General features: G+C 46.7%; 1 pseudogene; it reads left to right on the top strand.

The window, feature by feature from the left end:
* The first annotated feature begins 35,114 nt into the window (after positions 1 to 35,114).
* On the top strand, positions 35,115 to 64,331 carry LOC100670603 (C-type mannose receptor 2-like; annotated as a pseudogene).
* The last annotated feature ends 7,758 nt before the right edge of the window (positions 64,332 to 72,089 follow it).

Genomic DNA, 72,089 nt, shown 5'->3' with positions numbered 1-72,089 from the left:
CTAAACCCACTCAAGAAAAATTGAGTAATTTCAATAGTCCTCGAGGAAATGAATAAAGCAGTTGAAAATATAACAACAGCACATATATTCACATGCAGGTTTTTGTGTGAACAAAAGTATTCATGTCTCTTGGGTCAACACCTAGGAATAAGATTGCTGGGTCCTATGGTAAGTGTGTCTCCAGGCTTGCCCTATGGCCACCATGCCCCCACCCCAGCAGGATCTGGTCAGATCTCCACAATGGGTCACAGGAAAGGGCATGACGACCCACAAGTGTTTGATCCTTCCAGCTGCCTGCTGCAGGGATGGCTCCTCCACCAACTGCCCTTCCAGCCCCAGCATTAATCCACAGATGAAGAGGCATAAGAAGCAGGATCCCCTAGGCTCAGCTGAAGCTACATAAGAAGAAGCAGGACTTCCTAGGCTCAGTGGCTGTCCTGGAATCTGCTGGAGCAGGCACCTCAGCAGCTCCTTTGTATTGGAGAAGCCCCGCTCACCAACCCTCCTCTTCTCACTGTCAATGTCCCTTCAAGCACCTCTTTTTGCTCACTGCCCTCAGCACCTTTCACCTTGCTGCCCACCCCTCCTTCCTTTCTCTGTCAGGCATTGACATGGCTGACTGGCTGACCTATCAGATAGGTCTCCTGTCCTCCCCCTCTCCCTTCCTCAGACCAGATGGGGACTGGGAGATGAAGAGCCCAATTCCTGATTCACCTTCCCCTGTAGCCCCTACTCAGTTCCTTCCCCCTTCATGTTCAAGCCAATTTGGTGGGCCCTCTGAGGGGAGGAAGGAGGCCCTCTGCATCCCCGGACCTCAGTCACAATTGCAGCAGAGGCCAGTTCTGCCCTCCTTGCTGCTCCCAGCACCTGCAGAATGGTGTCACCTACACCCAGGAGTGTGGATTCCCCTTCTCCTTCTCACAGAGCCCTCTGCAATCGGGGACCTTAGTGCCCCTCTCTCCACCAGCCTGCTAAGTGCTGCTTCTGCGGTCGGTTCCAGTCCCTCAACCACCATATCTGCAGGCTTGACCTCTCATCCTGCTTCTGACTTTGAGGTCACCCCCATGGATGCCACTCCCCGCCCCCCGACATGAAGTCATTCTCAATCTAATCTTTTTAACAGCTATATCATAATCCAAGCATGAAATAATCAGTGTCCTACTGAAGAGTTTTTAGGATACTTTTGGACTTTGCCTGTTACAATGGATATACTTCAATATATGTCTTTGCACACTGTTACCAGTGTCTGGCATATGTGAAATTAACCTCACAGGAACTGAATGAGGTACTTATGCAGTAGATACTAATATGATCCCCATGAGACAAGCGAGGACTTTGAATATTTCCCAGTAGGAGGAGCGCTCATTTGGAGAACTGCTGCCAGTTGTTACTGTGATGGGGTGAGTTGCAAGACAGAGGATGACCCAATGGTCCTATAAGCCTCGGTCAACCAAATGGCCCACTTTGCCTTAGACAGCCCTTTTCATAGCTGTTTCTCACATAATTATTGACAGCACCTCCTTTTACTTTTAAAAGTGTCTCTGTAGGGTGGTAAATTACATGGCCAAACCAGAATAGGGAGGCTTGGAGTAAACGACAGCTATGACGATCCACAGACCCTCACACGCCTGCCTTCCTTTCAGCGAACAAGAGACATCAGGTGATGGTGAGACAGACCAGGGAGGAATTTGGGCACTCTCAATGAACCCCTACAGTCCCATCTGGAAGGTGAACACGGAGACCTGGAGGACAAGCAGCTTCAGCAGGCGACAGCATCTCTCCTTGCAGAAGCCAGGTGGGAAGTGGCGACTCCTCAGCAGCCAGCAGACGTGGCAGATAAAGGCATCTTCTCCGTGCTGCGTATGTGAAACTGGCAATTACAAAAGCCAATGATCCCATATATTAACCTTATTTCCAGTGGCTGTCCCTGGGCTTAATTTATGCCAGTGTCACCTCCTTCAAAACAAACTCTTATTGAATGAGCAGAACCACAACCTGGAAAGACCTTCAAGGTGCTTCCAAAAAAGCAAGCCTTCATCCAAACATGATGGCTTTTAAAGGAAGTCATTCTATCCTCATTCCTTTAAGGCTAGTCAAAGAACAAAGGAATCAAAATACATTTTTTAAGTGTTGGCCACTTAATCTTAGTGAAAACCAAATCGTAAGATCCAGCTAGTTTAGGAACTGCATATGAGCCTCTGTAATGGCAGAAATGCACTCAAAGATTTCCAAGGTTTGTTACAGCAAAGAGGGACTCACAGAGCCTTTTGTGAATGGGAGAGTTGAAGTGAACTGTTTGAGCTCAGAGGAAGATGAGCCACTTCAAGGTCTATTTTGGGTTTCATAACTGCCTAGCTCCACTTCTTGGAAGAAAAAAAAAAACCTTAAATTTTTTTATAAAAAGCAGAATAAAAACATTTAAACCCAAAGAAGATCATGGTGCTCTAGTGTCCCACCTTGACTGACAAGCTGTGGTTGTCTTCTCAGCTACCACCATGAAACCCACCACTAAAAAGCCAGGTTTCTAAATGCTCCTTGCTCTTGGTGGAGGAGTAAACTACAAAATGGTGGCGACAGAGTGCAGATCATGATTTGCATTATTTAAGAACAGTCAGCAAATGAAAAAAAGACTATCTTTTCTCCCACTTTGTAGTTTTGGGGAGTAAAAAGAAAGGAGGACTTCAAAGCCCCGTGAAATTAAAGTACACATGGATCTGATTTCAGTGAAGTACTTTATTTCTACTGCTTATGACCTATTTAAACACCACACTAAACTGATTATTGCCCAAAGTTTAAATTTGTAAGGTTTGGGGACGTTTTCTTGAGCTCATGCACCAGGTACCTTTTTAAAAAGCCAATAACTTTCAGTCCACATGACTTCACTGAAACAGAAGCTAAGTTTACAAATTTCTACCCAAATGAAACATGATTGTTTCAAAACTGTACTCTTAAAGAAACGCTTTTCTGAAAATAGATGGTTGCTAAGCAAACAGCATCATTAAAGCTATCTTTTTCATCCATAGAGGGCGCTCCCACACAGAGTTCACCGTTCTGTTGAGTGGTTCTCTGTTAGAGAAAAACTGATATAGTTAGCAAGATTTGTGGAGCTCAACCCTGATTACATCAGAATCTAATGGTCCAGCAATCATGGTATTCTCAGGGAATGTCAATCTAATATGGAAAAATACGGAGATCGGTAGAGACTGTCTAATAGAAGGGAAGGTCAAGTTACTCTCCTTGTGCAAAGGGAGCACAAGGAATGCTCCTCCCCACTCACTTCTATGATTATGACAACAAATTTGGGCTTGAGAGCCCAAAATGAGCTCTTCTAGGTCACATGAGAAAGTTGGATGTCATAACACTTGTCATCTTTCACTGCTTGCCAAAACTTGCTCTTTTGTGCCAGTAGCCTCACCATGTCTGCAGGAAAAGAGCAGAAATTATGTTAGAATTTCACCAAATTAAAAGTGTCACTTTCACAAAAGAAAAGCCACAAGGGGGAAAAAAAGAATGGCTTGGCATCTGTCTGCTCTACTAAATAGCAGCCAAGTTGCAAATCCAGATTTGCTATAAAGCACATACTAGAGAAACACTTCATACTACATCAGGGAAAGAATTATAAGAAATAAAAACATTCCTGATTCAGGATCCAGAAAGAGCTCATCAGTTTTAATTTCAGGAGAAAGATCATGGAAAAAAATGAACAAAAAAACCAAATCCACTACCGTTGAGTCTATTCTGATTCATAGTGATCCTGCAGGACAAAGTAGAACACTCCCATAGGGTTTGCAAGGCTGTAAATCTTTACCTAAACACACTGCATGTCTTAGTTATCTAGTGTTGCTATAACAGAAATACGATAAATGGGCAGCTTCAACAAAGAGAAATCCACTTTCTCACAGTCTGGTAGGCCAGAAGTCCAAACTCAGGTGGTCAGTTCCAAGGGAAGACCCTCTTTCTCCACCAGCCTTGGAGGAAGATCCCTCTCATCAATCTTCCCCTGGACTACGAGCTTCTCAGTGCAGGAAACTTGGGTCCAAAGGACGCACTCTGCGCCCTGTGTTTCTTGTCTCTTCAGCTTCTGTTTCCTGGTTCCTTGGCCTCTCAGCCCCTCAGGTCTCACTGTCCTTGTCTGCCTTGCTGGGAAAAGTGTCCTAAAGTTCTGTAGATCCACTGATAAGTGTCTGGAGGCACCCTGCTCTGCCAGTAAACTTCCATCAGAAGGTACTCAGCTTTCTGGCTCAGTGGGCAGGCAAGCATAGGTCCACTGATAAGTGCCTAGAGGCACCACACTCTACCAGGAAGCATCCTGTACAAAGGCACTAAGCTCTCTCAATGTGTGGGTTGGCTCCAGAGCTGTCTTCCACTGGTTCTGAAGCTACCGTTTCTCTGCTGCTGCCATTTCTCTGCTGCTGCTTCTCACCACCTGTGCCATCTCCAGTGTAAGAGCTTCCTCATTTTGTTATGAGTCCTGTATCCATTCACAGTTTCAAAACTGATTCTGCATTTTAGATATCTATTAGAACAGCACCCCACTTCTGGTACCAGACTCTGTTTTAGTTATCTAGTGCTGCAATAACAGAAATACCACAAGTGGATGGCTTCAACAAAGAGAAATCCACTTTCTCAGGAAGGCTTTTTCTCTCTCTGTTGGCTGTGGAGGAAAGTCTCTTTCATCAATCTTCCCCTGGACTAGGAGCATCTCAGTGCAGGAGCCTCAGGTCCAAAGGACACACTCTGCCACCGATGCTGCCTTCTTGGTGGCATGAGGTCCCCAACTCTCTGCTTGCTTCCCTTTCCTTTTATCTCCAAAGAGATTGGTTGAAGTCGTAACCAAATCTTGTAGATTGAGTGTCATCGACATAGCTGCCACTAACCCCACCTCATTACATCATAAAGACAGGATTTACAACACACAGAAAAATCACATCAGATGACAAAATGGTGGACAATCACACAATACGGGGAATCATGGTCTAGCCAAGTTGACAGATATTTTGGGGGGACACAAATCAATCCATGACACTGCACAGCTTTCTTCCGCAGAGCAGCTGGTGAGTTCGAATTGCCGACATTAACCACTTAACACTTAACCACTGCACCACAAAGGCTCCTTTTAGGGCTCAGTAGGTGCTTGAACATAACTTAATTTAATGCATCCTTTTATGAATAAAAAAGGCTGAAGTTCAGTTTCCGGTAGAAATGAAGTTGAAGAAAGCCAAAAAACAAATTATATTTTTTTGGATCTTTTTCCTAAGCCAGCCAAGGTTAGTCTGCTCACCAGAATATTTCCAAAAGACCACCTACATTAGTGGGGAATTCAAAAGACACAAGCAATCATCCTTGTCTCAAGAGCTTTCCAATCTCCTTCTAACAGAGACATAATATTCACAGCAACTCAACATCAAACTACCTGGAACTGAGTGTTGTTGCTGTCATTAGGTGCCATCAAGTTGATTTTGACTCATAACAACCCCATATCGTAGAGGGTTTTCTTGGCTCTACATGGTCAGGAACACTTAAAATCTGCCTGGGCTAAAGCAGCCATTGAGTCAAGAGCCAAGTCTTTCAAAACAGTAACAAGTATTTAAATAGAAATTAATGTGATGAAAGTGGTGTTTCAGGTGATAATAGTTCTGGTAGTGGCGCACTGTATGGTTTAGGCAGGAAGAAGCTGACAGGCAGGTGCTGAGCTGAAAGGCTGTGACAGTAGCCCATGCCTAAGAAAGGCCTGGAGTGTTGGAGGCAGCAGCAGTGGAACAGAGGAAAGGGCAACATCAGGGGCTACTGTGGAGGAAAAACCAGAATGGGTTTTCATGTTCAAATTGAACATTCACCACAGCCACTTCCCTAGTAAACCAGGGGATCTAAGGAGAGGAGGTGACACAGAGCTCATATCCCTGGGCTTCCTCCTGGGTCACTTCAGACTCCACACTCCACTGTTGTCCACCACATGTACATGCACAACTCTGTGCTTTAGGACCCCCATCTCACCAAACTCCAAGCCTGGAATGAAAGCAGGACAGCAGGCAGGAGTATTGTGAGTAATAGATTCGCACAAAGAGCAGGGGCTTTCATTGCTAATACTCTTAAATAACCACGTCTGTGGTTTGTAGTAATCTCTCCAAATTATCACACACACACACACACACACACACACACACACAGAAATCCAATTATAAAATTATTTTTTGGTTTCATACCATCAGTCACCAGCACAATATAAACAAAGGCTACAGTTTTCAAATGTGAATATTGGACGAATGAACTTCTAAAGTATAAGACCACTGAACAGTTGCTTTATTTTAAGCTACTTAGTTCTTGTCAAAGTCTCAGATCGCAAGCATTGCAAACACTTCACATCCCTGCGGCCCCAAGATTGGGATCCACCACGGACACCGCCACATTCTGTGCCCCTGGGGCTGTAGGGTGCGAACACTTTCCAGTCAGTCAGTGGATTAAAGGATGAGAAACTCAAGGAAAAGTGTATGTTGGCTCCACAGAAACATGACTGTCACCTTTACAAACACTCCTGGCTGCCAGCTGCGTACCAGGGCCCAGGTGCCTGAGATGCTACTGCCCAAAGTTCCCATTTCAAACACTGGTAAAGTCTCCAACCTCTGCTCCCTCAGACCACCCTGACTGCCAGAGGTGAAAGATCCAGGATGCCACCATAGCCACCAAACTTACAGGACCCACCCCCACGGTGTGCCACCACCAACCAGGGTCATTGGACTGGGGATGGCTCTGCCGATTTCCAGGAGGGGTGTGCCCCTTCTTACTCCACTGCCCGCATCTGCCTGTGCTGTCTCTGGTCCCACAGGGGAATGCAGGTGAGGAAAGTGGTGTCACGTGCATGCACAGCCCACCGTTCGTTTGACTGGTCACAAGTCCACACAAGTGCCTCCAAGTCACGCCCATTTCTCTTCAGAATCTGAGAGGGTTCTCAGGCTCCAGTACTGATGCTATAGGTGCTGCAGGGCCTTGACCCCCACCTCCACAAAGATTAGTCCATATCCCCTCAAAACACAAACATCGGCTCCTCTGAGACCTTCTCATTTCCATCCAGGACTTACACCAAACTCCTGGCTCCCTAATATGGCTCCTAGTTCACTTCCTCAGAACTTACCTGTTGGTGCCACAAAACCCTACCCCAAATTCAAGAAGCCCAACCTGAAACCCACAATCCTAGTCTTGGTTTCTCAAAGCTCTGCCCACAGCACATAAAAACTTGAAACTCCAAGGCCTGCTCCAAAATTTCAAACCCTGCCTCTGGCTTCTGAAGCTCCACCCCTGCCCCTTCACACTTTCCCACCACCTTCAGGGACTCCTGAACCTCCAGCCTTCTATCCACCTTCCACTCTCACATTCCTAGTACAGGGTGGCAGGCCCTGGGCTGGGCCACAGCAAGCAACCCCACAGTTGCACAAGGTGGTTCTGTTATTGATCTCTTTTGCCACGTGAGGAAACAGACATTCCAGAGTCCTTCCCTTTCTTTCCCTGTGCAAAGTCCCTCACCTCTTTGTTAACAAACTGGCTGACCTGGGCCTGAATCTCAGAGCATTGGCTCCCATTCCCGGCTTAGTGGCTGTCAGGCCATGTGACCTAGGGCAGCTCACTTCACCTCAGGCCTGCAGACATGACTGTCCTCTTCCCACCTGTGCTCTGCCCCAGTCACATGCAGGAAATGCACCGTTCCTCAGGGCCTCTCAGGGCTTGGCAGGTGACCACCTCACACAACCCTGCCAACAAGGACACCAACAAGGACACCACCCACTCCAGACTTCCTGTTTACAGTAGCAACTCAACTCCTTCTTGCCTGCCTATCAGCTACATCTCAGCACACCTGGAGGGGGTTTCTCATTTACCTAGGGACTGTGGACCACATCTGGCCCTGAAAACCCAGAGAACCTTTTTCTCCAGTGAGATTTGAAATACATCGTTGGGGTGGGGGCCTCTTCCAAGTGTTGCCTTCCTTAGGTATCTCGCTTGGGAATCTCCTTTAGAGTTCTCCTTACATCTTATATTCTCCTAACCTCCCTCAATAATTCTTTATATTAAATGGCCACTGTTTAAAACACTGTGTGGTTTCTGTATCCAGAATGAACCCTCACTGGTCCTTGATCGATTTCATTTTTTCTTCATGTTGATCTGTATTTTCTGATTTTTGTATGAAGAACTTAAATTTAAAGATCCATTCAAACATCACCTTCTCCATGAAGCCTTTCCTAATAGTGAAACAAGCTTGTTTCACTATTCCATTCTTTGGATTGACTTTTTATGTGCTTTTATTAGAGAGCTTAATAACAATAACATAATAAAAATAATAACAATATCTGCTCACCATTGAACACCTTTTCATGTGCCAGGCACTGTGCTAAGTGTTTTACAAATATTGACTTATGTAATCTTCACAGGTTTGAGGATAGCTACCTGGCCAACTAACTGGAAGAGATCCATATATGTGCCATTCCAAAGAAAGGTGATTCAATGGAATGTGAACTATCAAACAATATTGATATCACAGGCAAAATTTTGCTGAAGATAATTCAAAAAAGGTTGCAGTAGTACATCGACAGTGGTTGCCAATTCAAACATACCAACCACTGCAAGGGGAAATTGTGGCAGTCTAATTCCATAAAGATTACAGCCTTGGAAACCCTGTGGACCTGTTCTACTCTGTCCTATAGGTTCTCTATGAGTTGGAATAGAATCAGCTGTATGGCAGCAGGTTACTTTGGAATTGTGAATACATGAATTTCTGATGTTTTAAGCTACAAATTCTGTACTGATATGTTACAGCAGCCACAGGACACTAATACAAGCTCCTTGGGTTTCTGGCTCTGCCCCTTTCTGCTCTGAGGCTCCATCCTAAGCAGGTGGTTTGGCAGGGACTAACACCATGTTATCCCATCCCCTCTGCGTGTCTTCACACCCCAATCACAAACACTCCTCCCTCCTTCTTCTTCCAAAGAATTCAGAATAAATCAGTTTTCTTCCTCTTCCTTGTCTGCCTTGTAGGTTCTGTAGGATCTCATATCACAGAGTTGTGAGGGTTCAGTGAGAGACATCATGGAAGTATGTAGCAAAATGATAGGGTGACTGTAAGTGTCCAAGAAATAGAAGCTTTTATTACCATCAACATCATTAATGAGAGGATAAAAAAAAAAACACTTTTTCTGAGAAGAGCATTTGCATGTTTATGGAAATTCCAATCTATTGTTCATCACTTCTTCCAAGGGTCTAGCTCAGACAGATCAGTATTCATGAAGGCCAAGGCCTAGTCCCTGGCAAACAGGCTCCAGTGGGCCCAGTGTAGGTCAGTGTGGGTCAGAAAATATGGCTGCCACAGCGTAGCAGGGGTGGGGGTTTGGGGACCATGGTTTCAGGGGACATCTAAGTCAATTGGCATAACAAAACCTATTCAATAAAATTCTGCATCCCACCTTGGAGAGAGGCGTCTGGGGTCTTAAATGCTAGCAAGCGATCATCTAAGATGCATCAATTGGTCTCAACCCACCTGGATCAAAGGAGAATGAGGAACACCAAGGACACAAGGTAATTAGGACCCCAAGAGACAGAAAGGGCCACATAAACCAGAGACTACATCAGCCTGAGACCAGAAGAGCTAGATGGTGCCTGGCTACAAACAAGGACTGCCCTGACAGGGAACATAACAGAGAAGCCCTGAAGGAGCAGGAAAGCAGTGGGATGCAGACCCCAAATTCTCATAAAAAGACCAGAAACTTAAAGGTCTGACTGAGACCAGATGGATCCCAGTGGTCATGGCCCCCAGACCTTCTGTTGGCCCAGGACAGGAACCATTCCCAAAGCCAACACTTCAGACAGGGATTGGATTGGACTGGACAATGGGTTGAAGAGGGATGCTGGTGAGGAATGAGCTTCTTGGATCAGGTGGACACTTGAGTCTATGTTGGCATCTCCTGCCTGGAGGGGAGATAAGAGTGTAGAGAGGGCTAGAAGCTGGCGAAAAGGACACGAAAAGAGAGAGTGGAGGGAGGGAGCGGGCTGTCTCGTTAGGGGGAGAGCAATTGGGAATACGTAGCAAGGTGTATATAAGTTTTTGTGTGAGAGACTGACTTGATTTGTAAACTTTCACTTAAAGCACAGCAAAATTTTAAAAAAAGAAAGAAAAGAAAAGAAATATGGCTGCCAGGGCTTGAGGGTCACTGCTGAAAGGACAGGTACCACTTCTGCCCCCAGGCCTGGTGTGCAGGCTGCCCAATACCATCTCCTCCTTCCCCCACCTCTACTCCAAAGAGCTTAGGCAGGATGACAGCAGACCAGGAACCCGGTTTCTAGTGGAGGTCTCAAGGCCTGCTTAGGATCCAGCTCAGAGCATGGGCTCTGGAGCTGTATCACCTGGGATCAAGCCTCTGCTGCTGCAACTTATACTCAGGCGACGTAAGACCATTTGTTATACCTCCGCATGCCTCCTTTCCTCTGTCTGAAAAACAAGAGTGATAATTGTACCTACTCCACAGAGTCATTGTGAGGATTAAATTTGGAAAAATAGTATACGCGATGAGTTTAGAACAGTGTCTGGCACAAAGCAAGCTTAGTCTGGGTTCTCTAGAGGAGTAAGCCCAGTGAAGTGTATGAATATAAATATATACATATATATAGAGAGAAATTTATTTCGAGGAAATGGCTCACACAATTGTGGAGGCTGGAAAGTCCCAAATCTCTGGATCAATGGACAGGTTGAAAGCCTCTGTTGGCTCACAAGTTTGCAGGGTTGGAGAACCCAAAATCAGAAACCTCTGCTGGCTTATGTCCCAAGAACCAGAGGTCAAGAGAAAAGAGAGTGCAGTGTTGAGAAAGCGAGTAAGCTTTGCCAGAACATCCATTTACGTACCGGAGACAGGCCACACCCCAAAGAAACTCCCCTTTTGACTGATTGGCTGATCGAATCTGATCACAAAATAGAAGATAATTATATTATGGAAGAGCACATGTCAAACCACTGAGAATCATAGCCTAGCCAAATTGACACTTAACATTACCCATTACAGAAGTCCTACATGCACGTTTGTCATCATCCCTGTCATCATCATCATCACCCGACAAGAGAGGGTCAGAGCCCACACAGTGCCTCCTTGAGGGCCTGTTAGTGCCTTCAGCCAGGCACCAGGAACGAGCCTGCAGGTGAGCAAGTTAAAAACTTGCCAACTTTGTGAAACATGGATCGAGAAGTTCAGAAAAACTTACCTTGACACACCATAATCAATCTGCTGAAAAGCAAAGATGACAATAAATCTTGAAAGCAGTCAGAGAAAAGCGACACATTATACATAAAGGAATATCAATTTGAAGACCTGCAATTTCTCTTCAGAAACCATAGAGGCCAAAAGAGGTTGGACTAACAAAGTTAAATGTGAAAGAAAAGAACTGTCAGCCCAGAATTCTGCATGCAGCTAAAATATCTTTAAGCATCACAGGTCAAAACAAACAAACAAAAAACAACCACACGCAAATACTGAAGGAGACGAAGAGAATTCGTCACTAGGCGACTCGCCCTAAAAAGGTGAAGGGGCTTCTTCCGGAAATGATACAAGAGGGAAGCTTGGAACTTCAGGAATAAAGGAAGAGCAACAGAAATGAGAAGTACTTGGGTAAGCAGAAGGCCTATTTTTCTCCTCTTAAATTCTTTAATATATGCATGACTTTTGAAAGCAAACATTATCCCAGTCTCAGATAATGGGATTCTATTCATGTAGAAGTAGCACCTGAAGCTCTGGGGGTGCAGCGGTTAAGTGCGAGGCTGCTAATCCAAAGGTCAGCAGTTTGAATCACCAGCCGCTCCTTGGAAAGCCTGAGGGGCAATTCTACTCTGTCCTGTAGGTTTGCTGTGAGTTGGAGTCCACTCGATGACAATAGGTTGGGTTTTTTGGGTTAGATGTAATACATATGACAACTGTAACACAGACTGGAGGGTAAAAGGATCTATGTGGCTGTAAGGCTTCTACATTTTATTACAATTGGTAAAATATTGTTATTCCCAGATTAATTAACAATTACACTCACTCAAGAAAAATTGGATAGCCCCAATGGTCCCACATCTAGTTGCTATGAATAACAGCTAAAATATTCACATACAGGTTTGTTTGTAGGTTTCCATTCTGCTTGGTTGAATACCTGGGAGTGGCACTGCTGGGGTCATGTGATCAGTACGTCTCTCCCAGCCTGCACCGCCCACCACCGTGCTCCCACCCCAGCACTTCTGTTATTGGCAAGCAACCCCTCCTTGATTCTTGGGGGAAAGGGCAGGTAAACACATAGGCACTGACCTCAAAGCTGCCACAACATACAGGAGCTGCAGAACCTGGAGCCTGGCACCCCAGCAATTCCCACTCTCTCAGCTCCTGGGACACCGTGCTTCACTCTGTCCTACACAGTCACCTGACAGGACTGGGGCCAGGATGGAGGGCCGCTGCTTCTGGCAGTATGATCTTCTCCCTTAAGCCAAATGCCAGTGACCTTTATCAAGAGCCCAAAAGTGCCATAGGGACTGAAATGCAGCCTTTGATCCTGCCCTTTCCTCTTGCTTCCTAAATGCATCAGTCCTTTCCTTCTATGTCCCATAAGCCCCACTGTACCTCGTGCTGTTCTGTGTACCTGCCTGCACCTTGTACTTTCTGTGCACGAATTCATCCCTCGTGCCACCATGTGCACACTCATTCTTTGATGACAGATTCAAAAGATGCGTTCCAGCAACAGGCCAAACAGTGCATGCTTCACGATTGGCCTTGTTGGCAGCTAAAGGAAAACGCTCAATGCTTAGCTCTCCAATTGCTCTTATTCAAGGACTGACTTTATGAAACTGATCATATGGACAGTTTCCTGGGCAAACTTTGCCCCTCATTCCACTGCCAGCATAGGGGAGTGAGAGATGGCTAGGGGCATCTGGCTGCCTCCAGCAGACTCACCACTCCCTCTGTATTCCCTCAGCTGGTCATTGTAACCCAGCTGCCGCTGCTCCTGTATCGACTGACAGGCCACCCTGCCAGTATCCAGTGAGTCCATTCTGGCAGTTTGTCATGGCAGCTCTGAGACATTCTTTTGTGATCCTGTGGGCCCTGTATTCCTTTCTGGGGGCATCACATTCAGAGGAAGCAGATACTATCTGCTTGTCACTCTAAGATCAACCCAGCAAATGAGTGGACAAATTGACACACTGTTTGGTACACTCTATGTGGCTCTTGCTCAGAGAAGATTGTGTTGAAGGTCATCAAAGAGAGCAGGAGTGGGATGGTGAAGCAGAAGGAAGACCGTGCAGTTGGGGAAAAGTAAGAATGGTCAGAGAAGGGGCCCTAATGGCACTGGGAGAGTATGGTCTGCATTTAGGTCCCTCAGGGTCAACAGAGGCCTCTCTTCCTTTGTGCCCCGGCCTGGGCCTCTGAAGATAAGCTTCCATTCCAAGAGCTCAGAAGACAATTCCATCAAGACATCCTAGACCTCCTTTCTGAGCTCACACATCAAACAAAACACCACCACGGGCTCATACAGCTCCACGGGAGGTTTCCCACTGTTGCAGATGAGGAACAGCCCAGCTGCATCCCAGTCTTGTCTGCTCCAGAGCTCCACAGAGAAAGTGGGCACGAGGGCTATTCGTCTAGCTTCCCAAAGAAAATGAGCATGGTGGGCCATTGGTCTAGCTCCACATAGAAAGTGAGCAATGGAGGGCCATCAATCTAGCTCCACAGAGAAAGTGAGCATAAAGGGCCATCAGTCTGGCTCCACAGAGAAAGTGAGCATGGAGGGCCATCAGTCTAGCTCCACATAGAAAGTGAGCATAAAGGGCCATCAGTCTGGCTCCACAGAGAAAGTGAGCGTGGAGGGCCATCGGTCTGGCTCCACAGAGAAAGTGAGCGTGGAGGGCCATCGGTCTAACTTTTCAGCTTCAGTGTCATCTCAGAGGAAGATCCCGTGTTAAAAGTTTCCGGATGCAACTTCAGTGCGGAAACAAAACTCAAGGAATGTCTTACCCATATCTGATAGTTCTAGGCCCCGGAAGCATAAGATTCCTCTGCTGCAACTTAGGTAAGGGGACACTATGGTTCTGTCTCCAGCCTCCCAGAAAGGTTATTGTGTCACTGCCGAAGACCTATCCCAGGAGAAGAGAGCAGCCCTCCAGAGCACCAGTGAGTTGGGGATAACACTCAGGCCATCTCTGACTACAGCACCATGCAACCTTCCAGAACTTCTCCCCAGCCTGCTGCAGAGACTGCTTCTCCACCAGCTGCCCCTGCAGACCCCAGCAGTAAATCAAAGAAGAAAGGAGGGAGGAAGAAACAGGACTCCCCAGGCCCTGAGGGAATCTGGGATTGGCCATCCTGCAGTCTGCTAGAGTGGCTAGCCTATAGAGATTTTGTGCAGTAAGAAGCCCAGCTCAACAGACCCCCTTGTCTCCTCACTGTCACAGCCCTTCCAGACACCTCCGAACAACATCAGGTGTGGACTGGAATACAAGGAGTGCAACACCCGACTCAGTTGCTCCTACAGCTGCTGCACATGCGACACTGCTAATCCATATCCCCACATCAATAATCCTCAGACCTCCGAGGACACAGGATCCCTGACCCTGGCTTCCAGGAGCTCACGCATACACAATGCGCCACAGAAGGCTATGGAGAAGCGAATGGAAAAAAAATGCAAACGGAGAGATGAGGCTAAGATGGCGGAGTAGTCAGACATTTCCTGTGGTCCCTTTTACAACAAGGACCCCAAAAAAACAGGTGAATTGATTATATATGGTATTCTAGGAGGCCTGAACATCAAAGGCAAAGTTGAGGAGGAATCGGACCGAGTGGCAGGGGGAGGGAGACACGATTCAGAAGCAGTGAGGATTTGCCAGACCTGACCCAGCAGGAACCTGCACCCCGCAGGCTGGATTGGCTGGTGTGTGTGGTGAGGCAAGTAGTGGCACCTGGGACTCATTCTCCAAATTGGGAGAGACTGAGAGGCAGAGAGCCTACTCAAGCCTCCAGAACCAGTGAAAAACGGCACTCAATTGACAAAAGATAAGTACATGCATCTAACCTACTATGTGAATCAAAAACCACTCCCTTTGGGAAGAGCCTCTATCCCATTTACCTGCCCCCTCCCTGCTCTGCACTGAGTCATGGCTGGCTTCAGCAATTGCTCTATCCCCTGGGCCAGAAGTAGGACCTGTCACACACTCTGACCCATTCTCCCAGCTTTGGAGCAGGAACAAATTAACAAACAAAAAATAATCTGCCAGCTCCCCTAAGCTGGGAAATCATGCAGGCACAGCTCCTTTGCTAAGACACAGGCATAAGGGGTTCACAGACTTTGAATGCCTTTCACCCCTGTATAGACCTGCGTGGGCCAATTTCAACAGCGTAGGCCCTCAGTGGCACAGTACAACAGGGTATGTACCTGAAGCCTATTTTCAACTATATCAGCTACAAGGTGAAGTGGAATATTCATGACATTTGACACCGTTCTGCCCATTGAGCAGGGTCATCACCTACCCACATCAGGGGCCTGAGGACTGGTGGCCCCAGCCATGCCGCCTAGCCACATGTGACAGTGTCCAAGAATAAGTGGTGCCTCCCAGTCCTTACAGCAAACAGCATTGGGTGCCCATAGTCCTGCTGCAAAACTTACCCACCTATGGATTCTAAGGAATGGGGACATACTTTCCTCCCAAACACTAAGGGGCAACTATCAGCTCCATGCCTTGGTCAACGCATGACCCCAGACTGCAGCCAGATACCTGCACCTACTCCAATCATCCCTGCCTGTCTAGGACTGTGAGTGAGAGACTGCACCACAAACTTTGTGACTGACTACCTGGACACCTGAGCTGAATCCATACAAGAAAAGTAAACAGACTCTGGGCTCACATACACAGTAACAGCTCTAACCATGTAGTGGCAGGACATGAGAGCTTCAAAGGTGTCGGTAATCAAACTAGCTCACACACCAGCCTATTTGGGCACATCAAAACAAAACAAAACAAGAAACTAGGACACATTAAGCAGACATAAAATAAATATATCAATTTATTGATGGCTCAGAGACAATAGTCAACACCAAAGGCAGACCATGCTGGCTTCAGCAAGCCACCAAAACAAATAATAAAGAAACCTTCTGGAGGAAGAGAACTTCTTGGAATTACCGTAGGTAGAATTTAAAAGATTAATATGCAAAGCTCTTCAAGAGATCAGGAAATAGATCAGGCAAAACTCAGAATAGGCCAAGGAACACACAAACAAAGCAATAGAGGAACTTAATAAGGTTATACAGAAGCATAATGACAAATTAACAGGCTAAAAGAATCCATAGACAGCAAACAGAAATCCAAAAGATTAACACTAAAATTTCAGATTTAGACAACTCAATACAAAGTCATAGAGGCAGAACCGAGGCAATGGAAGGTAAAACTAGTAACATTGAAGATAAAGCACTTGACACCAACTTATTTGAGGAAAAATCAAATAAAAGAATTAAAAAAAAAAAAATGAAGAAACCCTAAGAATTATGTGGTACTCTGTCAAGAGGAATAACCTACGAGCGATTGGAGTACCAGAGCAGGGAGAATAACGGAAAACACAGAAAGAATTGTTGAAGATTTGATGGCAGAAAAATTCCCTGATATAGTGAAAGATGAGAAGGTATCTACCCAAGAGCTCATAGAACGCTACACAAGGTAGATCCCAAAAGAAAGTCACAAAGATGTACTATAATCGAACTTGACAAAACCAAAGATAAAGAGAGAATTTTAAGAGCAGCTGGGATAAACGAAAAGTCATCTACAAAGGAGAGTCAATAAGACTAAGCCCTGACTACTCAGCAGAAACCGTGCAGTCAAAAAGGCAAAGGGATGACATGCATAAAGCCTTGAAGGAAACAAACTGCCAGCCAAGAGCCATAGATCCAGCAAAACTGTCTCTCAATACGATGGCATTTCCAGATAAACATAACTTTAGGGAATTTGTAAAAACCAAACCAAAATTACAAGAAATACTAAAGGGAGTCCTCTGGTTAGAAAATCAGTAACATCAGATAACAACCCAAGACTAGAACACAGGACAGAACAGCCAGATATCAATCCAGATACGGAAGTCAAAAATAAATCACGGCTAAAACACAGAAAATAGGGAAATAGAGATGTCAATATGTAAAAGATAACAACATTAAAACAAAAAAGAGGGAATCAATAATGTAGTCATAGATCATTCATACAGAGAGGAGGTCAAGGCGATATAAAGATTTAAAAGATTGGTTTAAACTTAGAAAAATAGAGGTAAATATTAAGGTACTCACAAAGGAAACTATCAATCCTGCATATCAAAATAAAAAAAAAAGAAAACCTAAAGACTCAGCAAATACAAAATCAACAGCAATGAAAAGGATGAAAAGAAAATACATAAAGAAAAATGACTCAGCATAGAAAATTAAGTGGAAGAAATAAACTGTCAACAACACACACAAAATACATCAAAATGACAAAACTAAGCTTATACCTATCAATAATTATGTTGAATTTAAGTGGACTAAATGCACCAATGAAGAGACAGAGAGAGGCAGAATGGATGAAAAACACCATCCGTCTAAACACTGCCAACAAGAGACACACCTTAGGCTTAAAGACACGAACTGAAACTCAAAGGAAGGAAAAAAATATATATCAAGCAAACAACAATCAAAACAGACCACGAGTGGCAATATTAATCTCTGACAAAATAGACTTTAACGTAAAATTCACCACAAAGGATAAGGAAAGACATTATATAATGATTAAAGGGCCAGTACGCCAGGAAGGCATAACCATGATAAATATTTATGCACCCAACGACAAGGCTCCAAAATACATAAAACAAACTCTAACAGCATTGAAAAGAGAAATAGACAGCTAGCTACACAATAATAGTAGGAGACTTCAACACACCACTTTTGGTGAAGGATAGAATATTCAGAGAGAAGCTCTATAAAGAAACAGAAGATCTAAATGCCACAATCAACCAACTTGGAACATTCTCCAGAACAGACCACATATTAGGCCATAAAGCAAGCCTTAACAGAATCCAAAGCATCAAAATATTACAAAGCATCTTTTCTGACCATAAAGCCATAAAAGTGGAAATCAATAAAGAAATCAAGAAAAAGCAAGGGGAAAAAAAAACAGATACATGGAAACTGAACAACACTGATCAAAAACTATTAGGTTATAGAATAAACTAAGGACAGAATAAAGAAATTCACAGAAACAAATGAGAATGAAAACACATCCTAACAGACTTTTGGGACAGAGCAAAGCAGTGCTCAGAGGTCAATTTATAGCAATAAATGCACAGATAGAAAAAATAAGAAAGAGGCAAAATCAAAACAGCCCTACAGCTCAAACAGAGAGCGCCAAAAGAAGCCCTTGGGCACCAGAAGAAAGGACACAATAAAAATAGAGCAGAATTAAATGAAATAGAGAATAGAAAAATAGTTGAAAGAGTTAACAAGACCAAAAGCTGGTTCTTTGAATACATCAACAAAATTGATAAACCATTGGCCAAACTGACAAAAGAAAAACAGGACAGGAAACAAATAACCCAAATAAGAAATGAGGTGGGCAATATCACAACAGACCCACCTGATATGAAAAGAATCATAACAGAATACTATGAAAAATTGTACTCTAAAAATTTGAAAACCTAGAGGAAATGGACAAATTTCTAGAAACACACTACCTACCTAAATTAACACAGAGATAGAACAACTAAATAAACATATAAGAAAAGAAGAGATAGAACAGGTAAAAAAAAAAAAAAACTCCCAACAACGACAACAAAAGCCCTGGCCCTGACAGCTTCACTGGAGAACTCTACCAAACTTTCAGGGAAGAGTTAACACCACTATTACTAAAGGTATTTCAGAGCATAGAAAAGGACGGGATGTGAAATCAACTGGGACTTTAACCACTGGGGCCGCTGCCTAGGGCAGAAGACAAGCCAAGGTCAGCCTTAACCTCGATATCAAGAGACCTGTGGGACTGCTGTCAATGCTACAATGGTCACCTGCAGATTTGGGTAACTGGTGGAGGTGGAACCAGAGGAGAAATGTAGCTGGAGTGCACACATTCACGGGAGCACTGGCCAAAGCCCAGGGATGGTGCCAGGAGTCCTAGAGCCCCGCAGCCAGCCAGACTGTGGTCCAAGGCTCCCTCCTGCATGTGAGACACTGGTCATCCATATCCCCACATCAGCACTCCTCAGGCCTCTGGGGCCACAGAATTTTCGGCCCTCGCTTCCAGGAGCTCACACACTGCAGTAAGCCATGCCAGGCAGTAGAGAAGCAAACGGCAAAAATAATGCAAATGGATGGTTCACTTGAATTTGCTGGTCCTGCCCTTGGCTGAGTGGCTCACTGTAGGTCCTAGGTGGATGTGGCGTTCATCTGCAAAGGCAGAATTTATGGGTGACTGCCAGGTGCCTACCGAGAAGATGAAATGGTGGAGACCAGATTGTGACCTCCAGATCCAGTAGAGGCCTCTTGTGGGTATGTGTGAAGTTTTTCTGCTTGGTCCACTTGGAGGAGTTTCTGGATACAAAGCAGAAGGAGCAGAAGGAGCAGGGCGGAAAGGGCTCCTGTCTGCACACAAGCTCCAACTGGCCAGGGTCCACCCCTGGTGTCGCTCCCCAATTAGGCTTCAGACACTCAACACAATTCAGATGGGCTACCTACTATACTATGCCCATAGGCAACCAGTACCGCCAGAGGCCTTCCCCTTCCAGCTCCAGGCTCCCTCTCCAGCTCTCCTTGTGATGTTTACCAGGAGTATAATTAAGAGATGTGGCAAAACCGACACAGAAAGAGAGAGAAAATAGATGCTGAGCGGGGATACCTTGCCTACTGACGTCCTCAAGTAAGTGGAAAGGAGGTACCTGGCCTGATCACCAAGTGCCTTGAAACGCTCGACCTCAGGGACTCTCTCCTCTGCAAAGCTTTTTCTGGGTGTGCTGAATTCTTGTGGCCGCTGCCACAAGGGGTGCTAAGTCTCATAGGCCAACAGAAAGGTCCCTGGGGAATTGGCCAGGCTGTCCAGATCTCTCCAATGGGCTCAATATTCTGACCTGGCCTTATCAGAAGCTCAGCCCACTGCTTCCAGGGTCTGTCTCCATGGTGATGGTAAACAAGCCTTAGCCTTGCCTACCTGACATTAACCTGCCCTATCTGGCCTGCTGACCCTCGCCCAGACCTCTGAGTTGACAGGGAATAAAGTTGGCCACAATCCTGATGGGACATTAAGCATTGGGACTCACAGGGACCTCTGGGTTGATCAGGAATAAAGTCCCCAGGGGAAAAGTGTAATCATCTGGGACTTCAACCATTGGAGTTATTGCCGGGGGCAGACCACAGCCAAGGTAAGCCTGAGCCTCCATATCTATGGACCTTTGGCAGTGCAGTCAAGTGCTACAATGGTCACTTCCAGACTTAGATAACAGGTGAAGACTGAACAGGAGTTATGAAAGAAGAAATGTAGCTGGAGTATACACATTCAGAGGAGCACAGGCCGAAGACTATGGACGGTGAAGGAGCTGTAAAGCCCCATAACTGGGGCTCGAGGCTCTCTCCTGCACATGTGAAAATGTCATCCATATCCCCATATCTACACTCCTCAGGCCTTCATGGGCACAGGATTTCAGGCCCTGGCTTCCAGGAGCTGACACGTATACAGTGTGCCACGGGAGGCAGTGAACAAGAAGACAGCAATAAGAGACGAATGGGTGTTTCACTTGACTTGACCAGTCCTGCCCTTGGCTAAATGGACTGCTGTGAGCCCTATGTGGATGTGGCACTCATCAAGAAAGGCAGAATTTGTTGATGTGTGCTAGGTGCTTGCTGAGAAGATGAAACGGTGGAGACCAGAGTTTGATCTCCAGATGCAGGAGAGGCCTCTCATAGGTATGTGTGAATTTTTTCTGTCCAGTCCACTTGAAGGCATTCCTGGGAACAAAGTCTTAGCAGAAGGACAGGCGCTGGAGTGGTTCCTGTCCACACATAACTCCTCCTGGCTCCAGTACGCCCCTGGTGTCTAGGACTTACTCCTTGTCATTCCCAACTGATGAAGAGCCCCTGGACTGTGTACAAAGAGACCTAGGGGTCCATGCCCAGCTCGCTCTCAGGCTTCAGATCCTGAAGACCGTCCAGATGGGCAACCTATTATTCTCTGCCCATGGACAACCAATACCACCAAAAGTGTTCCCCTTTCCAGCACTAGGCTTTCTCTCCTACTCGTAATATTTTTTAAGAGTACTATTAAGAGATGTTGCACAAGCAACAGAGAGAGAGAATAGAGGCTAAGTAGGGACCACTTGCCTACTGATGTCCTCAAGTAGGTGGGAAAGAGGTACCTGGCTTGCCGACCCAGTGAAGTGAACATCTTAACATCAGTCGGGGGTTCCTCTCTGAAGCCACCTCCCTGGGTGTGCTGAACTCCTGTGGCCAGAGCTTGAAGTAGCTAAGTCTCATAAACCAACAAAAACGGCCCTCGGGAATGGGCCATGCTGGCCATGGGCTCTCTTATTGACTCAATATCTCTGACCCCACCCCATCGGGAGCCCCACCCACTGCTTCTGAAGGCTGTCTCCATGGTGATGGTAAACAAGCCTTAGCCCTGCCCACCTTACCCAGAGCCCTGAGTTTATCTGGAATAAAGTCCTTCATGGCCCGTGTGTAATCATCTGGGACTACAAGCATTGGCACCATTGGTGGAGCAGATTACAGCCAAGATCACCCTGAGCCTGGATATCTAGGGACCTGTGGTGCTGCTGCCAAGTGCTACAGTGCATCCTAAAGGTTGGTTACAGCAGTACATCAACTGGGAACTGCCAGAAATTCAACTCAGACTCAGAAGAGGACATGGAATGAGGGTCGTCATTGCTGATGTCAGATAGATCTTGGCTGAAAGCAGAGAATACCAGAAAGAAGTTTACCTCTGTTTTCTTTTTGTTTTTGCATCCACCTCTTTATGTATATATATATATATATAGTGCTTTAAGTTTACTATTCAAGTCAGTTTCTCATACAAAAATTTATACACACATTGTTATGTGACCCTGGTTGCTCTCCGTACAATGTGACAGCACACTCCTTCTCTCCTCCCTGTATTTCTCACATCCATTCAAACAGCTCCTGTCCCCCTCTGCCTTCTCATCTCACCCCCAGACAGGAGCTGCCCACATAGTCTCTTGTGTCTACTTGAGCTAAGAAGCGCACTTCTCACCAGTATCATGTGTTGTCTTATAGCCCAGGCTAATCTTTGTCTGAAGAGTTGGCTTCAGGAATAGTTTTAGTTCTGGGCTAACAGTTTGGGGGACAAAACTTCTGGGGTCCCTCCAGTCTCAGTCAGACCATTAAGCCTGGTCTTTTTACTAGAATTTGAGGTCCGCATCCCACTTTTCTCCTGCTCCATCAGGGATTCTCTGTCACATTCCTTGTCAGGGCGGTCATTGGTGGTAGCCAAGCACCATCTAGTTCTTCCAGTTTCAGGCGGATGGATTCTCTGGTTTATGTGGCCCCTTCTGTCTCTTGGGCTCTCTTTTTCCATGTGTCTTTGGTGTTCTTCATTCTTCTTTGCTCCAGGTGGACTGAGACCAACTGATGCATCTTAAGTGGCCACTTGCTAGCTTTTAAGACCCCAGATGCTACTCACCAAAGTGGGATGCAGAACGTTTTCTTAATACATTTTGTTAAGCTAACTGACCTAGATTTCCCCTGAAACCGTGGTCCCCAGACTTCTGCACCTGCTACCCTGTCCCTCAAAGTGTTTGGTTGTATTCAGGAAACTTCTTAGCTTTTGGTTTAGTCCAGTTGTGATGACTTTCCCTGTATTGTGTGTTGCCCTTCCCTTCACCCAAAATAATTCTTGTCTACTATCTAATTAGTGAATACTCCTCTCCCTCCATCCCTCCCCACCCTCGTAACCATGAAAGAATGTTTTCTTCTGTGTTTAAGCCTTTTCTTGAGTTCTTATAATACTGGTTTCAAACAATGTTTGTCCTTTTGTGGCTGACTAATTTCACTCATCATAATGCCTTCGATTCCTCCATGTTATGAGATGTTTCACAGATTCATCATTGTTCTTTATAGTTGCATAGTATTCCGTTGTGTGAATATACCATAATTCATTTATCCATTCATCCACTGATGGGCACCTTAGTTGTTTCCATCTTTTTGCTATTGTAAACAGTGCTGCAATGAACATGGGTACGTATATATCTATTTGTGTGATGGTTCTTATTTCTCTAGGATATAGAGAAATATCCCAAGGAGTGGGATTGCTGGATCATATGGTACTTCTATTTCTAGCTTTTTAAGGAAGCCCCAAATAGATTTCCAAAGTGGTTGTACCATTTTATATTCCCACCAGCAGTGTGTAAGTGTTACGGTCTATCCACAGCCTCTTCAACATTTATTATTTCGTGATTTTGGATTAATGCCAGCCTTGTTGGGGTGAGATGATATCTCATTGTAGTTTTGATTTGCATTTCTCTAATGGCTATGATCATGAGCATTTCCTCATGTATCTGTCAGCCGCCTCAATGTCTTCTTTGGTGCAGCGTCTGTTCATATTCTTTGCCCATTTTTTAATCAAGTTATTTGTCTTTTTGTTGTTGAGGTTTTGCAGTATCTTGTAGATTTTAGAGATGAGACCTTGATAGAATATGTCGTAGCCAAAATTTTTAACCAGTCTGTAGGTTGCCTTTTCACTCTTTTGGTCAAGTCTTTGGATGAGCATAAGTGTTTGATTTTTAGGAGCTCTCAGTTATTTAGTTTCTCTTCTGACATTTGTGCATTGTTAGTTATGGTTCATATTCAGTTTATGCCATGTATTAGGGCTCCTAGTGTTGTCCCTGTTTTTCCTTCCATGATCTTTATCATTTTAGGCTTTATATTTAGGTCTTTGATCCATTTTAAGTTAATTTTTGTACATGGTGTGAGGTATGGGTCTTGTTTCATTTTTTTGCAGATGGATATTCAGTTATGCCAACACCATTTATTAAAGAGACTGTCTTTTCCCGGTTTAAAGGGAATTTGGGCTTTTGTGAAATATCAGTTGCTCATCGGTGGATGAATTTATGTCTGGATTTTCAATTCTGTTCCATTGGTCTATGTATCCATTGTTGAACCAGTACTAGGCTGTTTTGACTCCTGTGTCAGTGTAATAGATTCTAAAATCAGGTAATATGAGGCCTCCCACTTTGTTCTCCTTCCTCTTTAATGCTTAACTTACCTAGGACCTCTTCACTTTCCATATGAATTTGTTCATTCGTTTCTTCATCTCATTTAAAAATATGGTTGGAATTTGGATCAGGATTGCATTGTGTCTGTAGACCGCCTTGAGTAGAATCAACATTTTCACAATGTTAAGTCTTCCTGTCCATGAGCATAGTATGTTTTTCCACTTATGTAGATCTCTCGCAGAAGTGTCTTGCAGTTTGCTTTGTATAGATCTTTTACAACTCTGGTTAGATTTATTCCTAAGTATTTTATCTTCTTGGGGGCTATTGTAAATGGTGGTGGTTTCCTCTTCAAAGTTCTCTTTTTTGGTGTAGAGGAATTCAACTGATTTTTGTATGTTTATCTTGTATCCTGATACTTTGCTGAAATCTTCTATTAGTTCCAGTAGTTTTCTTGTGGATTCTTTGGTGTTTTCTGTGCATAAGCTCATACCATCTGCAAATAGGGATACTTTTACATCTTCCTTACTGACTTCAATGCCTTTATTTCTTTTTCTTGCCTAGTTGCTTTGGCTAGGACTTCCAGCACAATGTTGAATAAGAGTGGTGGTAAAGTGCATCCTTGTCTAGATCCCATTCTCAGGGGAAACTTTCAGACTCTCTCCATTTAAGACAATGTTGGCTGTTGGCTTTGTATAAATGCCTTTTATTATGGTGAGGAATTTCCCTCCTATTCCTATTTTGCTGAGAGTTTTTATCATGAATGGCTGTTTAACTTTGTCAAATGCCTTTTCTGCATCAATTGATAAGATCATGTGGTTCTTTTGTTTTATTGGTGTCATGGATTATATTGATTGTTTTTCTAATGTTGAACCATCCCTGCATACCTGGTATGAATTTCACTTGGTCATGGTGAATTATTTTTTGTTAGTTGTTGAATTCTATTGGCTAGAATTTTGTTGAGAATTTTTGCCTCTATGTTCATGAGGGGTATTGGTCTGTAATTTTCTTTTTTTGTGATGTCTTTGCCTCATTTTGGTAACAGGGTTATGCTGGCTTCATGAAATGAGTTTGAGAGTATCCCATCCTTTTCTATGATCTGAGGCACATTTAGTAGTAGTAGTAACTCTCCTCTGAAAGTTTGGTAGAATTCACCAGTGAAGACATCAAGGCCATGGCTTTTGTTGTTGTTGGGAGTTTTTATTTTTAGTTATCTCTTCAATCTCTTCATTTGTTATAGGTTTATTTAGCTTTTCGACTTTGGTTTGTATTAGTTTATGTAGGTAGTGTGTTTCTGGAAATTTATCCATTTCCTCTAGGTTTTCAAATTTGTTGGAATGCAATTTTTCATAGTATTCTGTTATAATTCTTTTAATTTCATTTGGGTCTGTTGTGATATTGCACATCTCATTTCTTATTTGGGTTATTTTCTTCCTCTTCTGTTTTTCTTTTTGTCAGTTTGGCCAGCGGCTTATCGTTTTGTTGATCTTTTCAAAGAAACAGCTTTGGTCTTGTTAATTCTTTCAAATGTTTTTTATCTTCTCTATTTCATTTATTTCTGCTCTAATTTTTATTACTTCCTCTGTTCTGGTGCCCGAGGGCTTCTTTTGCTGCTCTTTTTCTATTTGTTTAAGTTGTAGGGTTAATGTTTTGATTTTGACCCTTTCTTCTTTTTTGATGTGTGCATTTATTGTTATAAATTGACTTCTGAGCACTCCTTTTGCTGTGTCCCAAGGGTTCTGGTAGTATGAGTTTTCATTCTTATTTGGTCCTGAGAATTTCTTTATTCTGCCCTTGATTTCTTCTATAACCCAGTAGTTTTTGAGCAAGATATTGTTCAGTTTCCATGTACTTGATTTTTTTTCTTCCTTTTTCTGTTATTGATTTCTACTTTTATGGTTTTATGGTCAGAAAAGATGCTTTGTAATATTTCGATGTTTTGGATTCTGCTAAGGCTTGCTTTGTGGCCTAATATGTAGTCTGTTCTGGAGAATGTTCCATGTGCTTTGGAAAATAAATTATATTTGGCTGCTGTTGGATGGAGTGTTCTGTATATGTCTATGAGGTCAAGTTGGTTGATTGTGGCATTTAGGTTTTCCATGTCTTTACTGAGCTTCTTTCTAGATGTTCTGTCCATCACCAAAAATGGTGTGTTGAAGTCTCCTACTATTATCGTGGAGCTATTTCTGTTTTCAGAGCTGTTAGAATTTGTTTTATTTATTTTGGAGCCCCATCTTAGGTGCATAAATATTTATTATGGTTATGTCCTCCTGGTGTATTGACCCTTTAATCATTATATAGTGTTCTTACTTATCTTTCGTGGTGGATTTTACTTTAAATTCTATTTTGTCAGAAATTAATATTGCCACTCTTGCCTTTTTTTGATTGTTGTTTGCTTGACATATTTTTTTCCATCCTTTGAGTTTTAGTTTGTTTGTGTCTTTGAGTCTAAGGTATGTCTCTTGCAGGCAGCATGTAGATAGATCATTTTTTTAAATCCATACTGCCACTCTCTGTCCATTTATTGGTGCAGTTAGTCCATTTACATTCAGTGTAATTAATGATAGGCATGAGTTTAGTGCTATCATCTTGATGTATTTTTGTGTGCATTTGTGTGTTGTTGACAGTTTCTTCCACTTAATTTTCTGTATTGAGTCCTTTTTCTTTATACATTTTCTTTTCATCTTTTTCATTGTTGTTGATTTTGTATTTACTGAGTCTTTATGTTTCTTCTTCTTCTTTTTTTTTTTTTTCATTGTAGGATTGTTAGGTTCCTTTGGTCACCTTAAAATTTTTTTCTAAGTTTAAAGCAATCTTTTATTTCTTGATATTGCCTTAACTTCCTCTCCATATGAAAGTTCTATGACTACGCTATTTAGTCCCTCTTTTTTGTTTTAATGTTGTTATCTTTTACATATTGACATCTCTGTTTCCCTATTTTCAGTGTTTTAGCTTTGGCTTATTTTTGTGACTTCCCTATCTGGGTTGATAGCTGGTTGTTCTGTCCTGTACTCTAGTCATGGGTTTTTATCTGATAAATTTTGGTTTGGTTTTTACAAATTCCCTTAACTTCTGTTTATCTGAAAATGCCTTAATTCCACCATCATATTTGAGAGACAGTTTTGCTGGATATAAAATTCTTGGCTGGCAATTATTTCCCTTCAAGACTTGATACATGTCATCCCTTTGCCTTCTTGCCTGCATGGTTTCTGCTGAGCAGTCCAAGCTTGGTCTTATTGACTCTCCTTTGTAGGTAACTTTTCATTTATCCCTACCTGCTCTTAAAATCCTTTATCTTTGGTTCTGGCAAGTTTGTTGATATGTCTTGGTGCCTTTTTTTTCAGATCTACCCTGTGTGAGGTTTGATGAGCCTCTTGGATAGACAGCTTCTTGTCTTTCACCATAGCAGGGAAGTTTTCTGCCAATGAATCTTCAACAATTCTTTCTGTATTTTTTGCTACCCCCCCGTTCTGGTACTCCAATTACTCGTAGGTTACTCCTCTTGAGAGAGTTCCACATAATTCTTAGGGATCCTTCTTTTTTTTTAATTCTTTTATTTAATTTTTCTGCAAATAAATTGGTGTCAAGTGTGGTATCTTCAGTCTCACTAATTCTGGCTTCCACCTTTCTCATTTCTGCTCCTGTGACTTTCTACTAAAAAAATTAATTCTGAAATTTTATTGTTAATCTTTTGGATTTCTATTTGCTGGCTCTCTATGGATTCTTGCAGCCTATTAAATTTGTCTTTCTGCTTGTATAACCTTCTTAAATTCCTCTATTGCTTTGTCTGTGTGTTCTTTGGCTTGTTCTGTGTTTGCCTGATCTCCTTCTGGATCTCTTGAAGAGCTCTGTATACTAATCTTTTGAATTCTACCTCCAGTAATTCCAAGACCTTCCTTTCCTCCAAGAGGTTTCTTGGTTCTTTGTTTTGGTCACTTGCTAAAGCCATCATGATCTGTTTCTTTATGTGATTTGATATTAATCATTGTCTCTGAGACACCAATATGTTATATTTATTTGTTTTATGTTTGCTTAATGTGTCCCAGCTTCTTGTTTTGTTTTGATATGCCCAGATAGGCTAGTCATGTGAGATATTTTGATTACTGGCATTTTCGAGGATCTCACATCCTGTCACCAGGTGGCTAGAGCTGCTGCTAGGTGTGTGAGCCCAGGAGTCCATTTACTTTTCTTGTGTGGATTCAGCTCAGGTATCCAGGTCATCAGTCACCAAGTGTGTGGTGCAGGCTACATAGGGGTGTTTGGAGAAGACACAGGTATCTTGCTGCAGTAGGGGGTTGTGTGCTGAGCAAGGTAGGGGGCTGATGGCTGTCCCTGATTGCCTAGGTAGAGGGTGTGTTCCTGTTCCCTAGAGTACATAGGTGGGTGAGTTTTGCAACTGGACTTTTGGTACCCAATGCTGTTGGTTGTAAAAACTGGAAGGCACCACTTATTCTTGGACCCCTGTTGTGGGTGGCTAGGTGGAGTAGGTGGAACCACCAGTCCTCAGGATCCTGATGTGGGTAGGTGAGGACCCTGCTTAATGGGTAGGGCAGTGTCAAATGCCACAAATCTTCCACTCTCCCTTAGTCGTTGCAGTTGAAAACAGACTTGTACTACGCTAATGAAGGCCTATGCTGAGAAATGGGCCCACACAGGTCTAGGCAGGGTGAAAGGCATTCGAACTTTGTGGGCACCTTATGCCTCTGCCTAGGTAAAGGGACTGTGCCTGCCCTGAAGTCCTGGCTTAGGAGAGCTCTGAGATTATTTTTTCCTGTTTGTTATTTGCTTGTTTATTTGTTCCGTCTCCCGAGTTGGGAGACTGGCTTGGGGCATGCGATGGGTCTCACCTCCTGCCCAGGGGGCCCAGCAATTGCTGAAGCCAGACTGGGACTGGAGCAGAGTGGGGAGGGTTGGCTGAAGGGGAAAGAGGAACTTCCCAGAGGAGGAAGAGTTATTTTGATCCCATGCAGTAGGTTAGATTCTTGCACTTAAGTTTCGCAGGTCCAGCACTGCTTCCCTCTGGCTCTGGAGGCTTGTGCAGACTCTCCACCTCTCAGTTTCTCCCAATGTGGAAAACTCATACCAAGTGCTACTGCTTGTCTCAGCCCACGTGTGCACATCAGCCAATACAGGCTGCAGGGTTCTGGCCAGGTCAGGTCTGGCAAATCCTTGGTGCTTCTGCATTGTGCTTCTGAACTGTCTGAAGCACCTACCACTCAGTCTGACTCCTCAACTTTGCCTTTGATATTCAGCGCTCCTCGATTGACACATATAACTGATTCACTTGTTTTTTGGGGGATCTTTGTTGTAAGAGGGACCATAGGAAGTGTCTGACTATTCCACTATCTTGGCCCCACCTCTACCATAAAAAAAATTGTAAAGAGCACTGTAAAGTTGCATTCAGTAAGTAGAAAATAGCATAGTTAAAATTATATCTAGGGGATGATAAAGAAATATAGCTTGATGCAATAAAAAAAAAAAAAGAAAGAACGATTATATCACACTTCAGTTATCTGGAAAATCCATTTCTGTCCAACACCTTACCCCAACCGTGCAGTCTAAAATAGATCTGATGGTCTCTTTTGCACACTTGATGTGTTGCTTGCAATTTTTTCATGAATTGCTTAATGAGTTCTGTCCATCGTAAATGCCATGGGAATAGAAGCCATATTGTTTGACTTGTTTAATATCCTTGTAGTAGCTAGTATAACACTTCATAAATGCTTGTCAACTCCATGGGGTGGGACAGCACCACACAGAGTAGCCAGGATGGTGATAAGGATGGGGGGCTGAAGGTCCAGCCTCCTAGCACTTCCTCTGAGAATACCCATATGCTGTAATAGGCCCAAGAAGGTCATTATTACTCTGATGGCTCAAAGGTGTTCCTGGAGTGATAGCCTCCAGGATAATAAGGAAAAAGGGTCAGTGATCAGGACTGTGAAAAAGGCTTGGGCACCAAGATATGGAGCTGTGTGTTTATCAGAATTCTTTTGGTTACAAGGGACAGAAATTCAATGCAAAAGGGGAATATAGGAGCCCTTGAGGCTGCGAGGATCCTGGGTGATTCACAGAATGGAGGCGAAAAGCTGTAGGAACTCAGGGGCAGGGACTGGGATTTGAATTCCACCAGGAGTCACTTCCTCTCCTCCCATTTCTTGACTCTGCTCTTCTCTGCTTCTTATGTTCCCATTCCCAAAGAGGTCTTTTCTTCATGGTAGAGAACATGGCCACTGACAGCCCCAGTTTAGCAATCTCAACAGAAAGAGCAATTATCTGTCTTCCAGGCCAAGAGTGAGCCATATGCCCACCCGCATAGCCACAGGTGCAGGGCATATATGACAAGAAGAGGATGGTAAGTTTGCTGGGAAAGGGAAGGCCAGAGACTATGGGCAGCTAAGTGAGGTCAAGGATTGTGTTATTCTTCTTCATATCTTCAGTGTAGATCCCGGTGCCCTACAAGACCATGTGGCGATAAGGACAGGGATCATGTCTATATTTTTCACCTCTATGTCCTCAGTGCTTAGCACCATGCCTGGCATCTATGAGATTGTCAATACATATTTGTTGAATGAATGAGTGAATCATACCCAGTTGGTACTCAATGTACAGTTCCCTGCCAAGCTTCATTTGTTTATTTATTCACTGAACAAGTACATATTGAGTCACATCTTGATGCACAGCATTATGTTGGGCATGGTAGAAGAATGCTAGCAAAATACAAGAGGTCATCTTTGTCCTTGGTGAGAGCAATACAAAAGGAGGACACTACCAAGATCCTAGTGAGGTGGGCACCCTCTGAGGTGGGCATTTTCATTCTCTGCACTGACACCTAATGCCCCTGGGCATGTGGAAAGGGGCTTGGAGGGTGGGTAAGCTTGGGGAGGTATTTTCAGGATGGGGCACATCAGAACTGTGCACTTTGAACTCCCTCTGCCTGCCTCATGTGCTGAATGAGATTACATATGCAAAGAACAGACCAGTTCTTAAGATCCCTCATTCTCTTCCCTCTCCCCTTCCTTAGCATTTCCAGCTTAGCCAAGGCTGACTTTGCTCTCCCCCTCCATTTGGCCCTGGAGAAATACCTTCCTTTCTATGAGGGCCAATGCCTGCCCCTCAACTTTGGGTAGGAACTGCTCTCCTGAGAGTCCCCGGGTCCCTAGCTGAGCAGAGTCTCTGGGATTCACCTACAAGAATTCCCCTCAATCTCTTCTTTGCTTTGTACCTCTCTGTGGGCCTTCTCTGCCCCCGAATTCCTTACCTTCTCATTTGCTACCAAAGCAGCTCTGTGGCCTGTATTCTTCACTCTGCCTCCTCTGGATCCTCCAGTGTCTTCAGATCTCTGTGTGGGCAGTCTCCCTGTCCCTGAAGGGCACAGGGCTCCCTCCTATGCCTTCAGACACCTAGGATTTTAAGGGCTTGCTTGCCATAACCTCCTGCCATGTCCAAACCCACTGTTCTGTAGCTAGATTATAAATCCCCTGAGAGCAGGGATGGCACTGTGCAATTCCTGTGGCCCCAGATTCTGGAACATGCCCTGCACACAGCAGGGGCTCCAGGAAGAAATGTGGATTTGAACCCAGAACATAGGACATCAGAGGGAAGAGGGTCCTCGCAGCCATGCCTGATATGACAGAGGAGGAAACCCTCCCCTCTCTGGGCCTGGGCTTCCTCATCTGTCAAGGGAGGGGCATTTAGCTTGATCCTGGTATTGCCTGTCCTGATTAACATGGACCTTCATGTGCCACTTGTTACAGATGCTACAGCCCAATAGGAATTGATTAGCCCATGTGTGGATTTTCTGGTTGGGGAGGAAGGGAAGATATGTTCTCCTTGGGCTGTTGCAGGCTCTTATGAAGTCTTGAGCTGCATTGTCCAGACCTATCTCTGAGAAGCATATATAAAAACAAGCTATTTTTTCTCCCTTTTCTGGCTCCAGGCCCTTTCCCTACCCCCTGCCAAAGGTCACTTTCTGTAACTATTGACTCTCCTTCAGGAGTGGAGTTTCTGGTAATCAAATACACAGTTCTCAAGGGAAACTTGGGCAAGCCTGGGTTAAATCCTGGAGAGTGGTTGGAAGGGAAGGAGCAGGTTGAGGGGAGGGGGCCCAGAGATGGGCGGGGAAGCAGGATTAGCTGTGGCAGTTGCCCTAGTGGTCCTTCAGGAAGCTCACCTGTGTCCTGCCCAGAAAGGACCCCAGTCCCGGTGCTGCCAGAGGGTAGAGGGACCAGAGTTCTTACATAACCCACTATCACACGAGTGGTGTTTTGAGCACTTAGTGAAAGAAGCTGTGGGCACCATGTTTTAGAAAATTTAACCTGACCCCTGGGACAAGAAGCAGAAAGATGGGCTGATTGGTTGTGATTGTCTTATATTCATGAGGAAACCCTGGTGGCATAGTGGTTAAGTGCTACGGCTGCTAACCAAGAGGTTGGCAGTTCAAATCTGCCAGGCTCTCCTTGGAAACCCTATGGGGCAGTTCTACTCTGTCCTATAGGTTCACTATGAGTCGGAATCGACTCAAAGGCAGTGGGTTTGGTTTTTTGGGTTTGTATTCATGAGATTCATTCATTTGTTCATTTAGTATTGATTAGGCACTACCATGTGTCAGGCAGAGTTACAGCTACTGGGGATATAGTGGTGGACAAGACAAAGAAAGTCCTCAAGGAGCTTATGAACTAGAGAAGAGACATGGAAAATAAACAAGAACATGTGAAATAATGACTTCTGATTCTAGAAATGGCAGAGTAGCTTGAATCGAACTAACTCTCTGGCCAAGAAAACTTATAGACTCAGGATAAAATATAAAATACAGTGGCTTGAAGGCACTGGAGATCAATCAAAAACAGGCAGATGTTCCATGAACTACTACCTTCCTTGCCATGAGATTAGAAGAGATGGATGGTGCCTGGCTACCATTGCTGAATGTTTTGATCGAGGGCCCAGTAGTTGCATCTTGATCAAAATGAGGAAAAAACATGGAAACCACTCTCACTGTATACATTGAGACTGGATCAACCCCTGAATCTATTACCCGGAAACAATGTTTAAGCCTTGAATCGAAATATTCCATGAAGTCATCCATAAACTAAACAACTAGCTCATTTAATAAAGAATGTTTGCCTTGAGCATTGCACTCTTTTAAAGAATTATCTATATGACATTAAATGGAAAACAGTAACTCTAAAACACAGGTGAGAATTTAAGTGACAGAGAGTCTTAAGTTGATGGTGGTGAAAAAATATGGGCAGAGGTACGGAGAATGGTGACCACAATGTGAAGTATGTAACCACTGTCACTGAACCATACATGTAAAAATTGTTGAATGGGTGTATGTTTGGTTGTGTATATTTTCACCAAAAAAGGGAGGAAAAAAAGGCAGGCAAATACTGGGGAAGAAACAGTCCTTGAAAGAGGGGAAGCAAACTAGGCCGGCATCATATTTAACTGGTTTTCCCCCAGAGAGCATTGCCCAGTTTGAGGAGCTCAAACAGAAAGTGGCAGTTTTACTGGTCTAGAGAAATAGAAGCCAGAGTTTGGGGCTACCAGAAATGTCAGAAATTGAAAGAGAAAATTCCAGAAAGGAAAGAGCCAAAGAGATATCCTGTTACAAATTCTTATCTAGTCCTTGGTGACTCCATGCATGCGGAGTGAGAATCTAAGGAACCCAGCAAGAAACAGCATTTGAGAGAAGAGATTTCAATTGCTGCCTGGTGCTGAGGAAACAGAGTTTGAAACTTGAGTTCCACCAAGTTATAGGAGCTTGGTAATTGCCTCAGGTTTTCCTCTGAAACCCTAGAAGAGCCTTACCTTATGACTAAATCCAAGGCTAAGGACCACACCCTAGGACTAAGGGCAAAACTAAAACAACCTCAACCTAACAAAGCCTAAAACGAATCCTTCCCCAGGATCAAGATAATCCACCAGTTATTTAACTCCCTGTTAGAACAAAAATCAACTTTCTTCATGGGAAGATTTAAAAAAAAAATCCAGATTTCCTATAACATATCATATACAATGTCCGGTATACAATTAAAAAAAAAAAAAGGCTCCCTATAACATCATCCATAATGTTCAGTACACAATAAAAATTACTAGTCATGCAAGCAGCAGAAAGAAGTAACGTATAACCAAGAGAAAAAATAGTCAATAGACACAGACTCAGAGATGACCCAGATGTTGAAAAAAAATCAGATAATAATAAGTGCTGTGAAGAGAATTAAAATAAAGCGATTTGATAGAGAGTAACCGTGTAGTTACTTTAGGTTAGGAAGTTAAGTAGGGCCTCTCTAAAGCAATGACATTTATTTTGAAACATGAAATGCCCAGCAGAGGAAATAGTGCAAAGACCCTGAGGCAGGAAAGGGCCAAGCCTGTTCAAAGAAGAGCAAAGAAGTCATTGTGGCTTATGCACAAGTATGATATAAGTACGATATAAGATCAGGTAGGCAGGACCAGATAATATAAAACCTTGTATCCTGTAGTAAGGGGTTTGAGTTTTATCTGAAGTATGATGAAGCATCCTTGAAGGATTTTAAGCAGGAGAGAGACTTACAGAACTTCTGTGTGTGTACTTACACTATGAGTGAGGCTGTCATCTCAAATATTGAAGAACTAATTGCATTTCATTTTTTAAACCACCTATACATTTTTTTTTTATACATACATATCTTTTACTCTTTTTCTACTGAGTTGCTGATATTTTCCTTATAATTTCTTATTCCTTGGGGTAGAAGCTCTTTTTATATTACAGAATTACCTGTTTCTAATAAGTTGCATGTATTTGTCATTTTAATTTTAATTTTGTTTATAGCATTTTTTTGTCATGAAAAAATGTTAATCCCTATGTCATTGAATTCATCACTTTTTTATTGTGACCTTCAACACTCCAATATTGTTAAAAAGCAAAACTGCCAATAACTTTTGTCTAGAAATGATTTACATCTTTAAAAGATTATTCTGGCTGCCCATGAAGAATGGGCTATAGAGAGATGATAAGGCCAGCATGGTGGAAAAGCAAGAGCTTGGGTTTTGGACTCAGGAGACTGGGGTCAAGTTTCAGTTCTATCCCTTACCAGCCTTATGACTCTGCTCAAATTGCTTCACTGCCCTCAGTCAATTTCTTTACCTTTAACATGGAAGAAGAAGAAGAAACATTTACAGCGCTCTTCCTATGTGCAGGCCCTGTTCCAAACACTTTACATATATTATCTCATTTAATCTTTACAGCAGTCTTACGATGAGGAAACTGAGACAGAGAGAGGTTTAGAGCTGAGATTTAAACTCTAGCAGTCTGAGTCATGCTTTTAAGGCATGAAACTTATTCCGAGGTGCCAGTGGCTAATGGATATAGAATGTGCTGAAGCGTGTGTGGACTTGAGTGGCAGCCGGGAAACAAAAGGAAGGTGGTGAAATGTGGATGTTAAAAGCATAGACTTTGGAAGGAGTTAGAGAACCTGGGTTTGCTTACTAACTGTGTAATCGTGAGCAGGTCACTCCAGACCTTTAAGCCTCAGTTTCTTTCTTTTCTTTTTAAACAACTTGACTAAGATATAGTTCGCATATCATAAAATTCTCCCATATAAAGTATATGATTGAGTGGTTTTGAGTATATTCCAGCTTGCAATCATCATGACAATCTAATTTTAGAACCTTCCATCCCCCCCAAAAGTAACCCCAGACCTAGCAATCACATTCCATTCCTGCCACCCTACCCCAGGCCACCAAAGAGCTAAAATGCTCAGACCAAAAAAAGGAGTGAAATGGTTATGGGGGGCATGAATGATTGCATATAGGAGGATGAATGGTTTGAGAAGATCCTAGAGGGAGGAAAGGATGGAGCTTGGGAAGCTGAAAGGCAATTGTGGAGAGTGAGACACAGGGACTCAGGACAAGAAGAACTTCGGTGGAAGAACCCAGAGATTATGATTGAGGTCACTAAGTATTTGATGTAACCCCCTCCACTGCTCCTCATAAAATCTTCAGAAAACTATATAATACTTAACTTGTCAAATGGAATTGGGTTTGCTTTTGGGAATGGGACACAGGGCTGAGTCCTGCTTCTGGGTTAGCATGAGGTAGAACAGAGGCTGACCACACAGGTTTCACCCTATTGTGGGTGCAGGGGGATAGTAATGCCCCTAACACCACCTCAAAGGTCAGTGGTGAGAACTGAGCAATCTGACACATGACAGAAGGCAGCACCAGCTGTCAAAGGCCAGCCAGGAGAGCCCCCATGATGGCTTCACATCCCGTCCTGCCTTCCCCACCAGAGCCCAAAGTCTTCCTCATCTTCAGTCATGGACTGCAGGGCTGCCTGGAGGCCCAGGGTGGTTAGGTCAGAGTCACCCGAGCCTGCAATGGCAGTCTCCTTGCCCAGCACTGGAAGTGGGTCTCCTGAAATCGGTTCTTCGACCTGGGTGCCATGCACTGCCTGGGCATGGGCTGTCTGGGCTCCAACACTACAGCCTTTCTGAGCATGTACGAGTGCAACCAGGAGGCACTGAACCTTCGCTGGCACTATAGCACACTGGGTGACCAGCTGTCTCCGCTCCTCGGGGGCCACACCAGCAATGCCACCAAGGCTGGCACCCTTGAATGTTGCAACTGGACCCAATAAGGCTAGTGGCACATCTATGGCAGTGACAAGGATCTGTGTGCTTGGCCCTACTATGGAGAGGGGCTGCTTGTGGGGGAGGGCTGGTGTCCCCGGAGGGCTGGGGGTGGGGGGAACTGGAGCCACAGAAGGACAGGTTCTGGGGAAATGGGGCCTTTGACCGTCCCATGGTCCCTTGGAAGTCACATCTTTAATTATGATACGAAACGTTCTTCAATAATTAAGAAAATTAATTTCAAAGCATTTAAATTATTTTTCAAAATTATAAAATTTATACACATTTGAAAGACTGCAAGCAGTATAAAAGTGTATAAAGCAAAATTAAATGAAAATTCCCTTCCTCCAGGACCACTCCCCAGGGGAGACCCCAGGGTAGCACTCCAGGTGTCCTTATCCCCATTTTTCAGGTGAACAGTGGGGGCCAGAGTCACCCATTGAGAGGTCTCTTACAGGCAGCTTTCATCTTAGGAGGTCTTCTCCCAGGAAGCCATCCTGAGTTCCAAGATGGAACTTTGCGGGGAGGGGTACACAGGTGTGGAGAAGTGGAGTCCGTGGGCTGGGGGTGTTGAGCAAGGATTCCATCAGGTTCAGCCCTTCTGTGGGTGACTTGGCGATCCCCTCACCCAGCTGGACTTCAGACATAAAGTGTCACTAGGCATTGGAGGAGCCCCTTCCTAGCCCTATGTGATGAGTGGGGGCCCTCTCCTGGGCTTCTGGGCTGACTGCTGTTGCCCCCTCTTATTCTCTCTTGACCACTGCACATCCCCTGCTCCCTAGGTTATAGGGGCTTTTCCCTGAGGGGAAAGCGGGTGGGCAGCCTCTGGGGTCTAGATGGCAAGGGCCTGGCTCCTCTCCCCTGCAGAGGTCTACATCATCCAGGAAAACTCCCATGGGAAGTCACGTACCGTGCCCTTCACGTAGACAACAGGTGGTTCCACGGCTGCACCAGCACAGGCCATGAGGATGGCCACCTGTCGTGCGCCATTACCCAGCACTATGGCAGGGAGGAGCACTGGGGCTTCTGCCCCACCAAGAGTGAAAGCAGGGCAAGTGGGCACGGTCAGTAAGGCTTGTGGAGGGAAGCTTCTGCTGAGGGAACTCTGGGGCCAGGAACTCGGGAGGGGGTCAACGTGAGTGGCAGAACTTTGGAGACTAGGGTGTCAACTAGCCCCTCCTCCCACCATGAACCAGCCAGTTGAGGGTCTCTAAACTCCCTGAGGAACCCCAGAGTGGGGTTCCTGAAGGGGAGAGCTGGGGAGGGACCCATGTCTGGCTGTCTTGTTGGCAGGTAATGACTGTGAGACCTGCTGGGACAGGGACCAGCTGACTGACAGCTGCTGCCAGTTTAACTTCCAGTCCACGCTGTTGTGGAGGGAAGTCTGGGCCAGCTGTGAGCAGCAGGGGGCAGACCTACTGAGCATCATGGAGATACACAAGCAGGCCTACATCAACAATGAGGGAGCAGGAAGTCCCCCTGAGCTCCCAAGCTGGTTGGCTGGGGTCTGACCCATCCTGGGGGCAGGCTGGGGCAGCAAGAACCTGAGACCTCTGACCCCACCTTTGAGGGTCCTGAGCCCCTTCTGCTTGTGAGGGGTAAGGATGCTGATGATGGGGGCAGGGCAAGTTAGAGTAGGTGAGAGGGCTGAGGGAGGGGTTGGCCCCTTGCTGTCAGGGCTCCTCAGGGGCTATAGCTCCACACTCTGGATTGGCCTCAATGACCTGGACACCAGTGGCAGCTGGCTATGGTTGGACAGCTCGTCCCTCAAGTACCTCAACTGGGAGAGTGGTGAGGCGCAGGGTCAGGGCACGGGTACCTGAGGACGTGGAAAACACCTCCTCCATGGGGAGCAATGGTGTGTGTTGGGGGGCTCCAGTTTAGAACCCCTCCTGGCCTGGGCCTGACCAGCGTGAACAGTGCCTTCCTGTGATTTAGGAACTGAACGCTATCTTCAAGGCAGACACAGCTCTGCCCCAGGGCACAGGGCTTGGTGGGTGGACTGGATTTCGGCCCCCACAGCACTACAGCAGAACTTTTGCACAATGAGTGCTAGTGTACCCAGCAGTCTGACCAGGGAGGCAGGGGTAGGGCTGGTGCTGGCCCAGTTGCTGGGTAGGGGGTTCAGGATGGTGTGGGCCCAGGTTAGAGAGCAGTGGGAGTTCTGTGGTACCCAGCAAGGGAGGGCCAGAGCAGAGCAGACCACTGAGAGAAGGGAGGCAGGCAGGGGTTCTGGGAAAGGTTCAAGGGGCCCAGGGGTGAGCACTGTCTTGGGGTGCTGGTGCCCTGCCCTCCCCACAGATCAGCCTGACAACCCAAGCAATAAGAACTGTGGGGTGATCTGCACCAGGTCTTAGGGTGGTTGGCAGAATGATGACTGCAGCATCAAGCTGCCCTATGCATGCAAGAAGAAGCCCAATGCCACTGCCAACCCTATCCCTCCAAGTGAGCCTACACTGTAGGTGAGCCTGCCCCTGTAGGGCACAATTTCACAAGGGTTTCCTTCTTTGAAGAAGCAGCTCAGTCTCTGAGGTGCAGAGGCCTCACCTGCAAAATGAGAACAAACTCAGCCCCCTACAGGGCTGTAAGCAAGGCTGGAGACCTGGCCTAGCTAGTAGGTGGTGGTGGGCGTTAATTAGCGTAGATCAGAGGCTACTACAGCAGTCTGGGTGGCTACAGGGATGGTGGAAAAGGGAGTTTCACATGGGAAATATGGCAAAGCCTGAAAAAAATCAGCAAACACACAGAAAGTAAAGAACATACAGAGCAAAACTTAGCTCCTGACCACTAAAGTCTTGGCAAAGGTTGATTCAGGGCTGCTGGCCACTTCCCCAATCCCCTAAGGGGTTAGGAGCAAAGGTTAAAATACAGGCATCCCACACCTAGACCACCACCTCAAGCGGGAAGGGGGCTGGGCCTGGCACCAATCCCAGATCTTTCTAGAAGCTGCTTTCTGAAGGAAGGAGGACCCACAGGGAGGGTCCTGCCTAGCCTGTCCTGTGGCCCCCAGCAGGACTGGCCCCTCACCAAGTTCCCTGACTCCCGGATCTGCAGCCTCTGTGGGGAGCCCTCTTCCAGGTGTCCCTAGGCCTGCAGATACATCTGTACAGCTGTGGCCCAGGACTTCCTCCCTCACCCACCACACCTCTTTCTGCATGAGGCACAGTCTCCAGGTGGCTGTTTGGGTGCCTTCTCCCTTCTAGAATTCACCACTCAAGTCCTGTCATTCAGCAGGCAAGTGCCTTCGTGCCCCAAAAGCTTTGGCATTTTCCGAGCTCTGGTCCTCCCAAGTGCCCAAGGCAGCCCCCTGGGATCTGAACAACCATGTTCCTCGAGGTTTTGTCTGCGGGCAGCCCCGGGTCTTAGCTCACTGGCTAACTAGAGGTGACTGACAGCTTCTGAGCCAAGGAGTGAGCCCGCTCAGGCTGTCAGCCCCACCCAATTTGCCAAGTCTCTGGGAAAACATCTGGGTGACCCCTGAAGCATCCCAGAATGGAGTGGAGCCCAAAATCCCAGTCTGGGCACTGCTTCTGTTGCCGGCGCCTCTGCCTTTAATTGAAGAAGGTCCTTGCCTCTCACTGGTCAAGAATGAACGGCTAAGGCATGGAGAATTTTCCACAGGAGAAAAACTATTAAAGAGGCTGGCAAACAGAGATGAGGAGGGCCTAGGCAAGGCTTACCTCCACCTCCCAGAACAAAGAACTTGCTCGGATTTTTAAAGGTTTTTGAAGGGGAGGGGATTGGGAAGGATTTATGTTTATTCATAGGTACAGGCTGGGTTTTCCAGGAAGTGGCCCGTTAGGGTTGGGATATGTTAACTAAGGTGAATGCACAGCGGTTTCTAAGTCCCAGGGGCTTCTGGGATTTATAGCAGTACTTGTTATGGGGTGTTGCACCTGTGCAGTCTCACTCCACAAGTTTGATTCCTCAGATCCAGCTGCAGCTCTCTGCTGCCCCTGGTGGAAGGTCACATCGCAGTCAGAGGCGGATGGTCTGCGACATCCCTGGGGCTAGTTCCATGGGTTGCTTCTGAAAAAGAACTTTGAGGAAGTCTGTGAGCTTATCATTAGGTTGCCTTGACCCACTGTTCCAGGATGTGTTTGGTCTGTTGGCAATTTTTTGTCCCTTACCATCTATTTGCAGCTTCAGTTACACACAAAGTTAGAGCTGATCTCAGAGGCCTCGGATTCCCTAGCTTACTTCTAGTGGGCACACACTCTCCTGCCCAGCCAGCAGAGTCCTACCTGAATCTGACATTGTGAGTGGCTTGGTGAAGGCCTGTTTTCTCTTGTCAAGACCCAAGTGAGGCCCTTGCCCTCAGACCCCTTTTCCTGGAGCTCTGGCTATGGGACAAACATGAAATGCATGGAAATGGGGCAAGGAAGGGTCAGGCTGATTAGTTTCTTAGCCTTGGGGTGCAAGGAGAGGAATTGGGGTGTGGAGGAGGGAACAAGGGAAGGAATCTTAGATGGGCATAGAGATGACATCGGTCCCAGCCAATCAGAAGTGACACCCCCTTTCCCAGCCCTGTGCTTCGGCCTAACTGGGCCCCATTAGTGGCTCAAGGACCCAACTCCCCATTCCCTTCATCCAGGACTGCCCAGGCCACACAGAGCCCACAACTAATAAAAGTTTTTTGAGATAATGGTGGTTCCGTTTATTGAGCTAGGTGGACCTGAGCTGAGTTTGAATCTTGCAGCAGGAAACCTGTTGATAGAGAGGCTCGGGGGCTGTAGGTAAAGAGGTCCGAGGTCAGCTGAGGCTGACAAGCCCTCACTTGGGCATTGATAAGAGAAAACAGGCCTTTACCAAGCCACCTACAATGTCAGGCTTAGGGGGGTGGCCCACCCTGACTCTTGACCCATCTCATTCTAAAAGTCTGAGTCAGACAGAGAGTCCGTCCTGTTGTTACCAATTGCCAGTCTGACACAAGGGGTCCTTGTCTTTTCCCGAGTAAGAAAATATGCAAAAGACAAACTTTATCTTCAGCAAGCTTTATTTCGCTTGTGTCAAGCAAGAGGAGTCAGCGGGGGACTTAGCCTCTCCAAAAGGCTGAGTCAAAAAGGGAAGCTAGGCTAGGGCTTATATGGGTTCAGTGGAGACAATGGAGTAATGAATATTTAGTGGGCTTCTTTCAAGGGGCGGGTGCTTCTCAGAATGGAGGTGCATGTTAATTAGGTTGCAAGTGCATTTGGAATCCAAGCTGGAACCCTCTGATATTCAAGATGGAGTCCTCTCGGCAGCCCTTGACAACACTTATTATGGGATATAGCATAAGTGCACTGATCTTTGGCATTACATCTCCATCTTCAAAGGGCTAAGGAAGGTGAAACAGTGATCACACTTTGTTCTTCTGTCTGTAAAGGGAGAAGGGACTAGAAAAACACTAAGAAGGAGATAGTAACTCACAGTTGTTTCAGCCTTATCTCATGTTGACAGGGTGTGGTTCCTGTTTACCCAGCTTCTGGATGGTAATCTTTTAACAGCTCTCTTGCTCTGCCAGCACAGTTAACCCTATCTGTATCACTGTCTCAGATGGAATCTCCCACCACCTCCTGGGCCTCCAGCAGGCCTGTCGTTGTTGTAGGGTGCCATCCAGTTGATTCTGACTCAAGCAACCCCATGTGATGGAGTAGAACTGCCCCATAGGGTATTCTTGGTAGTAATCCTTAGGTAAGCACATCACCAGGTCTTTCTCCCATGGAGCCAGTGGGTGGGTTTGAACCTCCAACCTTTTGGTTAGCAGCCCAGAGCTTAAACACTGCAGCACGAGGGCTCCTTCCAGCAGCCCTGAAGGGGTTCATTTTTTCAGCATCTCCAAGGCCTGACCTGGTGGGGAGGGCAGATCTGAGATAGGTTCTGGAGGAGGTGACTCGGGGCCCTGCTCTGTGTTGACACCAGCGGGCAAGTGCTGGGCTGAGCAGCTGGGTCACTGAGCAGCAGCCTCACTGGTCTCTGTAGACAAGTGGGCCAACGTGAAGGTGGAGTGAGAGCAGAGCTGGCAGCCCTTCCAGGGCCACTGCTACCGCCTGCAGGCAGAAGTGCAGGTGGCAGGAGTCCAAGAATGGCAAAATGGAGTTCATCACCAAGCAGATCAAACAGAGTGAAGGGTTGCCTGTGCACACGCTTAGTGGGGGGCAGGGGCAGGAGGCCAGGGGCTGTCCCTACCTCCCCTGCTGTTGGGGGAAGCTGATCCCTTGCTGTCTCTCTCCCCCGATGCATCCCCAGAGGTGGAGGAACTATGGATCGGCCTTAATGATTTGAAACCGCAGATGAATTTTGAGTGGTCCGTTGGAAGCCTGGTGAACTTCACCCACTGATGCCCCTTTGAGCCCAATAACTTCCGAAACAGCCTGGAGGACTGTGTCACCATCTGGGGTTTGGTAAGACTCCCCTCTCCCTTGCACAGGACCCCAAAGAACGCCCCCTCCATCCTCGTGGGCCCGTGGCTGAAGAACATGTCTTAGTGGACAGTCCATCACCCCCCTTCCCCCAGCCTCTGAACAACCCAGGTTAGCATCTGTCTGTAATAGCCCCTCCCCCATTACTGTCTCAGCAGTCCCCCTCTCCACCATTCCCTTTCCCTCCACAGAGAGAGACTGCCTGGGATTGAGTCCCACTTTCACTGCCAACTAGCTGAGTAACTTAGGCAAGTTACTTAACCTATCCAGCTCATAGCAACCCTATAGGACAGAGTAGAACTGCCACATAGGGTTTCCAAGGCCGTGATCTTTACCGATGCACTCTCCCAAGGATCAGCTGGTGTGTTTGAACCACTGACCTTTTGGTTAACAGCCAAGCACTTAACCACTGCAGCACCAGGGTTCCTGCTGGGAGGATCAAAGGAGTTAATTCTCATTAAGCCCAGGACTCTGTCTGGTAGGTTCTTTATCTCCTGCCAGCTGTGCCTCCCCGCCAGCAGGTCATATCAGAACACACATTATTAGTGGATATGCCCCTAAAGCAGGGCTGCTTTGCCAACACCTGCCCCCGGGCCCCCACCCAGCTCAGGGTCCTGTCTTCTTAAGAAATTATGGGGTCATGGCTATTTGCAATGATTTTTAGCTAGAATGCAGTGCTGGAGATGAAGACACTGGTGCAGAGTGTCCAACAGAGGCAAGAGACCATTTAAGAAGGGGGACAAAGCCATAGGGACAGATCCCCCTCCCAGAGACAGATAAGACATTTGGCATCAGATACTGCAAACAATGCCAGGGCCTGTAGCGAGAGAGCCATCTGGCTTAGGGAATTGTCTTAGTTTCTTAATGCCGCTATTTCAGAAACACCATAAATGGGTGACTTTAATTAGCAGAAATTTATTTTCTCACAGTTTAAGAGGTTAGAAGTTCAAATTCAGGGCGCTGGCTCTGGGGGAAGGATCTCTGTCCAGTCTGGAGGAAAGTACTTTTTCTCAGTGTTTCTTGGAGATATCCACGTGGCATCTGTCTTTCGCCCATTCCTGCTGGCTCCTGCGCCTAAGCTGCTCCTTTTATATCTCCAAAGTGCTTGGCTTAAGACACCCTACACTAATATAGCCGCATTAACGTAACAAAGAAAAACCTATTCCCAGATGGGATCATATCCACAAGTATAGGGTTTAGGATTTACAACACATAATTTTGGGGGGCACAATTCAGTCCATAACAGGGATGCCATTAAAAAACTAAAAACAACTATTGAGTGCCTAATATGTGCCAGGCATTCTCTTTGATGCCAGGGATACAAACACCCCTGCCCTAGAGCGGAGCTTAAAGGCAGACAAACTGCTTGCAGGGAGGCTGTGGACTCTGAGGAGGACTAAGGTGGATTAGGGGCTGAGGACTAAACTCCTCTTCAGCTTTATCAGCTGAGATTTGGCTCTGGGTACGCAGGGCTCTGCCCACCCTGGGTGTACAGGTACTAATTAGACACCTTCCAAACTGGGCATCCCATCTGTCTGTTCTGCCATGGGTTACACTAACACCCTTAGCCAGTTTGTCCTTTGACATTTATAAAATGGGCTACACAAACATAAAGTCAAATACTATGAAAATGAGGAACACACAATTTACAAAGAAAAACATCTCAGCACAAAAAAGTAAGTGGAAAAATGAAATTGTCAACAACACGCATAAAAAGGCATCAAAATGACAGCACTAAACACATACTTATCTATAATTACGCTGAATGTAAATGGACTAAATGCACCAATAAAGAGACAGAGAGTCTCAGACTGGATAAAGAAACACGATCTGTCTATATGCTGCCTACAAGAGACACAACTTAGACTTAGAGACACAAACAAACTAAAACTCAAAGGATGGAAAAAAAATATATCAAGCAAACAACGAGCAAAAAAGAGCAGGAGTAGCAATATTAATTTCTGACAAAATAGACTTTAAAGTTAAATCCACCACAAAGGATAAAGAAGGACACTACATAATGATTAAGCGGACAATTGACCAGGAAGATAGAACCATATTAAATACTTATACACCCAATGACAGGGCTGCAAGATACATAAAGCAAACTTTAACAGAACTGAAAAGTGAGATAGACACCTCCACAATTATAGTAGGAGACTTCAACACACCACTTTCGGAGAAGGACAGGACTTCCAATAAGAAGCTCAATAAAGACAGGGAAGACCTAATTGCTACAATCAACCAACTTGACCTCGTAGACTTATACAGAACATTCCACCCAACTGCTGCAAAGTATACTTTTTTTCTAGCGCACATGGAACATTCCCTAGAATAGACCACGTATTAGGTCATAAAACAAACCTTTGCAGAATCCAAAACATCGAAATATTACAAAGCATCTTCTCAGACCACAAGGCCATAAAAGTGGAAATCAATAGCAGAAAAATTATGGAAAAGAAATCAAATACTTGGAAACTGAACAATACCCTCCTGAAAAAAGACTGGGTTATAGAAGACATTAAGGATGGAATAAAGAAATTCATAGAATGCAACGAGAATGAAAATACTTCCTGTCAAAACCTCTGGGACACAGCAAAAGCAGTGCTCAGAGGTCAATTTATATTGATAAATGCACACATACACAAAGAAAGAGCCAAAATCAGAGAACTGTCCCTACAACTTGAACAAATAGAAAGTGAGCAACAAAAGAATCCATCAGGCACCAGAAGAAAACAAATAATAAAAATTAGAGCTGAACTAAATGAATTAGAGAACAGAAAAACAATTGAAAGAATTAACAAAGCCAAAAGCTGGTTCTTTGAAAAAATTAACAAAATTGATAAACCATTGACCAGACTGACTAAAGAAATACAGGAAAGGAAACAAATAACCTGAATAAGAAACGAGATGGGTCTCATCACAACAGACCCAACTGAAATTAAAAGAATCATGTCAGATTATTACGAAAAATTGTACTCTAACAAATTGGCAAACCTAGAAGAAATGGATGAATTCCTAGAAAAACACTACCTACCTAAACTAACACAATCAGAAGTAGAACAATTAAATAGACCCACAACAAAAAAAAAGAGATTGAAACAGTAATCAAAAACCTCCCAACAAAAAAAAGCCCTGGCCCGGATGGCTTTATTGCAGAGTTCCACCAAACTTTCAGAGAAGAGTTAACACCACTACTACTAAAGGTATTTCAAAGCATAGAAAATGACAGAATACTACCTAACTCATTCTATGAAGCCACCATAACCCTGATACCAAAACCAGGTAAAGACATCACAAAAAAAGAAAATTACAGACCTATATCCCTCATGAACATAGATGCAAAAATCCTCAACAAAATTCTAGCCAAAAGAATTCAACAACATATCAAAAAAATAATTCACCACGACCAAGTGGGATTTATACCAGGTATACAAGGCTGGTTTAATATTAGAAAAACCATTAATGTAATCCACCATATAAAGAAAACAAAAGACAAAAACCACATGATCTTATCAATTGATGCAGAAAAGGCATTTGACAAAGTCCAACACCCATTTATGATAAAAACTCTCACCAAAACAGGAATTGAAGGAAAATTCCTCAACATAATAAAGGGCATCTATACAAAAAAAAAAAAATTTTTTTTTTTTTTTTTTATACAAAGCCAACAGCCAACATCACTCTAAATGGAGAGAACCTGAAAGCATTTCCCTTGAGAACGGGAACCAGACAAGGATGCCCTTTATCACCTCTCTTATTCAACATTGTGCTAGAGGTCCTAGCCACGGAAATTAGGCTAGACAAAGAAATAAAGCGCATCCGGATTGGCAAAGAGGAAGTAAAATTATCTCTATTTGCAGATGACATGATCTTATACACGGAAAACCCCAAGGAATCCTCCGGAAAACTACTGAAACTAATAGAAGAGTTTGGCAGAGTCTCAGGTTACAAGATAAACATACAAAAATCACTTGGATTCCTCTACATCAACAAAAAGAACATCGAAGAGGAAATCACCAAATCAATACCATTCACAGTAGCCCCAAGAAGATAAAATACTTAGGAGTAAATCTTACCAAGGATGTAAAAGACCTATACAAAGAATCTACAAAGTACTACTACAAGAAACTAAAAAGGACCGACGTAAGTGGAAAAACATACCTTGCTTATGGATAGGAAGACTTAACATAGTAAAAATGTCTGTTCTACCAAAAGCGATCTATACATACAATGCACTTCCAATCCAAATTCCAATGACATTTTTTAATGTGATGGAGAAACAAATCACCAACTTCATATGGAAGGGAAAGAAGCCCCGGATAAGTAAAGCATTACTGAAAAAGAAGAAGAAAGTGGGAGGCCTCACTCTACCTGATTTCAGAACCTATTATACAGCCACAGTAGTCAAAACAGCCTGGTACTGGTACAACAACAGGCACATAGACCAGTGGAACAGAATTGAGAACCCAGATATAAATCTATCCACATATGAGCAGCTGATATTTGACAAAGGCCCAGTGTCAGTTAATTGGGGAAAAGATAGTCTTTTTAACAAATGGTGCTGGCATAACTGGATATCCATTTGCAAAAAAATGAAACAGGACCCATACCTCACACCATGCACAAAAACTAACTCCAAGTGGATCAAAGACCTAAACATAAAGACTAAAACGATAAAGATCATGGAAGAAAAAATAGGGACAACCTTAGGAGCCCTAATACAAGGCATAAACAGAATACAAAATACTACCAAAAATGATGAAGAGAAACCAGATAACTGGGAGCTCCTAAAAATCAAACACCTATGCTCATCTAAAGACTTCACCAAAAGAGTAAAAAGACCACCTACAGACTGGGAAGGAATTTTCAGCTATGACATCTCCAACCAGTGCCTGATCTCTAAAATCTATATGATTCTGTTAAAACTCAACCACAAAAAGACAAACAACCCAATCAAAAAATGGGCAAGGGATATGAACACGCACTTCACTAAAGAAGATATTCAGGCAGCTAACAGATACATGAGAAAATGCTCTCGATCATTAGCCATTAGTGAAATGCAAATTAAAACTACGATGAGATTCCATCTTACTCCAACAAGGCTGGCATTAATCCAAAAAACACAAAATAATAAATGTTGGAGAGGCTGCAGAGAGATTGGAACTCTTATACACTGCTGGTGGGAATGTAAAATGGTACAACCACTTCGGAAATCTATCTGGCATTTTCGTAAAAAGTTAGAAATAGAACTAGCATACAACCCAGAAATCCCACTCCTCGGAATATACCCTAGAGAAATAAGAGCCTTCACACAAACAGATATATGCACACCCATGTTTATTGAAGCTCTGTTTACAATAGCAAAAAGCTGGAAGCAACCAAGGTGTCCATCAACGGATGAATGGTTAAATAAATTGTAGTATATTCACACAATGGAATACTACGCATCGATAAAGAACAGTGACGAATCTGTGAAACATTTCATAACATGGAGGAACCTGGAAGGCATTATGCTGAGCGAAATTAGTCAGAGGCAAAAGGACAAATATTGTATAAGACCACTATTATAAGATCTTGAGAAATAGTATAAACTGAGAAGAACACATACTTTTGTGGTTAAGAAGGGGGGAGGGAGGGATGGTGGGAGAGGGTTTTTTTACTGATTAATTAGTAGCTAACTGCTTTAGGTGAAGGGAAGGACAATACTCAATACATGGAAGCTCAGTTCAACTGGTCTGGACCAAAAGCAAAGAAGTTTCCGGGATAAACTGAATGCCTCAAAGGTCAGCAGAGCAATGGCGGGGGTTTGGGGACCATGGTTTAAGGGGACTTCTAAGTCAATTGGCAAAATAATTCTATTATGAAAACATTCTGCATCCCACTTTGAAATGTGGCGCCTGGGGTCTTAAACGCTAACAAGCGGCCAACTAAGATGCATCAATTGGTCTCAACCCACCTGGAGCAAAGGAGAATGAAGAACACCAAGGTCACACGATAACTAAGAGCCCAAGAGACAGAAAGGGCCCCATGAACCAGAGACCTACATCATCCTGAGACCAGAAGAACTAGTTGGTGCCCGGCCACAATCGATGACTGCCCTGACAGGGAGCACAACAGAGAACCCCTGAGGGAGCAGGAGATCAGTGAGATGCAGACCCCAAATTCTCATAAAAAGACCATACTTAATGGTCTGACTGAGACTGGAGGAATCCCGGCAGTCATGGCCCCCAGACCTTCTGTTGGCCCAGGACAGGAACCATTCCCGAAGACAACTCATCAGACATGAAAGGGACTGGACAGTGGGTAGGAGAGAGATGCTGATGAAGAGTGAGCTAATTATATCAGGTGGACACTTGAGAGTGTGTTGGCATCTCATGTCTGGAGGGGGTATGGGAGGATAGAGAGAGTGGGAAGCTGGCAAAATTGTCACAAAAGGAGAGACTGGAAGGGCTGACTCATTAGGGGGAGAGCAAGTGGGAGTACGGAGTAAGGTGTATGTAAACTTATATGTGACAGTCTGACTTGATTTGTAAACATTCACTTGAAGCTCAATAAAAGTTAATAAAAAAAAATACACGTGCTTGCTATTTTTACTATTGGGTCACATTAATTTTCTTAATCCTTCAATAACTCAATGTGGTAGATGATGAAGCAGGCTTAGAGAGATTAAGCAACTTGCCTAAGATCTCACAGTGAGTAAACATAGAGCTCAGACTTGAACCTTGTCCCTCTGCCTCTATATCCCTTCCTCCTGCCTGGGTCTGGACCCCACAAAGTGTCCCTGCAGAGGAGAAGAGCTGCATTACCCTCTGGGTTGGCTACATCCACCAGCGGAGTCTGGGCAAACCAGTTTCACTGGAGCTGCCTGGGCCAGACCCCAAGCCCAACTTCAGCGACTCCTGTCCCCAGGGCTGGGCCTCAGACCTCAAACTCTGGCACTGCTACAAGGTAGGGCAGCCTGTTGGTATGGCGGGCAAGGGGGAGGCAAGCACAGAGGGGCAGCCCACCTGGAGGGTTCCCAGTGAGAGCCAGCCATAATCCAGACAGGTGGGCCCCAGAGATGCCTTTCCCCAGACAGAGTGAACTTCTGGTGAAACCGTTGCTGTGGGGATTGAGCTGGATGAGGTATACTCTGAGGCCTGGCGCATAGTAGGTGCACAGTAAACATTTGAGGAATTGAAGGAGCCAGAGAGATCTTCTGTTTCAGAGGCTCCCAAATGTTGGGGTCAGGCTGGCTATTCTTCAGAATCACCTGGGAGAGGTTGGTGATAGGATAATCTAGACCTTCACCATGGAGATTTGAATTCTGGAGGTTGGGGTGGGACCTGGTAATCTGAATTTTTAAATTCTGCACAGCCAGGTTTGGGAGCCATTGATGTAGTCCAAGATCCTTTATTACATGGAGGAGCTGAACCAAGGGGAGGGATTTGTCCACAGCAAGTTGTGGCTATACTGTGATCAGAGCTCCAATGTCCTCATGGTTAAGGGACCGGGCAGAGAGCTGTTCTCTAGGAGCTGCCTGCGCCAGCTCCCCTTCCCCTGGGGCTCATTCTCTGATGGGCACAATCGTCCTTAGCTAAACTAAGCCCTGGTCCAGTGAATCCCAGCCCCCCTCCCACTGTCATGGGGACAGCAGCTGGTGCCCCCTGGGGAGCTGGACCAGTGGGGGTGGCTGGGACAGCAAGACTTTGCTCCTACAAGTGTTCACCTCAGACCGGCTGCAGGACAAGAGGAGCTGGGCCCAGGCCCAGGAGGCCTGCCAGGAACTGGGGGCCCAGCTGCTCAGCCTGGCCGGCTATGAGGAGGAGCATTTTGTGGCCAACAGGCTCAACAAAATCTTCGGGTACTGAGCCTGGAACATTGCAGGGGGCACAGGTGCCTGAGTGCCTGTGTGTGCAGCTATAAGTGGGGCGGTGCACACAGGTGTGGGAGCAAGCACCACCAGCAGACTGTTGGTTTGCTGGGGATAGGATGTGGGGCAGAATGAAGGTGGCCCCAGTGAGGCCTGCCTGTGAGCTTGGAATGACCCATGGATCTGTTTCTAGGACCAGGCCCATCCCACCCTCCCTTGAATAACATAGTTTTCTGGAGTCTTGGGAGGACACACTGGTCTTCGGAGACCCTGCATCGCTTACCAGCAACAACCCCCTCCAGACTCACAAGCTTTTACATAAGTAACCTTCTGACTTACCCCTCCTTCCCCATTGCAAAATCTCCCACAATCTGATCCAAGTTGAGTACTTTCTCCCACACCACATCTTCCCACAATAACCCACACTCAATAAACAGCTTTTCCCCAGGGACAGGGGGAGCAAGACTATACATGTGAGTGCTCATGGGGTCCCCTGGGATCTGTCTCTCTCCTGTGGGGTCCTATGACACACAGTAGCTACATGCCTTCAGCACTGGTAAAACTCAAAGGCACCCAGGCTTCCTGAGATCTTAATTCCAGGGATATCTCCTCCCAGCAAAGGAGCCCTGGTGGCTCAGTGGTTAAACACTCAGCGGGTTTGAACCCACCGGGTATGATTAATGACCCCTTTTTTGACAAAGGATAGGTTATTTTCTCAAGGTCACAAAACTGGTACATGGATGAGCCAGGGCTTGAATCCAGGCTTATCTGACTCCAGAGCCCAGGTCTCTTTTGCATCCCCATCAGCTTCTTAAAGTCCCCGAGGTAAAAGCCTGCAGAATCTTCCTGGCCAGGGCATCCTTCACCCTAAGCGAAACCAAACGGATGGGAGAGCCAGGCCGCCACTCCTTGAGCCAGGCGCCCAGTCCAGCTCTTCCCAGTTCTCTCTGGCTGTCTCCTTTTTAAAGTGGGCCTGAAAGTGTATTGCCCAGTGAGTGTGAAGCCCAGATGGAGAGGCCTGGGTCCTGGGGGCTGCCCAAGTCAGCGCTGCAAGGGGCAGGAGGCATGTTTGGGTGCCTGCTCCTTTCATTCTCGTCCCTTCTTTCCATCCCCCTGTCCCTCTCCCCACTTGGTGAAGTGAATCAGAGCCCGAGATTGAAGAGTAGCACTGGCTGTGGATGGCGCTGAACCATCGTGACTCTGGAGGCAAAAAAAGCTGGCACTGGAGAAATGAACTGGGAGTAAATGGGCCTGGAGGAGGTGGGATGGGGGCGGAGCCCATGGGTGGGTGGGGCTTGATTGGGGCGGGGCCTCTGACCCCAGCTGGCAGGTAAACAAAAGCAGGTTGGCGGCTGAAGGTGGGGAAGGGGGGAACCCAGGCCAGTCTGGCAAGACGACAACAACAACCGGAGCTGTGAGGTGCTTGATCTGGCCTCCTTGCGGTGGCTGGCCATGGAGTGCAAGCATGCAGTGGGAGACACAGCTGGACTAGGTCTGCAAGACCCCAGAGCTGGGGGGGCGGGGCACTGGGCAGCCGGGACTGGCAGGGCTGGAGGAGCCGGCAGCCAGGGGAGGGTCTCATTTTTCTTGCAGCGTCTCTGTCTCCCATTGTCCCCGCAGGCACAGATGTGCGGGAGCCAGACATGAGCCCTCAAGGTAAGGCCCCCTGCTTGCCCACCCTCCCCCACCACACACACACCGCAGCCAGGAGAGGAGATGGGACTTCACCCCCTGAGACAAAGGGGGCTAGGGGTTCCAGCCTAGAGAAGGGGTTGAGTTGGCTCTAAATGGGGCACCCTCAGCTCTGTTTGCCTCTGCATCCAGGGAGGGGTAGGCTCTGGGCCTGGAGCCTGGTGCGGTTGCTTCCAGGATTCTTGAGCCTGCAGGCCTGCCACCCACCTGCCCTGGCTTGCCAGCTGGTACCCGCCTAGCCACTTATTTCGTCCCTTGGCCTGCCCCTCAGGCTGGCGGGAATGGTTGCACTTCCAGAAGGCCGAGTTCAAGTTCTTTCAGCACCACTCCAGGTGGGCCCAGGTGCAGCATATCTGCACGTGGTTCCAGGCCGAGCTTGCCTCCATGCCCAGACTGGCAGAGCTGGACTTCCTGGGACACAACCTGCAGAAGGCCGGGTACCAGTGAGGCAGGGGCTGAGGACAGGAGCATGACTGCACGAGAGGAGGCATGAGGGAAGCCCTGCCAACCCTCACCTGCCATGCTGGCTTCCCCAGGTCTCCCTGGGGCCGGGAGCAGCACTGGTGGATCAGCCTGCACACCTTGGAAAGCAATGGGTGCTTCAGGTAGGAGCCTCATCGGGCAGCAGGTGTGAGAAGAGGCGCATGCACGGATGACCAGCTGCCACCCTGGGCCTGCAGGGGAGTCGGCCCAGCATGGAGAGATAGTAGACCTGGATTTGAGTCCAGCTCTGTTCCTCTCTCGCAGGCCGGTGACCTTAAGCAAATGACTTAACATTTCTAGGTCTCCCTTCTCTCATCTGAAAATAGGAATATAATGCTTGCCTGGTAGTGAGGATTAGAAATAGTATGTGAAGTCCTCAGCACAGCATCTGGCACTAAATAATGGCAGCCCATATTATGTCTGAGGTCACTTATTATAAATGAGGCCCTGTCAGGCCGTAGGCAAGAACGTGCGATGGTCCAGAGAGGCCTCTGTCTTCAGGGCCTAGCCACAGGAGGATCACATGGGGATCTGAGCACATCTTGGCCCTTGGAGCCCTGCTCTGGAAGTCTCACCATTTCCTTATTGTTTGCGCTGCCATCATTAGTATTAGCTTCTACCTGTGGCTTCTTTGCAGGATATTTAAAGGCCACTTATTATCCCTATTATAAGGAGCCCTGGTGATGCAGTGGTTAAAGCACTCAGCTGCTAACCAAAAGGTCAGCAGTTTGAACCCACTAGCCTCTCTGTGGGCTAAAGAATGAATACAGCGTTGGAAACCTATGGGGTAGTTCTACTCCGTCCTATAGGGTTAGAGTTGGAATCGGCAAAGAGTTTATCCCTCCTGTAAGGACTACATTAGTTCACACTAGATAATGTAATCCATAACCCTCCTCATACACTGGAGTTGGCCAGCCTTAGCGTCTTGGAACTTTACTCCTCTTTAGAATAGCCAAGAGAATATTATACCTCTTCTACCTAAAAAAAAAGAGAGAGAGAGAGAAGGAAAACCAAGCCATGTGTATTATTATTAAAACTCTGGAAAAAACAGAAAGAAAGAACATAAAACTCACCCACAATTTCCAGAGAGCACTGCTATTGATATTTGTTGCTCCTCTTCCTGCCTTTCTACGTAATTGAGATCATACTAAAGAACACATTTCCGTATCCAACTTTTCTTTCTCAGTATTGTATTTTGAGCGTTTTCACTCGTCATTATGCTTTTTCAAAATCTTTTTCTCCTGACTCCTTTTGCCTAATTATTAGAGAGAATATATTTTATATATGTAATTGATTCCTTTCTTAATGCTTCAGAATTATTGTAATGATGTTAATTACTCCCTGCCCTGTCTAATGCTTTTTTAACAATTTATTTGTTGTTGTTGAGAATATATATATCAGAACATACACCAATTCAACTGCTTCTACAGGTACGGTTCAGTAACACTGATTACATTTTTCAAGTTGTACAACCATTCTCACCCTAGCTTTTCTGAATTGCTCCTCCCCCATTAACATAAACTCACTGCCCCCTAAGTTTCCTATCTAAACTTTTCAGAGACTGTTGTCAATTTGATCCAGTATTATTGTTGTTGTTGTTAGGTGCCGTCGAGTCGGTTCCGGCTCATAGTGACCCTACGCACAACAGGATGAAACACTGCCCAGTCCTGCGCTATCCTTACAATCGTTGTTATGCTTGAGCTCATTGTTGCAGCCACTGTGTCAATCCACCTTGTTGAAGGTCTTCCTCTTTTCCACTGACCCTGTACTCTGCCAAGCATGATGTCGTTCTCCAGGAACTGATCCTTCCTGACGACATGTCCAAAGCATGTAAGACGCAGTCTCGCCATCCTTGCTTCTAAGGAGCATTCTGGCCACACTTCTTCCAAGACAGATTTGTTCGTTATTTTGGCAGTCCATGGTATATTCAATATTCTTTGCCAACGCCACAATTCAACGGCGTCAACTCTTCTTCGGTCTTCCTTATTCATTGTACAGCTTTCACGTGCATATGATGTGATTGAAAATACCATGGCTTGGGTCAGGCGCACCTTAGCCTTCAGAGTGACGTCTTCGCTCTTCAACACTTTGAAGAGGCCCTTTGCAGCAGATTTACCCAATGCAATGCGTCTTTTGATTTCTTGACTGCTGCTTCCATGGCTGTTGATTGTGGACCCAAGTAAAATGAAATCCTTGACAACTTCACTCTTTTCTCCGTTTATCATGATGTTGTTCATTGGTCCAGTTGTGAGGATTTTTATTTTCTTTATGTTGAGGTGTAACCCATACTAAAGGCTGTGGTCTTTGATCTTCATTAGTAACTGCTTCAAGTCCGCTTCACTTTCAGGAAGCAAGGTTGTGTCATCTGCATAACGCAGGTTGTTAACGAGTCTTCCTCCAATCCTGTTACCCCGTTCTTCTTCATATACTCCAGCTTCTCGGATTATTTGCCCAGCATACAGATTAAATAGGTATGGTGAAAGAATACAACCCTGGCGCACACCTTTCCTAACTTTAAACCAGTCAGTATCCCCTTGTTCTGTCTGAACAACTGCCTCTTGATCTATGTAAAGGTTCCTCATGAGCACAGTTAAGTGTTCTGGAATTCCCATTCTTTGTAGTGTTATCCATAGTTTGTTATGATCCACACAGTCGAATGCCTTTGCATAGCCAATAAAACACAGGTTAACACCCTTCTGGTATTCTCTGCTTTCAGCCAGGATCCATCTGACATCAGCAATGATATCCCTGGTTCCACATCCTCTTCTGAAACCAGCCTGAATTTCTGGCAGTTCCCTGTCGATATACTGCTGCAGCCGTTTTTGAATGATCTTCAGCAAAATTTTGCTTGCGTGTGATATTAACAATATTGTTCTATAATTTCCACATTCGGTTGGATCACCTTTCTTGGGAATAGGCATAAATATGGATCTCTTCCAGTCACTTGGCCAGGAAGCTGTCTTCCATATTTCTTGTCACAGAGGTGTGAGCACCTCCAGCGCTGCACCTGTTTGTTGAAACATCTCAATTGATATTCCATCAATTCCTGGAGCCTTGTTTTTCGCCAATGCCTTCAGAGCAGCTTGGACTTCTTCCTTCAGTACCATTGGTTCCTGATCATATGCCACCTCTTGAAATGGTTGAATATCGACTAATTCTTTTTGGTATAATGACTCTGTGTATTCCTTCCATCTTCTTTTGATGCTTCCTGCATCATTTAATATTTTCCCCATGGAATCCTTCACTATGGCAACTCGAGGCTTGAATTTTTCTTCAGTTCTTTCAGCTTGAGAAATGCCAAGGGTGTTCTTCCCTTTTGGTTTTCCATCTCCAGCTCTTTGCACATGTCATTGTAAAACTTTACACTGTCTTCTCGAGAGGCCCTTTGAAATCTTCTGTTCAGTTCTTTTACTTCATCAATTCTTCCTTTTGCTTTAGCTTCTCGAGGCTCAAGAGCAAGTTTCAGAGTCTCCTCTGACATCCGTCTTGGTCTTTTCTTTCTTTCCTGTCTTTTCAGTGACCTCTTGCTTTCTTCATGGATGATGTCCTTGATGTTATTCCACAACTCGTCTGGTCTGCAGTCACTAGTGTTCAATGCATCAAATCTATTCTTCAGATGGTCTCTAAATTCAGGTGGGATATACTCAAGGTCATATTTTGGCTCTCATGGACTTGCTCTGATTTTCTTCAGTTTCAGCGTGAACTTGCATATGAGCAATTGATGGTCTGTTCCACAGTCGGCCCCAGCCTTGTTCCGACTGATGATATTGAGCTTTTCCATTGTCTCTTTCCACAGATGTAGTCAGTTTGATTTCTGTGTGTTCCATCTGGCAAGGTCCATATGTATAGTTGCCGTTTATGTTGGTGAAAGAAGGTATTTGCAATGAAGAAGTCGTTGGTTTTGCAAAATTCTATCATTCGATCTCCAGCATTGTTTCTATCACCAAGGCCATATTTTCCAACTAACGATCCTTCTTCTTTGTTTCCAACTTTTGCATTCCAATCGCCAGTAATTATCAATGCATCTTGATTGCATGTTCGATCAGTTTCAGACTGTGGCAGCTGATAAAAACTTCTATTTCTTCATCTTTGGCCCTAGTGGTTGGTGCGTAAATTTGAATGATAGTCGTATTAACTGGTCTTCCTTGTAGGCATATGGATATTATCCTATCACTGACAGCATTGTACTTCAGGATAGATTTTGAAACGTTCTTTCTGATGATGAATGCAACACCATTCCTCTTCAAGTTGTTATTCGCGGCATAGTAGACTATATGATTGTCCAATTCAAAATGGCCAATACCAGTCCATTTCAGCTCACTAATGCCTAGGATATCGATGTTTATGCATTCCATTTCATTTTTGGCGATTTCCAATTTTCCTAGATTCATGCTTCGTACATTCCAGGTTCTGATTATTAATGGATGTTTGCAGCTGTTCCTTCTCATTTTGAGTCGTGCCACATCAGCAAATGAAGGTCCTGAAAGCTTTACTCCACCCACGTCATTAAGGTCAACTCTACTTTGAGGAGGCAGCTCTTCCCCAGTCATCTTTTGAGTGCCTTCCAACCTGGGGGGCTCATCTTCCAGCACTATATCGGATAATGTTCCGCTGCTATTCATAGGGTTTTCACTGGCTAATGCTTTTCAGAAGTATACTGCCGGGTCCTTCTTCCTAGTCTGTCTTAGACTGGAAGCTCAGCTGAAACCTGTCCTCCATGGGTGACCCTGCTGGTATCTGAATACCAGTGGCATAGCTTCCAGCATCACAGCAACATGCAAGCCCCCACAGTATGACAAATTGACAGACAAGTGGGGTTGATCCAGTATAGGTAGTTCTTAAAAGAGCACAATGCTCAAGGCAGACATTCTTTACTAGTTGAGCTAAATTATTATTTAAGAAGATTTCAGGGGATATTTTTGATTTAAGGTTTAAAGTTTCTGATGCTTTTGATTGAAGTATGCAAGGCTGTTTGCCCCTTCACTAACTGGCCCCAGACACCCAGTTTGACACACTATCCTCCATTGCATCCTCATAGCATTTGGATGTAGGTTGATGGTTCACTGGGAGAATTCTCTCCTTCCATGCAGGAGACCCGGGTTCGATTCCTGGTCATTGTTTTCCCTGTGCAGCCACCACCCATCTATTGGTAAAGCTTGTGTGTTGCTACGATGCTGAACAGATTTCAGCAGAGCTTCCAGACTAAGACAGACTAGGAAGAAAGGACTGGCAATCTACTTCCAAAAATCAATCAGTGAAACCCCTATGATCATGGGGATGGCTCAGGGCTGGGCAGCATTTCATTCTAGTGTGCATGGGGTCGCCATGAGTTGGGGGGCCAATTAGATGGCAGCTAACAACAACAACAAAGCGTTTACGGGTCTGCCTCTCCCCCTAGCTTTAAGGGCAGGGCCACTGACGACCAACATACCATCTGATACACTTGCACGTGGTAGGAACCCCAAGTGTTTGCTGGACTGAACTACTCTCTCCCTTGAGGTGTTAACTTCCTGCTGGTGCTGGTGTGACCTTGCTCCTCTTAATTTTATGATTAATGTTAGCAGTTATTTAAATGGAGCCTCAGGGTGCCTCTGAACTACTTCTGTGAACTCAAATGCATGAACTTTGTGATAAGCCTCCAAAAACTTCTTGCATTTATTTCTGGGTTTACCATTTCCAACCCACAATCACTTCTGCATCTGTAAAGCTGGTTCAGGATCCACTCGTTAGTAGTCAGACTTCCCACTTGTTAAATACCTACTGTGTATCATGCACTCTTACCTTTAAAATTACCATGAAAGACAGATTTTTACTCCCATTTTACAGAAGAGAAAGCTGAGACAGAAAGGTTAAGTTAGAGCTGAATCTGATCCACTCTCCCCCATACCTTTGAGACTCCAAAACTTACTTTTACTCTTTCTCCCCCATCACACTGCTCTAAGCAGGAAATTACTGGAAACCATTCATTTTCTAAGAGTCTTCTCTGGACAAAAGATTTCCCACACAGAGTTCCTTTAACCTTATAGAAGTATTGAAGGTGGGAAAAGAGAAACATAAAATTATAGAGTTAGAAGCTGCTGCATAACAAAGATACTTCAAAAATAAAGATAACAGAATCCCTGGGTGATGCAAAAGTTTAAGTGCTTGACTAATAGCCAGAGGTTGGTGGTTCGAATTCACCCAGAGGTACCTGGAAAGGCAGGCCTGGCAGTCTGCTTCAGAAAAGTCACAGCCTCGAAAACCCTACGGAGCAGTTCTACCCTGCACACATGTGGTCACCATGATCAGAATTGACTTGGCAGCAACTAACTACTAACAGAGGTGATCACATAAGTTTCCGACAAAATTCAGGAAGGTGTTTAGCAGAAAGTGAGACAGACCTCGTTTTTATCTGCTCAGTGCTTGGCCCACACGCTGTCATTATAGATAGCAGAACCTTCAGTGGCCCAAAGAAAGCTTCCCATTTAAAAATTCCCCAGAGCGTGTGCAAGTGCGGGTGAAGCTGCTGTGCCAGGCTGAGAGGGTGCTGGAGCCTTCCGCAAGGAGACCCAGGGGTTTTAGTTCCTAGATATTTATCCCCAGAGCCTATTCAGAGGGGGTGTCTGGGTTTGTGGGACAGGGAGGTGGAGCTGGACATCACTCCTCCCCCTTCACCCTCCAGTGTTTCCAAATCAGGGCCACGACCCTGAGAACCAAGCGAAGTGGTCAGAGGCACAGATCTCCTGTAAACAGCAAGAGGCCCAACTGGTCACCATTGCAAGCCCTTGGAGCAAGGTAGGGCCAGCCCATGGGGAGGCCCTAGTACCCTCTGACACAGCCCCTTGAAACGGCTAGAGAAGAGCGAGCAGAGGCTTACTCTGTCACTCATGACTCCTTGGGGACTGTAGCCTTCATCACAACCAGCCTGCCCAATGTGACCTTTGACCTTTGGATTGACCTGCATGCCTCCCAGAGGGACTTGCAGTGGGTGGAGCAGGAGCCTCTGTTGTATGCCAGCTGGGCATCCGGGGAGCCCTTTGGCCCTAGCCCAACCCCCAGAGGCAACAAATGGTGAGGATGCCCCCTTCCCACTCTCTGTCCTCACCCCTGCCCTGGCCTGCTGGCCTCCACCCCCTGGGCCTCCCCCTCCCAGCCTCTTTGTTCACAGCGCAGCCTTTTGGAAATAGTGGCACAAGGGTGGGGGCCGCAGCATGGGCTTCCCTGAGCAACTCCTTCCCCACACCAGCTGTGTGGTGGTCCTGCACAGCCTCTCAGCCCCCTGCACTGGCTACTGGGATGACCAGAGCTGCATGGAGATACACGGCTGCATCTGCCAGAAGGGCACTGGTCAGTGTCAGCAGTGAACTGGGAGGCCCCAGCCGGGCCTGCACGGGGCCAGGTGCTGCGGCCATGCCAGAAGGAATGAGGCCTCAGGGGACCCAGGGGCAACCCCCAGAGCCCAGTGTCTACTGGGGAAGCAGATGGGCGGAAAGGCAAGAGGCCAATGAAAGGGAAAGGTAGTGAGAATCGAGGGGTCTCAGGAGGAAGGTTTGGGGGTCTGGAGGGTTGATGGGAGAGCTAGACACGGAGCTGCATGGCACTGGCAGGTGCACTATCCAGAACTCGAGGTTCTGTGCAGGGGACACCTAGAGTTGGTTGGGGTCGTCCCTCTGCCCTGGGTTCCTTGGGTGAGGTAACTCAAGGCTGCTAGCTGTGCTTATCCACTTGTTAGCAAACATGCACTATTAGTAATAAGGGTGGCTAACACTCATGGAGCATTAATCTGGGCCAAGCAGTGTCCCAGAGACCTGGTCTCTGCCTGACTTCCGATGTCCCTGCCTCATGCCCGGGAATGGAGTGCGGGCCTCAGAGCCCAGCCTGAGCCCTGGCTGCTTCCCTGTAGACAGAAGCCTCACTGAGCCCATCCCCAGCAGCCTTGCCCCCTCCCCGAGGCACCCAGCTCTCCTATCTCAAAAGCACCTTTCTGCTGCTGCAGAGGCCACTGCGCTGGCAAGATGCCCTCCTGCTGTGCCAGAGCAGCAATGGCAGCCTGGCCTGCGTGCTGGACCTCTACACACCCAGGCCTTCCTCACGCAGGCTGCCCGCGGGCTGTGCACTCCGCTCAGGATCAGGCGGGCTAGCGAGGAGGTGGGGTGCCATTATGTGGCTCCGGGGGCCCTGCCCTCCTAAGCCCCTCTTATTTACCCCCTCCACCCCCGCGCTGTCCCCTTGCTCCCACACTGATGGCCCCGCCCTCAGGGCTCTAGGCAGTACTCGTAGGTCTCTGTGGAGCCGCTGGGCTACTTGAGCTGGCAGGACGGGGAGCCCCAGCAACCTAGGGGCTGCGCCTATGTGGATATGGATGGCACCTGGCACACCACCAGCTGTGACATCAAGTTGCAGGTGGCTATGTGTGGAGTTAACGGTGGTGAGTGCCCCAGCTCTGGGGCCAACAGGTGGGCAAGGTGAAGTCGGACCCTGGGAGGACTCTGGGCCGTTCCACCATCCTGCACCCCCACAGGGACCCCTCCTCCCCCAAGAATAAGGTACCGTGGCAGCTGTCCCCAGGAGCTGGCTGACTCCCTTCCGGGAGCACTGTTACTTCTTCCACCTAGAGCTGCTGCTGGGCCACTGGGAGGCGCTGCAGCTCTGCCAGAGAGGTAAGTGGGGGGCAGGGCTAGTGCGGGGTACGCACACTCTAATACTCAGCCTAGAGCCTGCGCATGGGCATTACAGCCGGAGTGGGCATTTCAGGGGGTGACCTCTTCTCGTGGACACTCATAGACCCCACGAATGTGCTCATGCGTAGCCACCACCTGTCTGTAGAGGCCTAATGGGGGGGGAGGGGGGGAGGAGCAGGTAGGGTGCCCGAGCCCTGGGTAGAGCATGTGTGCCCTGGGTGCCGTTTGAGGCGGGGCTCCAATTAGCTTTTTTTATTGGCATTACAGTTTCCATCACCAGCTGTGATAGATCATGGAGCCATTTAATGGTTACTGCCCTAGGTGTTATTTTTCTTAGACACTTGCCTGTCTATCAGTGGAGGCTTGCATGTTGCTCTAATGCTGAACGGGTTTCAGCAGAACTTCCAGGCTAAGACAGACTAGGAAGAAAGGCCTGGCAATCTACCTTCAAAAATTAGCCAATGAAAACCATGGGTCACAATTGTCTACAACTGGCCATGGCAATGACAAAGAACCAGATAGTGTATCGTTCTATTGTGAATGGGGTCGCCATGAGTTGGGGCTGAGTGGATGGCAGCTAACAACAACAGCAAAGCATTTACAGGTCTGCCTCTCCCACTAGCTTTAAGCTCCTGGGGGACAGCGCCACTGGTGCCTGACCTAACACCTAATATACTTGCACATGAGTGTTTGCTGGACTGAGTGCTTGGCAGCTAACAACATAGGTGACGTTACACATATAACCCCCCTACACGCACATGCACAGGCTCCACACCCATCCTCTTCTCAGGTGGCCAGAGAGGTGGGCTGGGGCCTCTCTGGGGGGCTCTGCTACCCCAGGGAAGCCTGTCTGCCCTGATTTGGGCCCGCTTGTGTCCAGCAAGTGGGCAGTCCTGTCCATTCTGGATGAGGTGGACAACTTGTTCATTTGGGAGCATCTGCAGAGCTCTGAGGACCAGAATCGGGGCGCCTGACTAGGCATGAACTCAGCCCCGGAAGGTGGGTACCCCGTGGCTGGGGCGTGGGTAAGATCTCAGGCTGTAGGGATGGGCTCGGGTGGGAGCTTCTAGAACAGGCCTGCTCTCTCCCTTCTGCCCCGTGCCCCCTCAGTGCCTTCTCTCCCGTAGCAGGCACCTGGTCTGGCAGGACAACACAGCTGTGAACTACTCCACCTGGGGTGCCCTGGCCTGGGCCCCAGCATGCCGCGCCACAACAGCTGTTCCTGGATCCAGAGCAGCAGCGGGCTGTGGCGGCCCGTGCCTGCACCAACATCACCGTGGGCATTGTCTGCAAACTTCCCGGAGGTGAGCGCCCTGAGGGCAGGCACACTCAGCCTCAGTCTGCCCCCATACATCCAGGGCTGGGGTGAGGAAGGGACCACTTCTCAATCTGCACAGGGCATGGTGGCTGGGAGGGCATGAACAGACCAGGCCTGGGGCGGTGGGGAGCCCTCCCCTGGGATCATTCGGCTGTGGGAAGGACTGGCCCTGGGGCTTATCCTCCCAACTAGCCAGAATGCCCAGACATCAGCAAACTGCTGTCCTTTGGTAGTGGTTAGAGAGCACAGACGGATTTGTGTTGGAACACCATCATTTACCAAATGTGTGACATCGGGCAAGTTACTGATTCTGCGCCTCAGTTAGCTCATGCATAAAGTGCAGGCAATAATAGTACCTACCTCATAAAAAAAAAAATAGACATATATATATATAAAAACAGTTGCTGTCCAGTCAGCTCCAACTCATGGCAACCCCGAGTGTGTCAGAGTGGAACTGTGCTCAGTAAGGTTTTCAGTGACTGATTTTTTGGATGTAGATCACCTGACCTTTTATCTCAGGTGCCTCTGGACGGGCTCAAACTTCCAACCTTTCAGTTAGCAGCTGAATGTGTTAACCATTTGCACCACTCAGGGCCTCTGGTGAAGATTAAATGAGTAAAAAAGCGTCTGATGCTTACCTGTGTTCTACATGTGTTTACTTATCGTTATTATTATTGACTGGTTCCCTCCCTTCCCTGCAGCTGAGGAGAGCAGCTTCTCCCCATCAGGTAAGCCAGAGATAATGCTGAGACTAGCCGACCCCATCCCCACTCGTCTTCCCATTGTTCCTGTGGCAGGCAGGCAAGAGGGGGCTGGGAGGGCTGCCCCACCTTGGTGAGACATCTAGGCCTGAGGACCACCTCGCCTCAGCAGTGCTCCCAGAGAACCCGGCGGCCTTGGTGGTGGTGCCGATGGCAGTGCCGCTGCTCCTGGTCATGCTGACCGCAGCAGTGATCCTGTACCAGTGGCGGAAGAATGTTGAGCCCACACTCTTGGGCGCCCACTACAGCCGCAGCTCCTCTGGCCTGGTGAGGCCACTGAGAAGCACATTTTGTTGTCTAACACAGAAATGAATGAGCAGCAAGACTAGAGCCATAGGCGTGGGTAGGGCTGGGGGCAGGAGGAGCTGGGGCCCTGAGTCTGCAGGGCCCCCACCTGCTACTAGTCCAGTTGGCTTATGGAGGGATGCCCTTGGGAGTACTGTTGAGACCCAGTGCTGGGCAGGGCCTGTGCTGGTGGGGGTCCCACCCTCCTGTGAGAGCTGGACTGAGAGCAACATGGTGTTTTCCTTTCTGAGGGGCCTGAGGTCTTGTCCTCTGGCCCTGCGCCCCCACGGTAACCAAAGGCAGGATGGGGAGGGAACAGGAGCCTCTTTGCCGCTTCCTCCATGGGCCCCTTGCCCAGGCATGCTGCCATGCCCCAGGACCCTCTTCCTATTTGCTCCCCTGTCCCCTCAGGCAGCTCTCTGTCACCTCTCCTTCCCACTTGGCTGCCTCAACTCTGAGCCCCTCACCCTGGCCCCTCTTCTTGACCTTCCTTCTGAGCCAGGGCCCTGGGGCTTGGGGAGCCCTCTTGCTCTTGGTAGGAGCATTACAACTCCTGTGCCTGCTGGGGTGGCATGGGGCATGGCGGGAGAGGCCTGGGTCAGGCTGGAGAACCACTGCATCCGTGTGGTGTCTGCTGGGCCGGAGACTGGACTGTGGAGAGACACCCCAACCTCCCAGGAGTGACAGGGCTGAGCTGGAGTGCGTCTGGTTCCTCCTCCTGTCCCTTTAGAGATATATGTTGCTGTGAATCTTGTATCATTAGTTCCTTCTGGAGCCCATCTCTGTGCCCTGTGCGGACACTCTCACTTCAGTTCACCCTGCTGGGTCTGCTCCCCCTTTCCTCTGTCCCTGGGGATTGCATGTGCTCAGCAGTGCACCTTCCAGCCCGTGTCCATGGGGATAATGAGACCCACATCCAAGGTCTATTTGAAGGATATCTGAGGATTAAATAAGGAGCCTTTGTGGCACAGTGGTTAAAGCACTTGACTGCTAACCAAAAGATTGGCGTTTAGAGCCCACCAGCCACCCCACAGGAGAAAGAAGTGGCAGTCTGCTTCCATAAAGATTTATAGCCTTGGAAGCCCTATGGGGTAGTTCTACTCTGTCCTGTACGGTTGCTATGCATCAGAATCAACTCAATAGCAGTGGGTTTTTTTTTTTTTTAATTTTTATTGTGCTTTAAGTGAAAGTTAACAAATCAAGTCGGTCTCTCACAGAAAAACTTATATACACCTTGCTACATACTCCCAATTGCTCTCCCCCTGATGAGACAGCCCGCTTCCTCCCCTCCACTCTCTCTTTTCATGTCCATTTCACCAGCTTCTAACCCCCTCTATCCTCTTATCTCCCCTCCAGGGAGGAGATACCAACATAGTCTCAAGTGCCCACCTGATCCAAGAAGCTCACTCCTCACCAGCATCCCTCTTTAACCCATTGTCCAGTCCAATCCCTGTCTGAAAAGTTGGCTTTGGGAATGGTTCCTGTCCTGGGCCAACAGACGGTCTTGGGGCCATGACCACTGGGGTCCTTCTAGTCTCAGTCAGACCATTAAGTCTGGTCTTCTTATGAGAATTTGGGGTCTGCATCCCACTGCTCTCCTGCTCCCTCAGGGGTTCTCTGTTGTGTTCCCTGTCAGGGCAGTCATCGGTTGTAGTCGGGCACCATCTAGTTCTTCTGGTCTCAGGCTGATGTAGTCTCTGGTTTATGTGGCCCTTTCTGTCTCTTGAGCTCCTAATTGCCTTGTGTCCTTGGTATTCTTCTTTCTCCTTTGGTCCAGGTGGGTTGAGACCAATTGATGCATCTTAGATGGCCGCAGTGGGTTGGTTTTCGAGGATTAAATGAGATCTTCTAACTCTTAGCACAGCGCCCTCTAGCTCATGCACTAACTCACTGCGGTCAGGTCAATTCTGACTCATGGCAACCCTGCGTGTTAGAGTAGAACTGCTCAGTAGGGTTTTCTTGGCTGTAGTATTTGTAGAAGCAGTTTGCCAGGCCTTTCTTCTGCAGAGCCACTGGGTGAGTTTGAACCACCAAACAACCTTCAGGGAATCAGCCAATCACAGACCGCTTGCACCCAGGGACATTAGCTCATGCACTAAGGGCTCCATAAACCTCAGCTGTTACTGTTACTTCTGGGTTGCAGCTCACTGGGAGCACTTTAGGTACCTGTGCCAGCCCTCAGTGGGTCATCATCCCTGTCCTTCCAGGGCTGCCTTCATGCCCATATCTGAGCTGCAATAAAGTTCACGTTTGTCCTTGGGGGAGCTCAGGTTCTGCCCACTTGGGAAATGGAGCTAGGAGCTGGGGAATGGGTTGCAGGACTTCTCTCCAACCCCATCTTCATTCATCTGCTGGTTTGTTCACAGATAACTGGGCTGGAGAAGCAGCAGAAACAGAGGGAATGTCCTGTGTGCACAAGCCTAAAGTCAGGTGTCAGGGTGCTAAGGGCCATAAAAAAAACAAAAACAAAACTAGTTGCAATAAAGTCGATTCCAACTCATACTGACCCTATAGAACAAAGTAACAGTGCCAGAGGGGTTCCCCCTTCTAGCACTAGGCTCTCTCTCCTGCTTTCCTTGTTGTGATATTTTTCAGGGGTACAATTAAGAGATGTTGCACAACTGACAGACAGAGAGAGAGAATAGAGGCTGAGTAGGGAACACTTGCCTACTGACATCCTCAAGTAGATGGAACAGATGTACTTGGCCTGCTGACCCACTGCGGTGAAACTCTCAACATCAATCGGAGGGTTCATCTCTCTGAAGCTATCTCCCTGGGTGTGCTGAATTCCTGTGTCCAGAGTCTGAAGTGACTGCTAAGTCTCATAGGACAACAAGAAGGGCCCTTCTTGGACAAAAGGAAGGGCAGGCCATGGGCTCTCCTACTGGCTTAATACCTCTGACCTTGCCCCACAGGAAGCTCCACCCACTGCTTCCAGAAGCTGTCTCCATGGTGATTGTAAATAAGCCTTAGCCCCACCCACAGCCTACCCTCCCCTCACAGCCCACATGTAATCATCTGGGACTTTAAGCATTAGGGCCATTACCTGGGGCAGATCACAGCCAAGGTCAGCATGAGCTTCGATATCTATGGACCTGTGGCACTGCTGTTAGTGCTTCAGTGGTCACTTGCAGACTTAGGTAATGGGTGGAGGCAGAATCAGAGCTGGAGTGCACACATTCACAGGAGCTCACGCCAAAGACCAGGGATGGTGCCAAGAGCCATAGAGCGCCACAGCCAGCCAGACCTGGGGCTCCAGCCTCCCGACTGCACATAGGAAATAGTCACCATATTCCCATATCAACACTCCTCAGGCTTCCAGGTGCACAGAATTTTTGTTCCTGGCTTCCAGGAACACGTACAATATGCCATGGGAGACTGTGGAGAAGCCGATGGCAAAAAAAGCCGATCGGGTGTTTCACTTAACTTGAAAGTCCTGCCGGGCCAGTCCTGCCCTCGGCTGAGTGGCCTGCTGTGGGCCCTCGGTGGATGTGGCATTCATCTAGAAAGGCAGAGTTTGTGGGTATGTGCCAGGTGCATGCTGAGAAGATGAAATGGTGGAGACCAGATTGTGATCTCCATACCCAGGAGAGGCCTCTTAAGAATATGTGTGAATTTATTTTGCCTAGTTCATTCATCTAGATACTCTGGTGGCATAGTGGTTAACAGCTATGGCTGCTAACCAAAAGGTTGGCAGTTTGAATCCACCAGGTGCTCCTTTGAAACCCTACGAGGCCGTTCTACTCTGTCTTACATGCTCCCTATGAGTCTAAATCAACTTAATGGCAAAGGTTTTTTCTTTTTTTTTTGGTTAGTCCACCTGAAGGGGTTTCTGGGTACAAAGTCTCAGCAGAAGGAGCTGACATTGGAAGGGCTCCCAGCCACTCACAAGCTCCTCCTGGCCCGGGCCTGCCCCTGGTGTAATGGGCTTCCTCCTGGCCATCCCCATCTGATGAAGAGCCACTGGGCTATTTATGAAGAGACCTAGGGGTCCATGCTCAGCTCTGCCATCAGACTTCAGATCCTGAAGGCCATCCAGATGGACAATTATACTCTGCCCACGGGCAACCAATACCGCCACAGGCGCTTCCAACACTAGGCTCTCTCTCCTGCTCTCCTTGTTGCAATATTTTTAAGGAATACAATTTAGAGATGTCACACGCCGACACAGAAAGAAAGAGAATAGAGGCTGAGTAGGCACCACTTGCCTACTGACTTCCTCAAATAAGTGGAAAAGAGGTACCTGAGCTGATGACCCAGTGCACTGAAATTTCCGACATCAGTTGGGAGGGTTACCTTCTGCAAAGGTATCTCCCTAGATGTGCTGAATTTCTGTACCCAGAGCCTAAAATAGCTGCTAAGTCTCATAGGCCAACAAGAAGTCCCTGTGGAATTGCCCAAGCTGACCATGTATTCTTCTATTGGCTGAATACCTATGACCCTGCCCCAACGGAAGCTCCACCCATGGCTTCCAGAGGCTGTCTCCATGGTGATGGTAAACAAGCCTCGGCCCGGCAAAGCCCACCGTATTCTGGCCTGCCTATCCTCACCCAGACTCTGAGTTGATCTGGAATAAAGACCGTCAGGACAAGGGTAATCATCAGGGACTACAAGCATCAGAGTCATTGCCGGGGGTAGATCATAGCCAAGTTAGCCTAAGCCTCAATATCTAGAGGCCTGTGGCACTGTAGACAAGTGCTACAATGGTCACCTAAGACTTAGATAACCAGTGGAGGCAGAATAGGAGTGATGGGAGGGGAGAGGTAGCTGGAGTGCACACATTCACAGAAGCACAGGCCAAAGACCAGAGATGGTGCCAGGAGTTCTAGAGACCCACAACCAGCTGGACCTGGGGCTTAAGACTCCCTACTGCACATGTGAAATAGTCACCCTGTCCTCATATCAACACTCCTCAGGCTCCCAGGGACACAGGATTTCCAGCCCTGGCTTTCAGGAGTGCCACGGGAGGCTGTGGTCAAGCCGATGGCAAAAAAAGACGAATGGGAGTTTCACTTGACTTGCCCAGCCTTACCCTTGGCTGAGTGGCCAGCTGCAGGCCCTAGGTGGAAGTGCCATTCATCTAGAAAAGCAGAGTTTGTGGGTGCATACCAGGTGTGCTCTGAAAAGATGAAATAGTGGAGACCAGATTCTGATTTCCAGACCCAGGAGAGTCCTCTCACAGGTATGTGTGAATTATTTCTGTCCAGTCTGCTTGGACAGGATTATGGGAACAAAGTTTCATCAGAAGTAGAAGGCATTGGAGGAGCTCCCAGCCACATACAAGCTCCTCCTTGCCAGGGTCTATCCCTGGTGTCCTCGGCTTCCTCCTTGCCTTTCCTATCTGATGAAGAGCCACTAGACTATTTACGAATAGACCTAGGGGTCCAAGCCCCACTCCCCCATCAGACTTAAGATCTTGAAGACCACCCAGATGGGTGATCTATTATTCTCTGCCCATGGGTAACCAATACCAGCAGAGGCGTCCCCCTTCCAGCACTAAGCTCTCTCTCCTGCTCTTCTGTTGTGATATTTTTCATGAGTACAATTTAGAGATATCACACAACCGACAGAGACAGACAGAGAATAGAGGCTGTGGGGACCACTTGCCCACTGATGCCCTCAAGTAAGTAGAAAAGAGGTACCTGGCCTGCTGACCCAGTGCAACGAACCTCGCGACATCTATAGAGGGGTTCCTCTCTCTGAAGCTATCTTCCTGGGTGTGCTGAATTCCCGTGGCCAGAGCCTGATGTGGCTCTAAGTCTCATAGGCCAACAAGAAGGACCCTGGAGAAACACCCAGGCTGGCCATGGGCTCTCTTATAGGCTTAATACCTCTGACCCTGCCCCAACGGAAGATCTGTCTACTGGTTCCGGAAGTTGTCTCCACAATGATGGTAAACAAACCTTAGCTTTGCCCACCTGACAGTATCCTGGCCTGCCTACCCTCACCTGGACCTCTGAGGTGATCTGGAATAAAGTCCATCATGGCCCATGTGTAATTATCTGGGACTTCAAGCATTGGAGAAACTCCCTGGGGCAGAACACAGCCAAGGTTACCCTGTGCTTCCACACCTAGAGACCCTTGGCACTGCTGTCAAGTGCTACAGTGGTCACATCTACACTTAGTTAACAGGTGGAGGAAGAATCAGAGGAAGAGAAATGTAGCTGGAGTGCACACATTCATGGGAATACAGGCCAAAAACCAAGGATGGAGCCAGAGTCACAAAGCACCACAGCCAGCCAGACTTGGGGCTCAAGGCTCCCTCCTGCACATGTGACACTAGTCATCCATATCCCCATATGAACACTCCTCAGGCCTCCAGGGGCACAGGCTTTCCGGCCTTGGCTTCCAGGAGCTCACACATAGGCAGTCTGCCAAGGGAGGCTGTGGACAAGCAGATGGCATAAAAAGACAAATAGGTGTTTCATTTGATTTGGCTGGTCCTGCCTTTGGCTGAGTGGTCTGCTGTGGGTTCTAGGTGGATATGGCATTCATCTATAAAGGCAGAGTTTCTGGGTGTGCCTCAGGTACATATTGAGAAGATGAAAAGGTGGAAACCAGAGTTTGATCTTGAGACCCAGGAGAGGCCTCTCACTGGTATGTGTGAATTTTTTCTGTCTAGTCCACTCGGAGGGGTTTCTGGGAACAAAGCCTCAGCTGAAGGAGCAAGGGCTAGAAGGGATCCCGTCTGCGCACAAGTTCCACCAGGCCAGGATCCTCCCCGGTGTCCTGGGCTTCCTCCTTGCCTTTCCCTTCTGATGAAGAGCCACTGGACTATTTACAAAGAGACCTATGGGTCCACGCCCAAGTCCCCAGTCAGTCTCCAGACTCTGAAGACCAACCAGATGGGCGATCTACTATTCTCTACACATGGGCAGCCAATACTGCCGGAGGCATTCCCCCTTCCAGCTCTAGGCTTTCTCTACTGCTCTCTTTGTTGTGATATTTCTCAGGAGTACAATTAATTGATATCACACAAATGACAGAGAAAGAGAGGATAGAAGCTGCGTAGAGACCACTTGCCTACTGACATCCTCAAGTAAGTAGAAAAGAGGTACGTGGCCTGCTAACCCAGGGCCATGAATATCTCAACATCAGGGGCTCCCCTCTGCTAAGCTGTCTCGCTGGATGTGCTGAATTCCAGTGGCCAGAGCAAGAAGTTGCTGCAGAGTCTCATAAGCCAAGAGGAAAGGCCCAGAGAAACTGCCCAGGCTGGCCATAGGCTCACGTATGGGCTCAATACCTCTGACCCTGCCCTGTCAGAAGTTCAGCCCACTGCTTCCAGAGGCTGTCTCCATGGTGATGGTAAAGAAGCCTTAGCCCCACCCAACCTACAATATCCTGGCCTGCCTACCCTCACCCAGACCTCTGAGGTGACGTGGAATAAACTCCCACACAAAAAAAAACTCCCACACGGATCAATTAAAATCATCTGGCACTTTAAGCATTGGAGAAATTCCCTGGGGCAGAACACAGCTGAGGTCAGCCTGAGCCTTGGTATCTAGAGACGCTTGACACTGCCGTCAAGCGCTACAGTGGTCACATCAAGACTTAGATAGTGGGTGGAGGGAGAATCGAAGTGATGGGAAGAGAAATGTAGCTGGAGTGCACACATTCACAGAAGCACAGGCCAAAGGCCAAGGACAGTGCCAGGAGTCTTAGAGCCACATAGCCAGTTAGAACTGGGGCTCAACGCTCCCTCCAGCACATGTGACACTGGTCATCCATATCCCCGCATCAACACTCCTCAGGCCTCCGGGGGCACAGGATTTCTGGCCCTGGCTTCCAGGAGCTCACACATA

The sequence above is a fragment of the Loxodonta africana genome, chromosome 14, assembly GCF_030014295.1.
Source record: "Loxodonta africana isolate mLoxAfr1 chromosome 14, mLoxAfr1.hap2, whole genome shotgun sequence".
Classification (NCBI taxonomy): domain Eukaryota; kingdom Metazoa; phylum Chordata; class Mammalia; order Proboscidea; family Elephantidae; genus Loxodonta; species Loxodonta africana.
Note: the sequence above shows the minus strand (reverse complement) of the source record. Positions and strands in the feature narration are given on the sequence as shown.